Below are 60948 nucleotides of genomic sequence, written 5' to 3'. Positions count from 1 at the left end.
ATTGATCCTCTACTTATGTAATTGCTTGAAGACATGCTTTTGCATCCATTTCTGGGCTCATTTTGTTTGTGACTTATTGGTCCTTTAGCCCACTCATTGTTAGGATACATAATGAAACATTACTATCATGGACACACGAACCACGGACTCGGATAGAGCATGGATGATGGGGCTACGAGCGACGGGCTACAAACTTGGAACCGGAAGTGACGGGGCTAGAAACTCAGGAAGTTGGGAGCAACGGGAGGAGATGTTGGGAACGACACAAGAACATGAAGATAGAGATGAAGATCACATGAATGTGACCTTATGATCGTTGCCTTGAGATTATCGATACAAAGTTCGTTGCTTGTTTGTTGAAACCCACATCCCACAACCACTCAATGTGGAAAAACCAAGTGTAACATAGCTTCCAAAATTTCTCACAGCTACAGGTGCACAATGCTTTCTTCTTGCATTTAGTATATACTACGAAGAGGTGTTTGGGCTTTGAATCTACATTGATTCATTGGATCAACATTAAATGAAACAATTGTGATAGCTGCTATGGTAATTGGTCATAAGTTCATAAGAAATATGTCACGAAGGTGGATAGCAATCAAGTTTGTTCAATCTCTTCGAGGAATCAAGCTTGGTATTGTGTGAAGCTAATGTGTCATCATGTAATCTAACCGTATTAAACAGCTTTACACTCAAATCTTGAGAAGTGTCAGGTATGGAAGGTGCATCTAAAAAAATGGGTTCCTAACTAATGACAAAAGTTTAACTTATCCCACATAAAAAGGTCTTGAAATAAAAAGAGCTTCTGTTGTGCACACATTTTTGAGCTTTGCCCACTATTCTCTTAATTATGCACAACAAAAGCATCTACGTGAATTATTCTCTTAATTTTTCGCGAGACAGAATTTGAGATCCTCACATTGTGGTGTTCAACATCAGAACGTCTTGATGATTTCATGAGGTTCGTGGCACAATTATTAAGATAACAAATCTTAGTCTTGGACAACAAAATACAAGTAAAAGAAAATGGATGGATGGGGGGAGTCGAAATCATGATATCGAGTCCCTAGGTACCTAGTTGGATGGAATCTTAAGCCCTTTGGGTAAAGTTGTTTCCAAATGCCGAGGGATATTGGTAGTTGCGACACATAGAAGGTTTACGTGTTACACCACACAAAGGCTCGTGTGTTGCTATCACATGAAGAGGAAGAGCACGTAAAAATTCCTAGAATCACAAGGAAGATGACCATGTGAGTGCATGAGTCACGAGAAAATTCTCCCAAAAAAATTCAATTAGCCATGTTTATGGCTATGCTAGATTAAAAAGGGTAGAATGTAGAAATAAGTTTCATTTAACTTGTTCTTATTAAATTGGCACCTACAATGAATATAAGTATACTAACTTGCCTTCAAAATCACATGCATAAAATGTAAATCCCAAAATTCAATTAGATTGTCATATTGGGTAGGTGCCCCCCCCAAAAAACTATGGTATGGCTTCCTTAAATCTATTTGCTAAGTTCAAATGGAAGATAAGAAAACATGAGCTATTTTCTCATTATCTAAATCACGAGATCAGTAAGAAGAAACTGCTAAAAAGCTATTTAGACTCATGTCTTGAGAAGTGTAGGGTATGGAAGGTGCATCCAAAAAATGGCTTCCTAACGAATAACAAAGAGTTTAACTTATCCAACATTCAAATATCTCAAACTAAATACAGCTTATAAGTAGCAATGAGGAGAATAATGTATAGCGACCTAGCAACAAAAGCTTGATTATTGGTGAAGAAGTATGGATCATCAATTTTTGAGCCTATTCTCTTACTTTTCCAAAAATTCCTTTCCATACCATAAGTCCTCTTATTGAATGCCATGGAGATGGTTTTTGGAAAAAAAGAAGCCATGAAGATGGAGATCACAACGAGGAATAAAAAACCTCCCAAATTGGAACCACAAGCAAATGGAGCGATTGAAAACCTCTCACAATTTTAAACTTTGTCCTCTATAATGACACATTAGCATGTCACAATATCAAGCTTAGTTCCTTGACCATCATGATGGGAAGAGTCAATCCGATTAGTGATTTAGGCTGCATAATGAAACATTAGCATGTCATAGTGTTGAGCTCATGAGTACCTTGAAGATTGGGATGGGGAGAGTTGATTTGTCATGACATATATTACAATCAACGACCAAAAGAAATTTCACAATTGCTTCACATGTCGATGCCATGAACCAATGATGTCCCCCCGAAGGGGACAAAGAGAAATGGATGTCCCTCCCATAGTTTTATATATTGCATTAGGGTTTCTGTCTGTCTTTGCATGTGGGACATCTCAAACACATGTGACATACATATTATACATCCATAGCAGCACCATGTACATGTAGACATACATACATACATACATACATACATACATACACACTTACCAAAACATAACATGTAAATTAAAGTGCATATGCTGTACTGTCAATAATCACTAGTTCAAATCTCTGATCTTGAGCCATGAGATAGCAAAAACAGGAAATGTTGAAAAGCTTTTTAGACTCAGGGCTTGAGAAAGTGCAGAGTGTGTGTGGAAGGTGCATCCAGACAATGGCTTCCCTATCTACATTTATCCCACATTCAGAAGTCTCAAATTAAAGCAAGCATATATATTAGTCAAGAACAAAGGATTTTGATCAGCAATGAAGAGATCGGTGCATGGCAGCCATGCCCGGCTGCAGAACTAACTTGATTACCAGTGAAGACATATATTGCACCCATTTCTGAGCTTATTTTGCCTTCCATAGCCTCATTCATTCTATGTATGGAGAAGATTGATTGGACTACTACTAACTGTATGTCATGGAGATGGAGATCACTATGAGGGATCAATAACTCCCAAAATTTGGAACCACAAAGAGCCTCACAATTAAACTTTGTCATCTCTGCCTGTGCTTAGGTTGCATAATGAAACATTAGCATGTCACACAATATGAAGCTCAATTCCTTGAAGATCAGGATCGGAACTATAGTGGAATCATGCTGCAACCATCAAGTTTTTTGCATTAAACTTGGTATTACAAGTGAAAATCAGACGAAAAATGTGATCAATGCTAGTAGTAGATACATGTATGGAGCATATCGATATATAATGCGAGAAATTGGCACCAGACAATGAATTCTGAGTAGTATTTGTAGCGACTAGTTCTACTAGGCTTGCTTGTATGCATCAGGAAACAATGGCATTTAACTTATCCCACATTCAACAACTGTAAAATTAATAAACCCTATAAATTGAAGGAAGAAATCCTATAACCATAGCTAAATCGAGTATGCCGATTGATCATGTGCTTCCCCTCTAATTCAATTGTCCTTCAATGGTAACTATGTTCTCATGGGAATCCTAATAGCTATGGTCGCGATAGCCTCGCAAGGAATTAGGCTCCCATGTGATCAGAGCTAATCAAGCAAATGAAAATCTTGTTACATGTTTCTGGATACAAAGTGTAATTATACCTTTATGCTCCTCTTCTGTAATGTGTCTTGTCTTCAAATAATGAATCTAGCTTACTTATGATCATTTTTAATTGGCTTCTTATGAAAGATTGGATTAGTGACAATTTCCATTCCCCATGTCTCCATGATGGATGGTAATGTAATCTATTAAATCGAGGTCTTCTTCAAGCATCCTCAGACTCATTAGGCCTACAAAATTCCCATTATATATATATTCAAACACATATGTATATAGTTCCTACCTTTTCCATTCGAAGTATGTAAGAGATAAGGACAAATTGTTGCATGGAACTTGGCGATATTCAGCCCCAATACATGATTTTCCACACATACACTAGTGGCATGTTCATATATGAATGATAATACAATAGGGTGTGGAGAACTGTACAAATATGATTTGTTTGATACAATGGCATTTATATGCACAGTGAAAGGTATGGAAAAAACATTCAAATGTAGCTCAAAATATTTGATAACGGATTGTTTTCATGTCAAGAAGCACATTGGAGTCAAGATTGATAAGTACCAATACTATCATCAGAAATCAGCCAGAACCGTTATTATTGCGTTCCTCATGAAATCTCTCAGAACCATTTAGGGTTTAGGGTTTAGGAAGAGTTTGACATATAAGGCAAGGGTAATGTTAAGGAGAAAATGGCGCATATATATATATATATATATAATGTACTGTCAATAATCACTAATTCCAATCTGAGGTTGAGCCACGAGATCAGCACTCAGAAATTCCTATCTAAATTTATCCCACATTCATAAGTCCTAAACTAAATCAAGCTTATAAATTAGTCAAGAACATACCTTTCCAATCAGCAATGAGGAGATCGGTGCATGGCAGCCAGGCCCGGCTCCAGTTCTGTCAGGACTAACTAATGAAGACATGTTGCACTAATTTCTGAGCTTATTTTTATGCCTTCCATAAGTTCTCTCTGTATGTATGGATGAGATTGGACTACTACCTGTATTGTCATGGAGATGGTGATCACTATTGAGGAATCAAAGACCTCCATACATACATTTCTGAGCTTATTTTTTGCCTTCCATAAGCTCTCTCTGTATGTATGGATGAGATTGGACTACTATTGTCATGGAGATGGAGATCACTATTGAGGAATCAAAGACCTCCATACATACATTTCTGAGCTTATTTTTTGCCTTCCATAAGCTCTCTCTGTATGTATGGATGAGATTGGACTACTACCTGTAATGTCATGGAGATGGAGATCACTATTGAGGAATCAAAGACCTCCATACATACTTTGTTTGGGTACCACAAACAAATGGAGCGATTGAAACCTCATAATTATTAAACTTTGTCATCTCTATATAGCCCATGCTTAGGTTGCATAATAATGAAACATTAGTGTTTCACAATATCGAGTTCAGTACCTTGAAGATCTGGATGGGAAGAGTTTATTGATTTGCGATTTGTCGCGACACACATATTATGATCGACGACCAAAAGAAGTTTTATGATTGCTTGATGTGTTGATGAAATGAAACCATGGTAGAATCAAAACATGAGGCTGCACTTCTTTCATGTTATAGTGCATATTCACTATTTAATGCACTAATGACACAGTGTACCCATGTAATTGAGAAAATTTGCAAGAAGCTATGCTACTCTTGGTTTTTCCACATTGTTTTCGATTTCTTCTTCCAACAATTATCTTGATGATTTGCATTAAATGAGGCATTTTCGGTACCTCAATGATTTAACACTCAGTAGAGAAGTTCTATTAATTCTTGGGACATCAAATTATCTTAATTCTAATTCCTTACAAAGGCTATGGTGACTGATTTCCTCATGTAGAGTGCAAATCACTTGATGATCTATTGATCCTTTTTCTTATGTAATTGCTAGAAGATATGATATTACGCCCATTCCTAATCTCATTTTGTTTGTGACTAATGGGTCCTTTGACTCACTCATTGTTAGGACACATAATGAAACATTATTAGCATGTCAAAAATGTATAACTCAATTGAGTCACTCGTTGTTCAAAGAGAATGGCTAATGTTCCATTATTGTTTTCTAGCCATATTTAAATTGTGCTAGACTTGTTTCATTGTCCTTGAACATATTTCGATTTACTTCTTTTGTTATCCATCGAAAGGCCATCTCCATAACTCATACAATTGAAGTTTGGATTCCTCATCTTGATCTCCACCTTCCAAAGACCATTTCCACAATGTATAATTGTAGAATCTTCATAAGAGTATAATATAGTAAGCTAATAAATCAATGTAACATGTCTTCAAGAATAATCATGGTAATAAGCACTTGAGTCTAAAGCTTTTAAAACCTTTTCTCTTATTGCTCCCATGGCTCAAGCTCAAGTTAGAATTAGTAGTTAATGGCAAACCTATATGATTGATCTTCTCCTTAATATTATCACCCTTTCCTTATTGGAGCGAATGGCCCAATGTATCGGACTCACGACCCCGAGTTTCAGTATCTGAACTGGGAAAACAAATTTAAAGTCATGAATAACCTCTAAGTACCATGCCTTAGTGTAATAATATTAGAACTAACAACCTCACCTTGTCCCAGCCATGGGTGCCGGTCGATGTACTTGGGGGATATAGTATATATGATCTTTGGTTATGAACTCAACAAACATGATGATCCCATCCATCCATCCAAATGTGATATCTGAGTTTATAATCATTGTTTTGTAGGCCGCTTTCCATCAAGTATTGTGGCTCTCTTGTGGAAACCCCCCATTCCACAATCACTTGGCATGGAAAAACCAAAGTGTTTAAGATCGATTTCTTGCATCTCTCAATTACACTTGCACAATGTATCGTTAGACTTGCGGTTATTAGCAATTATGCACAATAACAATAAGATGTCTTTGCGCTTTGGATTCTATGTTGGTTCATTCCGATGACAAAATCAAACAATTGCGAAAGTTGTTCCGGTCATGGTCATATTATGTCACAAAGGTGAACAACATTCAATCAACTCCATCTCCATAGCACACAATTACCATCTCCGTGACATATAGTAATTTTATTCAATCAACTCCATCTCCATAGCACACAATTACCATCTCCGTGACATATAGTAATTTTATTGGAGAGGTTTAGATTCCTCCCAAATATCATCTCTATATATAACATACAATTATAGTCCAATCTTCTTCAGATTCTATTATTTGGTGTCAAAAAGCATGAAGCTCAGAATTGGGTGCAACCATGTCTTCTTGTGTAATCAAGCTACTATCACAGGTAGGCTATGCTGTTGTGCACCATGAATCCTCATCGCTGAGTTAAGTCAGCCTTCCTGTGGTTATTTATAAGCTTTATTTAGTGTGAGACTTTTGAATGTGGGATAAGTTAAATCCTTGTTATGAGTTAGAGAGCCATTTTCTGTATGCATGGATGCAATCTATGTGAATGCCTGCACTCCAGTCTCCACCTGAAAAAGATGTGAATGTTATTTGTGGTTCATAATCAGGACCTAAGCCTAAAGCTCTTAAGCTTGTTTTACCTTATCTCTTGCATACTTAGAATGGAAAAGGAAGAAACCATATACATATGTATATATATAATGGGGAATGGGTAGGCCTAATCAGAGTATGCTTGAAGAATACCTTAATGTAATATATTACCTACCACCCATCATGTAGACAAGAAGAATAGAATTCCTTACCAATCCAATCATAAAGAAGCTATCAATAAATGATCATAAGTTGGATACATTTTATAAAGAGAAGAGACATTATCGACGAGGAGGATCGCAAAGTCATTGCACCTTGATCCAAAACCGGTAATATGGTTTTCATTTGCTCAATAGTTGTGGTCACTTGGAAAACTACTGATGTGCATTGATTAATATTTACTAATGATTAGAGGTTTTGTCATCACATTGCTAATGATTTTGAAGGAGTTTACCTAGGAGGACAATTAACAAGATAAATAACACATTCTTCCATTCATCATCCATTACTTGAGGGTACTTTGAATAAAAAACCCACTCAGAATAACATTACTCATCGTATCAAAACCTCATCATCACCACCTTTGTCCAAGAACTCATCATCATATACTATTGCTACTTGGTTAGGAAACAAATATGATCGTATGCAAGTTATTTATGATAAACAACAAAATAAATTTAATGTGAAATACACCAACAACTTTTGTTTATCTTTAAAACCATGGGACCAAGTCTAGAAAATTATTCACTATCTGCGGATAAAAATGTTCAACAAGGTTTCACTCTAGATAGACTACAATGTTATGGAAAAGAGAGAGAGAGAAAAATCCTGGAATTCTTTAGCTCAACAAAGCAAAATTAACCACCAAAACTTGATTGCACGTAGCTAGTGATAGAGACAATGATGCCAATGTGTTGTCGTTTAATTATTGCACAAGAAGGGATTGATGGATGACGCGAAGAAGATCGAATCATGCTCTCAATCTTCATTTTGCACACCTTCGATTGAATATTTGCCCATCCCCTCTTTGTGACCTTGTTCGCACTCTATAAAATTAATAACAAGTAGGTGTCCAATGCCCCATTTACCACTAACAATTTCCCCCTCCAACCACATTATAAGAAGATTATAGAAAAATTAGCCTTCCTATAATTACAAAAATACAAATGATGCATAACAAAAAATTCTCTTGCAACTCTAGAAGAATCCATTTCATTCATTCAATATGTTTGGACGGATTAATTAGACAAATAAATGAGTTAAACTAACTTTGTAATGTAAATTAAGTTGATGCTAAAAAAATTATTCATGTTGCATGAGCATCTATGAACTAATATATGTTTAATTTAACATATTCTCTCCCATGGGGTCCAAGTTGGGCTCACCATTTTCTTTTTTTGTTCTTCTCTCCCATGGGGTCAAAGTTGGGCTAGCCATTTTCTTTTTTTACCTAAAGAGATACGCCTCGATATTATAAAATCATAAGAAATACAAAAGTTGTGTTGGATAAAGGAGTATACCAACCGACTCCATTGTGCTCACATCATAGCCGATTTGATGTGTATATACAAGAACTACACATATTTGTACACCATATCTCCAAGATTTTTATGGTCTACTCCTCCCAAACTACAACTAAGCATGTATTGTAACCTATACCACCACCATCTGTACAATGGACATACATACATATGCATGGACCATGGGTGTGTGTGTCATGGAGTGGAGAAGAGATCTTGTGGTCTTATTTATAGCTAGAATTGTAGGGTGGGCTCTCACCGTGCCTCACCTCATTTCATGACCACGCGAATCAAACCCCAGACTGACCAACCAACCACACCTCATATATGGGCCCCATTGAATCTCGAATTTGGCACCAATCGTCCCCAGGCAAACCCATACCACCCCCCGATACTCGTATCCGCCCATATATCTGGTCTGGTCAATATCGTATCAAAATTTGGGCGGACTTGGACCCTAGATCCTCGTACCAACTCATATATGGTCAATACTATATCGAATCTGACATTATTCAATCATTAGACGAACCCCAGATCCTCGCCCCAACACATATATGGGTTCTGCCATATTGAATTTGATATCATAGGCGTATTTGCCATGTGAACCCTGGACCACCCAAGTGATTGTACCAGCTCATATTTTGCACAACACCCAAAGAACTTGGTTGTCCAAATTTCAGTCGTAAAGTCCTTGGGGCTAAATGACCCAAACCCTAGATCCTCACACTAACACATATATGGGTTCTACCATATTGACTTTGATATCATAGGTGTATTGCCATGTGAACCCTAGATCACCTAGGTCCTTGTACCAACTCATATTTTGCACAACGCCCAATTTGAACTTGGATGCCCAAATTTCAGTCATAAAGTCATAGGGGTTAAATGATATCTTGTATTGAATTAGGTTTGATTGGCCGAACAATTAGCCATGTCCTAACACTTCCCTTTGGCTCCGCTCGTCATTTAGCGTGCATCCTCTTACATCAAGTTATGTTTCTTCATCTAAATGTATTTCAATAGTGTATTTTGGATGTTAACTTTTAAGCTAAGATGTAATGGAAACTTTTGTCCATGAGGAACTTTTGTTTCTCATATGCCTATGTGTATTAAAATGATCCACAAATATAATTGTATGAGTTATTACCATCATAAACTTATCCTCGTAAGATGGGAGAGGGCAATTTGGTAATGTCCAAAGATGCTCAAATGTAATTTCTAATCTACAAGATTATAGTATTTATAGAAAAAAAAACTTGTATTTCATTGTTTAAATGATCTTATATGATTATGAATAAATCATTAATAAGTTTTCATCGATTTCAAGTGTACTTACTATTTCCCAGCCAATCTCAGATTTTATATCCTTCAATTGGTTAATAATTTGGTCCTAAACATGACATTGGATACATGCATGGCTATTATTCTAGGCCATGGAAACTTGCATTAACATGCCATTAATTGGAGGCAATCATTCGTTATTGATTATGTTTAGTTGTATTAATGTTTGTTTATTGGGTTGTGTATAGATTTTGATTTTCGTCGTCTTCCATAAAAAAAAAGTGAGGTGGTAGCCAATCATGTTCCTGAATCCTAACAATGTGTAGCTCCAAAAAATCCAAGGATATCGGTTAAGTGTCAGGGTCTATCAAGTGCAATACCACAATGAATATCTAGAATGGATAACCACCACTTTTAGGAAACCAAGGGACTATATTGAACGACCATCAACCATATAAACACAAAACGGGTAGGGAGCCTTGCCATGTGTATTAACTCATCACATTGACCATTAGTAACCACTTTTAGAATTTCATATCCATGGATTTGAGTGTGTAGCACTCAAGAGTACTTGAAGTTTAGACTATAGGGGTCCTATTGTGGGGGTTTGTAAATGCCATGTCTATCGAGGCTAACATGATTGTTGCAAATCGTGCTTCCTCTACGAGGCATTTCAAATTATTATTTTTCCATAAAAAATATCCTCCATTGGTATAAAAATTAAGTAAACAATACGAGGCGTTTCAGTTATGTATGAAATAAGGCGTATGAGTCAAAGAAGTCAATTAAACAAGAGTTGCCTAGCTATGAAGACAATTAATGAGTATCACGAATATTGAGTGTAGACAATTAACCTATGTCCTACTATCAATAGTGAGTTTTTTTGTAACTAAAGTTGGTAATTTTCAGCCATATGGCCAATGTATTGTATGGAGGGCAGCCACGGGTAGCTCGCTCCCTACCTTCTTTAGTGATAAGTCATACACTACCTTCTATTTCTACTATAGGAACAACATAGTCTATCGTGAATGTCAATTGTTGGCAACTAGCCTATGTACTACTATTGTCATAAGTTTTGATAATAGCTCCACAAACAACTATTGTTAAGTCACATTTTGGAGTACCCACACACTACTATCTATACATATGCTTAACCTACTCAAATGTTACATTTAATTGGGCTACATTGGTTGCAAATCGAATAATATAATAATTCTTCATCAAGAATAATGCATTAGTTGAGGTAGGATGATATGCTCACCATAACTTCAAATATTGTTTGTTTCCATTCTCCCACTAATAGTATCTCCAAAGCATGCTTGAAAAACATCAAAATCTTCAAATAAATGCGATCTCTTCTCTAGAAATGGTGCAAAGTATGGTATTCATCGTGATTCTCAACAAAGTTCCAACTAACCTAACTCATCCTACATTGTTCGGATATATGATCGGGATGCATTTGAATGACTATACACATTTGGTTTAGCAACCCTCCAGAATTAAGATAAAATACCATCTAATTTTGGCAGCAAGATGATATTCGGCTCCTTGGGAAAGGTTTGTTGTATTGAAGCTTATTGCTGCAAAGATATTAAAAGGTGCTTCGAGTGGTGGACTCGAATGCATAGCTTGTGACATTGTTGTGCCAATTTTGGTACTCGCTTGTAAATCCCAAAGTAGCCTCTAGTTCTCGTGCTCCAATGCCAAATTTTGGTTGTGAAGGAAATCTAGCTCATATAGAACATGCACACATTCCTACTTGCTAACAAACTCTAGTAGAAAATAAAGTTTGGGAAGATTCCTCGAGGAAAAGAGAGAGGGTATTATCTTCGAGTTTCACAAAGGTTGAAACAAAACGTAATATGTTTTAGAAAAAGGAAAATGAAGAAAAATAATTTTATTATAACGAAGAAGAACTAGGACCACAAGTAGGAATTGATAACGGTTTGGTTTCGGCTTAACCAATTTGGCCTTGTCCAGACCAAACTGGTCAAGCCTAAACCGGTTTGGGAGTTTCCAAACCTAAAACGGTTTAGCCAAGCCGATTAAGCCTTAACTGGCTTGGCCCAAATCGGTTTGGTTCAGCTTGAGCCATCCCAAACTAAGCTCAAACCGGTTAAGGAAGCTTAAGCCTAAACCAAACCACATAACCGGGCCGTTGCCGATTCCTAGGTCCACAAGATTACATAAAAGATTGATGTTGAGTTCCTCGAATCCCTATAGGTGATAATCCTTGGACCACTTGCAAAGCTAATTCAGGCCTAACCATCATGCATGGTTGCCCCCTTTTTTGTGGTTGTGCATAACTATCACATGCGTGGTGCGACAAACAATAATGATAACAAAGAAAGTATTGTCAAGAATAACGTGAGCATTGACACGATCATAATACCGAAACATTACAATGGTTAAAATGTAAGTGTCATATATAATGCGATAATAATGCAGTGCTTGGGTGGACGAAGAACCCCAATGCACTTGGGTCATATGGGGAACCGTATAGTTTTGCGACCGGTAGGGGCATGCCCAAAGCGAGAGGTTTGGCCTAAGTTCAATGGCTTAGCAAGTTAAGCCTCAGTGGAACCATCATTGGAAATTGGAACCATGTATCTATCGTGGGTATTGGATATACATAGTAGAGCCAGGACCCTCTCAAAGTGACATAAAGTGTTTGTTAACTATATATATGTCCCACATATAAAGGCCCATAAGATATAGAAGTATATATAAATCTGCAGAGAATGGCTATGGCTTTGTCCCTTCGGGGACATCTGATAAAATTGGAACGATACAGAGAAGATTAGCATGGCCCCTGCGCAAGGATGACACGCACAAATCGAGAAATGGTCCAAATTTTTTCCTTTTTCTCTGCGCTTATTCTGCAGTAGTAGTCATCAATCGCCGTTTTATTATTATTAGGTCACAGTGGTGTTTATGGTTTCTGTTCTTGAAGAAATGATGTAAATCGGGGGTCAAGATATGAAAAATGACATGCATGCATTTCTGTCTGATTGATTGTTTTCTTCCATAGGAAAGAAATCAGAATGTTTTCTGTTAACAAATGCATTAACTGATTGTTTTCTTCCAGAAGAAAGAAATCAGAATGTTTTTTTGTTAACAAGTGGAATTATAACGAATTTGTTGCACATGGCAGAAGAAGGTACTTAAATTAGAGGACGGGAATCCGCATATATGTAGGGTTTTGTTAATTTTACAATTATTGAAAGTAGAGTAGGATAAATCTTGTTATCAGAACGCCATTGTTTCCTGGTGCATGCAAACAAGCAAGCCTAGTAGAACTAGTGGCTACAAATACTACTCGGAATTCATTGTATGGAGCCAAATTCTAGCATTATATATATCCATATGCTCCATACATGTGTCTACCGTTAGCATTGATCACTTTTTTCTTCTGAGTTTCACTTGTAATACCAAGTTTAATGCAAAAACCTGATGGTTGCACCATGATTCTACTATTATAGTTCCGAGACTCATGATCTTCAAGGAATTGAGCTCTGATATTGTGGGACATGCAAATGTTTCATTATGCAACCTGACTAAGCACGGGCAGAGATGACAATGTTTAAAATTGTGAGGTTCTTTGTGGTTCCAAAATTTTGGGAGGTTTTTGATTCCTCATAGTGATCTCCATCTCTGCGACATACAGTTAGTTAGTGGTAGCCCAGCCCAATCTTCTCCATACACAGTAGAGAGAGGTTATGGAAGGCAAAGAAGATAAAAGCTCAGAAATGGGTGCAACATGTCTTCACAAGTTATCAAGTCAATGTTGCACCTTCCATATCCTGCACTTTCTCAAGACCTGAGTCTAAAAAGATTTTTAACATTTTTCTGTTTTTGCTATTCCATGGCTCAAAGCTCAGAGATTTGAACTAGTGATTATTGACAGTACAGCATATGCACTTTAATTTACATGTTATTGTTTGGTAAGTGTATATGTATGTATACATGCTGATATGGCTGAATGTATACACATCTTCTTCTTCAATAATAATCAAAGATTATCTCACAACCCGAGTAGGGCTGCTATGTACCAATCTCTTCACAGCTATGGAAAGGACAACTTCCTGTGCTTATTTATAAGCTTTCTGTATTTGAAGACTTATGCATGTGGGATAAGATTATAGTCTTGTTATTAGTGAGGATGCCATTGGATGCATTTGCATACAGTAAATAGATAGAAGTAGCATTGTGCCTAGTTTTGCATCCATGAAAATCACATGCTTGCTACATAAAATGGAAAACCCTAAGAACTTTAGACTCATGTCCTAGCTATGAACCCCCAAATGACATATTTCATGTTTGACTACCTTTAATTCCATGTGAAGTCATTATTACACCCATTTCTAGGCTCATTTTGTTTGTAACTCTAACCAATACTTTTTCCCAGCTCAACTCTCAAGTTATGTAATGAAGTATTATTAGCACGTCGAAAACATACAATGCTTCTTTAAAGAGGACGGAAAGAGTCGATTGATTTGTTTATCGTGATGGACTTTATGAAAACAACTTTTACAATTGCTCGATTTGTTAATGCAACCAACCATGTGTTTGGTTGAACTCTTTCAGCTCGAGAAATGGAAGAAGAAATTCTATTGAATAGTCATAGTGACTTAGGTATTAACAATGACCAAATAAGAGTTGTGTGGCTATTAATTAGACATCCATGATTACTTATGTATTCTGCATTTAAACTACATGGATTGTCTATGCAAATTTCCATGGAAAGAAGACAAGAAGAAGAAACCAATGATATGATATGATTGTTGATTGATTATAATTCATTATGAAGATGGAATTAAACAAGGAGGTTTGAGAAAAAATTTAAACCATTTCTCGATTTGTGTGTGTCATCCTTGTGCATGGGCCATGCTAATCTTCTCTGTATCGTTCCAATTTTAACAGATGTCCCTGAAGGTACAAAGACATAGCCATTCTCTGCAATTATATATATACTTACATATCTTATGTGCCTCTGTATGTTGGACTTATAATAGAATGAATCCCCCTTTCCATCGCATGGATGTGTTCATGTGCATGGGTCCACTCATTCATTCATTCATTTGGTAAAAGCTATTTGGTAAGTTCAAATGGAACATATGAAAAACATGAGCTATTTTCTCATTATCTAAATCACAATGAAGAGGTAGCATGTGGCATCGTGCTAATCTCATAACTTCTTGTTTATAAAAGTTTTAGCTTTTGGCTCACAACCTACATTTCTCAGAACATCTAGACCAATGACATGTGGATAATTCCATGGAGGGAGGTGTTAAAAAGAATGTTTGTCTCAATTGAATTGCATGGGTTTGTATCCATGGAAGTAGTAGTATCCAAAGAACCATCTTGTAATAAACCTCACATATAATGGAAGGGTAAAGTTAAGAAGAAGGTGGTGCATATATATAGATAGATATAGATATATATTGTCAATTATCACTAATTCCAATCTGAGCTTGAGCCACGAGATCAACAAGAGAAACTATTGAAAAGCTTTTAGACTCAAGTCTTGAGAAGTGCAAGCCTCAAGGTATGAAAAGTGCATCCAGAAAAATGCCATTCTACCAAATTTATCCCACAGTCAGAAGTCTCAAACTAAAACAAGGTTATAAATTAAGCAATAACAAGTTATGTTTATCAACAATGATGAGATTGGTGCATGTCAGCCAAGCCTAGCTATTGTTCTACTGAAGAAGTGTTTGTACCCATTTCTGAGCTGATGTTGACTTCTATAAGCTCTCTCTATGTATGGATTAGATTGGACTATTACATGTATGTCATGGAGATGGAGATCGTTATGAGGAATCAAAGACCTCCATACTTTGGTTCCACAAACAGAACTTTGTCCTATAGCCCATGCTTAGGTTGCATAATGAAACATTAGCGTGTCATAATATCAAGTTCAATTCCTTGAAGGTCTAGATGAGAAGAGATATGATTGATTTGTGATTTGTTGTGACACATATTATGATTGACGACCAAAAGAAGTTTTACAATTACTTGATATGTCCATGAAATGAACCCATGGTAGAGTCAAAGCACAAGCATTTCTTTCATGTTATTGTGCATATTCAGTAAATGCAATAATGACACATTGTACCCATGTAATTGAGAAATGCAAGAAGCTATGCTACTCTTGGTTTTTCCACATTGTTTTTTATTTATTCTTCCAACAATTGTCTTGATGATTTGCATTAAACGAGGCATTTTGGGTCCTCTATGATGTAGCACTAATAGAAAAGTTCTATTAATTCATGGGATATCAAAGGACCTTAATTCTAATTCCTTAGAGGACTATAGTGTTTGTAACTACTAAATGAAAGAAATTGAATTACTGATTTCCTCATGTAGAGTGCAATCGCTTGATGATCTACTAATCCTTTTTTGTATGTAATTGCTTGAAGACAAGATTTTACACCCATTCATGAGCTCATTTTATTTGTGGCTAATTGGACCTTTGCCTCACTCATAGTTAGGATAATAATGAAAGATTATTAACATGTTGAAAATGTATAACTCAAAATTGAGTTGTTCAAAGAGAATGGCTAAGGTTTCATTATTGTATTCTACCCATATTTAAATTGTGCTAGTGTTTCATTGTGCTTAAACCTATTTCGATTTCCTTCTTTTGTTATCCTTCCAAAGGCCATCTCCATAACTCATACAATTGAAGCTTTGATTCCTCATCTTGATGTCCACCTTCCAAAGACCATCTCCACAACATATACTTGTATCTTCATAAGATATATAGTAAGCTCATAAATCAATGTAACAATGTCTTCAAGAATAATCATTGCAATAAGCACTTGAGTCTAAAGCTTTCAACCTTTTCTCTTAATGCTCTCGTGTCTCAAGTTCTTGAAAGTGAAATAGTAGTTAATGACATAGTTCAAACCTATATGCTTGTTCCTCTCCTTAATATTATCACCCTTCCCTTGCTGGAGCGAATAGCCCAATGTATTGGACTCATGACTCGAGTTTTAGTATCCAAAGTACCTCCAAAGTACCATGCCTGAATGTAATAATATTAGAACTAACAACCTCACCTTGCCCCAACCATGGGGGCCAGTCAATGTGTTGAGAGTGATGCTCCCAATATATCTGAGAGATTTCATGAGGAAAGCAATAATCATCATTGCTGATTTCTGATGATAGTATTGGTACTTATCAATCTTGACAGAAAACAATCTTATCGAGAAGCATATCACCGATGAAGGAATGACATTAGTAAAACAAGCAATAAAAAGGCTGAGAAGAAGGTTGTAACTGGATTAGACCAGGCATTTGTACGGAATGTGTTTGAATTGCATGATAAATATCTACAATATGTGAGTAATGCTTTGTACATCATTCCCTCTTTCACAAGGCTCTAAAGGAAGCTTTTGAAGTCTTTTGTAACAAAGGTGTTGTTGGAAGCAGCAGCGCTGAGCTATTGGTTGTATTTTTTAGCAGACATGCTTCTTAAAACTAATGGAAGGATATATTGTTTAGAAAAAAAAACAATCTTATCAATATTTTGAGCTACATTTGAATGTTTTTTCCATACCTTTTACTGTGCATATAAATGCCATTGTAACAAACAAATCATATTTGTGCAGTTCTCCACAAGTTCCATGGAACAATTTGTCCTTATCTCTTACATACTTCGAATGGAAAAGGAAGCAACTATATAGTACATATGTGTTTGAATATATATAATGGGAATTTTGTAGGCCTAATGAGAGGATGCTGAAGAAGACCTCAATATTATAAACTACCTACTACCCATCATGGAGACACAGGGAATGGAAATCCTCACCAATCCAATAATTCATAAGATTCAGCCAACTATAAATTATCATAAGTAAGTTAGGTTCATTATTTGAAGACAAGACACATAACAGAAGAGGAGCATAAAGGTATAATTACAATTTGTAACCAAAAACATGTAACAAGAATTTTATCAGCTTGATAACTATGGTCACATGGGAATGTAATTCCTTGCAAGGCTATTGTGACCCTAGCTATTAGAATTCCCATGTGAATATAACTATTGAATGACAAAAAAATGAAGTACTAGTTTTCTCGCATAAGAGTGTGAATTGCTTGATAGTCTACCAATGCTCTTTTTCAGTAATGTGTGCTCTCTTAAGATAATGGATCCATATCACTAATGATGTGAATTTGACCAGCTTCAAATGGATTGTTGTTTTAGTTAAGCTCTGAATGATATCTTCTCCATATAGGGTGGTAACTACGAAAGAGCATCTATCAAATTGACAAACTAGTTGCGCAACAAAATCAATTCGTTTTCCGTTTCCATTAATTATCGTTGATTAGTATGGGAATGCAAATAAAAAAAATTCCCTCAAAAATCTAGGGACATACCATAATCACAATGTCAATACTGGATATTCCATCGCCATCATGGAGGCATGAAGGTCTCAATCCCTCCCAACATGTCACGTCCTATCCTTGTAGCAATCTTTATGAATCCATGGACTCTAAGTCTCCACCTGCGATACCTCCATAATAAACACATGGAATTTGTCATTTGGGGGTTCATAAACCAATACATGCATGAGTCTAAAGCTATTCAATTTTTTGAAGCAACAACCGTATAAAATGGCTTGTTATAATAATGACAAGGAAAAAAATTTGGACCATTTCTCGATTTGTACGTGTCATCCTTGCGCAGGGGCCATGCTAATCTTCTCTGTATCGTTCCAATTTTATCAGATGTCCCCGAAGGGACAAAGAAATAGGCAATCTTCATAGTTATATATAAGCCTATATATTGTACATGTCTTTCTATGTGGGACTTAATCGCACACCCTTGATAGAGCGTGCATGTGTTCGGTCATTCATTCATAGGTTCTTCTTGTAACTTCTACTATGCCAAGTGCAATTTGTGGTTCATCATCACGATGTGCTTAGGAGATAGAGTAATACATAATCTTTGCTTATGAACTCGACAAACATGATGATCCATCTATCCAAAGATGTGGAGATTATGATCACGCAAATGTGAGTTTATCATCATTTAATCAATCATGATTCACCACATAATGTTTTCCTTGTGTCTCCTAAACCTATTTTCTCAAGGTAAATTGTATTATTCATCCCGAAGGTGGTGTTAGAATGGATACCTGGAGGACAAGTTGTGTCCTCACTTCGTGTCTCATTCATTGGGTATTTGTCCATATTGTTCGTTTGAGCAATAAGCATGTTTAACAAAGGCAACAAGCCAACTCTATAGATTTTGTTTCTTGCTTGCATGTTGGAGCAAACACAATTTGGGTTCGTGGCTCAGCTAAGTACACATTTCAACCTACAACCACAACAATCAAAACAAAATTAAAAACACAACCCTAAAGCACCACACCTCTTTGTAATATGCCTCACATAGTCCCTACCATGAGAGAATATAATGTGTTTGGAGTGATGGTCTCAATATATTTGAGAAATTGCATGAAACAAAATAAATAATGATTGTTCTTCACTTATGAAGATAATGGTGGTACAATACTGTAATCAAGGCTCAATAGAATATGCTTATGGAAATGAAGCAAGAACCTCTATCAAATTATGGGCTAAATTTGAATCACTTTTCATACTTTATTATGCACATATATGCAAATTGTTGCAGTAAAGCATTTTTGCTTGATTCTCCGCACTCTATTATATCACTCATATATGAATATGCCACTAGTGTATGTGGAAATCATGCATTGGGGCCAAGTATTGCCATTTCTGTGAAACTACTATTTTTCAATATCTCTTGCATGCTTAGAATGGAAAAGGAAGAACCTATATACATATGTGTATATATAATGGGGAAATTGGTGGGCCTAATAAGAGCACACTTCAAGAAGACTTCAATGTAATACATTACCTAATGTTGGGAAAACCAAAATACCAATTGACAAGCAAGCAAAATGAAATCAAATAATTTGTTCTTCACACTTAATTATTGTTGATTAATATGGGAATGTGCAAATACAAAAACTCCCTAGAACATCTACAAGCACACCAATTTAGCAATGTGAACTTTAAGAGGACACACCTTGGTTTCGAGTCACAATGACAATACCATTTACTACATCACGTCACAAATGGAATCTTGCAACCATCAAGTTTACACTAATCCTTGTATTAAAATTAAACAAATGTTATCACGATAAGTGGAAGAAAGTCATAATAAAAAAACGGGAGATGCATTGTGCACGTTGATGTGAATGTCTTCCTAAAATGACAAAAAACGGACAACCCTCTATTTCACTTTTCTTCCTCAAGTTTGGAAATGGTTTTTTCTCCCCCCAATGGTATCTATTCTACTTCCACCACCCACACTATACACCTATATAGTGCAAAGAATGGTTTTTACTTATGAATTTGAGCAACACTTGACATTGACAAAAAAGAGGACTCAAGACACATTGGTCAAGGATAGAAGCTAGAGTTTCGATGCAAACTTCACTTGACACGGATGCGGGTTGAGATCGAGATTGTTTATGGCTTCCTCCTCCCTCTTAGTCACTCTCAGTGTGTCTATCTCTCACACTCTTACTTGATACAGATCACATTATTTTTCTTTGTCTCACGCTATCACTATCTAATGGTGAGTGCAAAAATTGCATAAATAACCCCCTACTTTTTACTTTTGCTTTTACGATAATGTTCAATAGTCACAGTCACATGGGAATCGATTAATGTTCATCAATTAAGATTTACAAGTGACCAAATGTTCTTTCATCGCATCTCTAATGATGTTAAAGGGGTTGTCTCTCATTGTAGACAAATGAGATCAATAATACATCCATCGACTCAATATCCATTAAATGAATTGTTGTAAAGGGAATTTAAAACCGAAGCCAAATTTGAAAAAATGGGTAACCATTATAACAACAATGGTCTCAAATCAAAGCATTTGTATCAAGCCTCGATACACCAATCACTTACATAGTAGCATACACACAACACATACATACACATCCATAGTAGCATGTACACAACACATACATATACACTTGCCAAACATAACATGTAAATTAAATTATAGCTTGAGCCATGAGATAGCAAAAACAGAAAATGTTAAAAAAGCTTTTTAGACTTAGGTCTTGAGAAAGTGCAAAGGGTATGGAAGGTGAATACAGAAAATGGTTTTCCTATCTAAATTTATCCCACATACAGAAGTCTCAAACAAAAAACAAGCATATAAATAGAACAATAAGAGGAGGCTTTAACCAGCAATGAGGAGATCGGTGCATGGCAGCCAGGTCCGGCTGCAGAAATGTCTTGATTTCTTGTGAAGAAATCCTACACCTATTTCTGAGCTTACTTCTTGCCATCCGTAAGCTCTCTCTATCTATGCATGGAGAAGATTGGACTACGACTAAATGTATGTAATGGAGATGGAGATCACTATGAGCAATCCAAGACCTCCCAATTTTGGTACTACAATCAAATGGAGAGATTGAAACCTCACAATTAAACTTTGTCCTCTATAGCCCCGTGCTTGGGTTGCATTTAATGAAACATTCGCATGTCACAATCTCAAGTTCAGTTCCTTGAAGATCATGGTTGAACATCCAGATGGGAAGAGTTTATCGATTTGCGATTTCTTATGACACATATTATCATCAACGGCCAAAAGATGTTAAATTATGATTGCTTGACAAGTCGATGCCATGAACCAACGGTAGAATCAAAGAATGAACACCTCTTTCATGTTATTGTTGCATATTCACTAAGTGCAAGAATGTCACATTGTAGGCATGTAATTGAGAAATGCAAGAAGTTATGGCACTCTTGATTTTTCCACATTGTTTTTTATTTCTACTTCCAATAGTTCTTGATTGTTATGAACTCATGCATGTACATATTGGCAGGACATTAAGATGTAATTGTGATGGCGATAATGTATTTATTTTTTGTTCTGATTAAGTATATCCTCGTTTTAAATGGTCCTTGTAAACCATCACTGCCCTTGTGTTTAGTTACCATGGAAGTGTCCATGTGAGTTGTTGTAAGGAGATATGGGATCCTTCCTTTCAATGTGCGTGTGTTTTGTGAAGGACATTAGACCATATGTAGGAAAACTTGATCCCAGAGTGGTGAAATATATATTTGTGGGATACTTTGCCACACAAAAAAGGTATGTTTGTTGAGCATGGATGTACATTTTCGGTAGTTGCAATTGTATTATAAACAGGAAGTAACTTCACCCCACCCTTTGATTACTCAATTGACATTGAAAATATGAGGGAAGAAGGAGATAGTGGTGAGAGGTTGTTGAAAATAAGGTCAATACCTTTGTGCATCCCGACACCAATTGAGAAACAAGTGAGAGTAGGAGATGAGGAAGAAGAAGGAAAAGAGGAAGAGGAACTTGTATTTGTTGGAACTCAAGCTGAGGTAGAGTTAAAGGTGTATACCCAGAGGACAGGGCAGAATGAAGCAAATATGAACACGTCTACAATGCCACTTGTGCCATCAAGTCGCATGTCCCGACTTGCCTCGACTTTTGAAATACCTATAGAACTCTCAAACCCAGAAAACACAGGTGATATGATTTCCAGGCCTTCTCCTATAGCGGTTAGGAGGACCTCTCGTAGTAAGGCAAGAGTCCCTCATGATTGTTATGGTTTTCCTCAACATATTGCTTGGTCTACCTCTTATTCTAGCATATCACCTACACATAGAGCATTCATTGCATAGAAAATGTTTGAAAAGCTATTTAGACTCGGGTTTGAGGGTGCATCCAAGACCAATGGCTTCCTATCTAATTTATCCCACATTCAGAAGTCTTAAACTACAAGAAGCTTATAAATTAGTGAAGAACGAGGTTGTATAGATCAGCAATGAGGAGATTGGTGCATAGCAGCCAAGCCCGGCTGTGATACTTCCTTGATAACTAGTGAAGACAAGTTGCACCCATTTCTGAGCTTTTTATGTTTTGTTGGCCTTCCATTACCTCTCTCTATCTATGCATGGAGAAGATTGGACTACCACTAACTGTATGCCATGGAGATGGACATCACTATGAGGAATCAAAAGCCTCCCAAATTTGGAACCGCAAAAGAACCTCACAATTAAAACATTATCATCTTTGCCCGTGCTTTGTCAGGTTGCATAATGAAACATTAGCATGTCACACAATATCGATTTAAGCTCAATCCCTTGAAGATCATGATCTCTCGGAACTATAGTTGCATAATGAAACCTTAGCATGTCACACAATATCAATTTAAGCTCAATCCCTTGAAGATCACGATCTCGGAACTATAGTTGCATAATGAAACATTAGCATGTCACACAATATCAATATAAGCTCAATCCCTTGAAGATCACGATCTCGGAACTATAGTTGCATAATGAAACATTAGCATGTCACACAATATCAATTTAAGCTCAATCCCTTGAAGATCACGATCTCTCGGAACTATAGTTGCATAATGAAACATTAACATGTCACACAATATCAATTTAAGCTCAATCCCTTGAAGATCACGATCTCTCGGAACTATAGTTGCATAATGAAACATTAACATGTCACACAATATCAATTTAAGCTCAATCCCTTGAAGATCACGATCTCGGAACTATTATAATAGCGGAATCATGCTGCAACCATCAAGTGTTTCTACATTAAACTTGGTATTACCAAGTGAAAAACCAGAAGAAAAACATGATCAATGCTAGTAGTAGATACATTGTATCCATGGAGCATATCTATGTATAATGCGAGAATTCGGCACCATTCAATGAATCAGGAAGCAATGGCGGTCTAATGACAGGATTTAACTTATCCTACATTCAACCCAATTCTAAAATTAATAAGCCTTCTAACTAAGAAATCCTGTAAATATTGTTTAATCGCGTATGCGGATTGATCATCTACTTCTGCCACAAAATTCGTATATAATTCCTTCTATTTAAGTCCCACATACAGAGGCAGAGAAGATGTATAAGTCTATATATATCTGCAGAGAATGGCTTTAATCTTTGTCCCTTCGGGGACATCTGATAAAATTGGAACGATACAGAGAAGATTAGCATGGCCCCTGCGCAAGGATGACACGCACAAATCGAGAAATGGTCCAAATTTTTTCTCAATCTAGATTTAAAGCAAATGATTAGATCGGTGTAGTAGCTTAATTACTCGTGATTTTTCTGAGCTTGATTTCTTTTACTCTTCCAAAAATGCTTTGCCCACCATTAGCTCTCTATGTAATGTATTTGAGAAGATTGGACTGTACTAACTAACTGTATTGGCATGGAGATGGAGATCACTAATGAGGCATCAAAAACCTCCCAAATTTGGAACCACAAGCAAAAATGGAGCGATTGAAAACCTCTCAATTCCATGAAGAGATCAGGATGGGGAGGGTGGAATCATGCTACAACCATCAAGTTTACATTTAAACTTGGTAATTTACAAGTAAAAAATCGCAGTAGTAGATATATGTATATATATATATGTATGTATGTATGTATATATATATGTATGTATGGAGCGCGCCGATATAACAGTGTGAGAAATTGCGACCATACAACGAATTCCGAGTAGTATTTGTATATCAATTACACAATTCCACAATCGCTTGACATGAGAAAAACCAAAGTGTAAGATCGATTTCTTGCATCTCTCAATTACACCTACACAATGTATCGTTGTTGCGTTCTTTTTGTTTTTAGCAAAATATGCACAAATAACACAATAAGATGTGTTTGCGCTTTGGACTCTATGTCGATTCATTCCGTCGACAAAATCAAACAGTTGCGAATGTTGTTCCGGTCAAATTTGGTCATATTATGTCACAAAAGGTGAAATATTCAATCAACTCCATCTCCATAGCACACAATTACCATCGGCGTGACATATAGTAATTTTAATGGAGAGGTTTAGATTCCTCCCTAATATCATTGGTATATACATATAACATACAAATTATACACCAAATTTCTCCAAGTGCTTGTGTCAAAAAGCATAAAAATGGCTCAGATTTGAGTGCAACCTTGTTATCACTAGTAATCAAGCTAATATCACAGCTAGGCTATGCTGTTGTGCAACATGCATCCTCATTGCTGATCACAATTGCATTCCTCTGGTTCCTTATAAGCTTTATTTATTGTAGACCTTTTGAATGTGGGATATATTAAATCCTTGTTATGAGTTAGGGAGCCATTTTCTGTATGCATGGATGCAATCTATGTGAATGCATGGATGGATTCCACTCACTCTCCACCTGAAAAAGATGTGGATGCCATTTGTGGTTCATAATCAGAACCTAAGTCTAAAGCTCTTAAGCTTGTTTTATCTTATCTCTTGCATACTAAGATTGGAAAAGGAAGAAACCATATACATATGTATATTATATGTATACAATGGGGAATGGGTAGGACTAATCTGAATATGATTGAAGCATACCTTAATGTAATATATTACCTATCACCCATCGTGTAGTGAAGAAGATTAGAATTCCTCACCAATCCAATCTTCTATAGAGAAGCTACCTATAAATGATCATAAGTTGGATACATTTTGTAAACAGAAGAGGAAGATCATAAAGTTATTGCAATTTGATCCAAAACCGGTAAATGGTTTACATTTGCTCAATAATTATGGTCACTTGGGAAACTACTGATGTGCATCAATTAATATTTACTAATGATAAGAGGTTTTGTCATCACATCACTAGTGATTTTGAAGGAGTTTACCAAGGTGGACAATTAACAAGATAAATAACATATTCTTCCATTCATCGTCCGTTACTTGCGGGTACTTTGAATAACAAACCCACTCAGAATAACATTAATCATTGTATCAAAACCTCATCGTCACCACCTTCCTCCAAGAACACATCATCATATACTATTACTACTTGATTAGGAAACAAATAAGATCTTATGCAAGTTATTTAAGATAAACAACAAAAAAAATTTAATTGAAATACACCAACAACTTTTGTTTATCTTTAAAACCATGGGACCAAGTCTAGAAAACTATTAACTATCAACAGATAAAAATGTTCAACAAGGTTTTACTCTAGATAGACTACAATGTTACGCAGAAAATAGAAAAGAAAATCCGCTGATTCTTTAACTCAACAAAGCAAAATTAACCATCAAAACTTGATTGCACATAGCTAGTGATGGAGAGTCGAGACAATGAGGCCCAATCTGTTGTCGTTTATTTATTGCACAAGGCATTGATGGATGAAGCAAAGAAGACCGAATCTTGCTCTCAATCTTCATTTTGCACACCTTCAAATATATGCCCATATCCTTCCCCCCCTCCCCCTCTGGAAGTAGTATATATGTAAATACATATATTTGTGACCTTGTTCGCAATCTATATAAAAAAAAAAGTTAGGCATCCATGGCCCATTTACACACATAAAGTGTTGCCAAAACCATTAACAATTCCCCCCTCCAACCACATAATAAGAAGATTATAGGAAAACTCACCTTCCTATAAATAGAAAAATACGCATGATGCATAACAAAAAATTCTCTTGCAACTCTAGAAGAATCCATTCCATTCAGTCACTATGTTTGCCAAGCTCTAAAATATTTGAACCAATTTAAAACCGAGAAAACTCGCTAATGCAAATCACACAAACCAATGGACGCCTAACCCATTGTTGAATTGATGGTTAGTGGGATAACCTAGTATTCGATGAACACACACAACCCTTAAAACCTCTAATGCCATGTTAAAGTGCGTAAAAACGGGACTTGGCATGACATTTTAAAACCTGATATGGTGAATCCAATTATGATAGACTACTTGGATTTCTAATGTGACAATTTATATCATATATGGTGCTGGAATAGTTCTTACCGTGATAGAATCGAAACCATGCTTGCTCACATCCTTATGAGCCCATTTGATCCCTCCACGCTTCGACCCATTCAATAGAGCTCGATACTTTACAACAAGTCGCCGAGCTGAATATGTCCAACAACAAATCACGTGCTTGTGGTTGCAGCAGGTAATGCTTTCCGTGGACCTTAGACATAGAGACGTTAAAAACGTTAGGGATGGCTGGGACAACGCCCCTAAACCCTAAACCCTACAATTGACGTGAACGGATATCTCTTCTCTTTAAATTCTAATGTTACTCTTGACACCACAAATTACAATTGTAGACTCCCATCATCATCACCAAATTATCCAAAACAAACAAACAAAACATATAAATAATAATTAAATCTAAAATATACACAAATTAAAAAAAGGCGATTCAAAAAACTGAAGAAGTAAAACTCAAGTAAAGAATTAAACTATATAAATAAGCAAATAAGGTAATAAATTAAAAAGATAATAAAAATAAAAATAAATAAATAACTAAAAAAAACAAATAAGCAAGGCGCAAATAAAAATAAAAATAGATAATTAATAAGACAATAAAGAGGTAATAAAATTTTAAAAATGATAATAATAATAATTAAAAATAAAATAAAAAAGAAGGTCAAATAAAATTAAAAATAACTCAATAATTAGATAATAAACAGGCAAAGGTACATAATCAACAAAAACTAAATACTCAAATTAAGATTAAAATAGATAAATAAACAAAGTAGGAAAGTTAATAATTAATATAGGTAATTAATGAAATAAAAATTAAAACAATGAAATAACAATCGGAAATACAGAAAAAATAAAACCAAAGAAATACATAGCCACAAAAAACGAACTGTCAAAAAGTTAATAATTACAGAAGTAATTAATGAAATAAAAAATTAAAACAATGAAATAACAATCGGAAATACAGAAGAAATGAAAGCAAAGAAATACATAGCCACAAAAACGAACTGTCAAGGTCGTTTTATGGTTTGCAGAGGATGATGGATTGCTCTGCATCTGATGCGATCGATGGTGATGGAGACCAAGAAATTGTGAAGGTGGAAGATCCATCCATCATATCAACTTATGAAGCTGGAACATCGTGAATTCATGCAGATATTTTAAACAAAACTATTCCATGCAGTCACAACAAGTCCATCTACACTGTGAAATGAAAGTCCATTAAAGGTAAAACCAAAAGAAAAGATGAGCATCTCTGTTTGATTGTTCTGTTTTCAATTTCCTTCCAATTTTACACAGGAAAAGAAGGACACAGTTTGATTTTTGCTTTCAATGTTTTTTTTTCTTTTTCTATGCTTATCAATTTACAGCCATAGAAAACGGAGGAAGAGAGAGATTCCATGGATAAGAGGAGAAGCTCTTCCGATGGACACCTCAGTAGACCTAGTAGATACAGCAAGCTGAAAAAAGAGGTCATTTTCTTTGATTTTCTTTTTAATAAATAGAGGCTTTCTCCTTTGTAAAATTATCTATTAAAAGTAAATGAATAGAGTTTGTGTCCTTCACAATCTATTTTCTTGAGATGAAAAACAAGAGGGTTCTGCCGTGTAAGAAAAGAAATGTAATAGAAATCTTAGGCTGTTTGTCATCGAGAGCTAATTTGTGGATGTAAATAAGGATTCCATTCTCTTGAACAATCTGATACAAGACAATGGGTTTTTACAGGAAGGAAAGAAATCAAAGGATGCAAATATTACCAAAGATCTACATGAAACGCTCAAAGGGATAAAATCATGGTCTTTCGATATCTTTGACATAAGAAGAGAAGATCTCCCAAAGGTGAAAAAGAATACTACCTCTCTCATGCCAAAATGATATTATTTAACATGTAGTAGAACCATTTTGATTAAAGCAAGATAGGTGCTCTTTGAATTTCCTTCTTGTGCCTTTCATTATAAACACATTCCATTCAGAAACTAAACTCATTGGCTGTTCCAGAAACGAATAGCTATCTTAATGTTTTCCAATGGCGTACATCTGTGTAGAACTTCTAGAATATCTTATACAATAAAGCAAAATGAAAATGTTTCTAAACCATAGAAGGTAGTAAACTACACCTGCCTTTAAAGTTTGTTTAAAAACTTGCAAAGTGAGACAGCTGAATCTATGATCATTTATTTTCCAAGAGCTTAGGATGCATTTGGAGGAAGTAATTTTTATTTAAAATTTTTTGTTTCTTTTTTTAAATTTTGGGTGGAGGTATGATAAAATTTCAAGTATCTCTACCACAACTTCTTCTCTTGCAGTAATCACATTTCTAAGTTGGCATTCATTTTGCAGATGGTAGAGAAAATATTTCAAGATGTTGGCATGTTTGATGCCCTTCCATTGGATCCTAACAAATTTTTTCCCTTTGTGACATCGGTAACCAATAAATATCTTAGTTATCAAGATATACTATAAAGAACTACGTAACAACACCAATTTTGTTGTGTGTGATTCAGATAATAGGACAGTATCACGCTCATGTGCCATACCACAATTTTCGGCATGCGTGTGATGTTCTACATACAGTGTATGCTTTTCCAATATGTTTTATTCTTTTAAATTTAAGGTCAACTGTGATATTGGGAAAGTTCATGAAGAAGCTAGGTCATTGTTGATGAAAGGTTTTTCCTGATCAGATGCGTTTTGAAATATGCAGTTACCTGATGTTAACACTTGTAGAAGGTGAAAAGAAGTTAAATGATCTGGAAATATTTGCACTGCTTTTAGCAGCATTATGCCATGATGTTGACCATCCTGGTGTTAATAATGCTTTCTTGTCAGCGACTAATGATCCACTTGCAATACGCTATAATGACCTCTCTATCTTGGAATCGCATCATGCGTCAACTACTATCAAAACTATTTTGGTAAGAACATCAATATTTCAATAAATACATCACCACTAAAAAAAACATTCATATATTGTTTTACAATTCATCATTCTATCTTTTCTGTGCTAATTTGTAGGCATATGAATCGACCAACATTCTTGCAAATTTTTCAGAAGCCGAGCAAAGGTATATTAGAAAGTTGTTTGTAATAACAGTTCTTGCAACGGATATGGATCAACATTTTGACATCTTGGAGACCCTAAAGACTAGGAACATGGATGCAAGTCCCTTTGAATATTCTCCTCCATATATTATGGTAGGGTCACAGAGTAATGGTGGAGACTTCGCTGAAGGAGCAAACAGAGGTCGTGAGGGGAATCGCAGGGCCTCAGTAACACCAAAGCCTCCCCCAACTAGTTCCGCTGATTCCATTCTTCTGCTTAGAATGATCATAAAATGTGCTGATATCAGCAATATTGCAAAACCCTTTGTTCTTTCAAAAAGGTGGGCAGCATTGCTGCTCATGGAGTGGTTTAGGCAAGGTGACACTGAAAAGAAGCTGGGATTTCCGGTGTCTAAAAACATGGATTCAGAGAAACCCGATGTTTTGCAGTAAGATCACCTCATCTGGCTTTCTTTTTCGTTATGTATTTTTTTTAAATCTACAATTTTATGTGTAATATGCTTTTTATTATGCTGTACCCTTGCTGATGTCCGTACTTCCATGGATGAGTAATAATATGGTTATTAACTTACTATTACACAAGACAGTTGCCTCTTTAGCTTTTGTGAGCCTACTTTTGGGCACAGTAAGGCGGGTATCGATGATAGATTTTTTCCCAAACTGCAATTTGCATAATGAAGTTGATCTTGTACTTCTTGAACTTGAATACTATTAGAGGTAAAGATTTGTTGACTGTTTTATGTTTTCTTTCTGTTTCTTTCTTCATATTTCCTTTATTTTGTATTAATTTGCGGAAACACTTAATTTGTGCTTATGAAGTTATATGTATCTAAAAGACCATAATGGCCTATGAGACATGACAAGGATTATACCTGTTTATATAACTTGTCAATGCGAGTACCAAATAAAAAAATGTCTTTCGATGCTAGGCTCGAAAAAACTAAATGGCTTGAAAATGTAGTGATGAATCATTAACAATAAAAAATTAGGTTGGTGCTGCCTGATCACTGGAACTGAATTTGTTTCCCTCCAAACTATTCACCACTAGAAATTTATGACTCATAAGCTGTAAGAAGAGTCAATGGGATGCCATTACTAGTTCTTCCAGCACAGTTGCGGAGGAAGGCATACTCTCCTCAGAGTTTCGGGGGTTCCGCGTTTTCTTTGATTTCGACCTTGATATCATTGACAGGCAATATACACCTCCAAACTTGTTTATATAACATACTATCGCTCAGCAACATGACCAAGGTTTTTGACTACTTCCCTCAGAATTGAGCCAATATACAGCCCTGTTTTAAAAAACTTAATAAAAAGAAAAGCACAGCAACTAAAATAATTGACACAACGAGTCACAGACTACTCAAATAAGGTCAGGGATTCCTGCAATGTCTCCATGTGCACTATTAGTTTCTATTTCGTTCATGACTGAAATTGCAGACTGCCTTAATTTTGAGCAATCAAACTTATTGAAAATGTGCAACTGGGCAACACAGAGGTATGCAAATTAAAATGTGTACACATGAATCAAGAAGAGGGGAAAATGTAAAGCATTAGGGAGGCCATTCACTGGTTCTGAAGGAATTTTGGTGCTATCCACATTTGATTCATCTGTCCCCTGCTGTGATAATATTCTTGATGATGTTAATGAACTTGATGATCTTAATTATTTGCATTTCTTGATGTACACAGTCTTGTAATTTTTCGTTTCTTTCATTTTATTTTGCTTAATTAATAATTGCACTTTAGAAAGACTTGTTTTCTTGTTTAATCTTATATTAGTAAGTTCACACGTCTACCTTCTTTGCAAGATGGGATTTTTTTTATCTGTTTTTGCTGTTTTCCCACCAATCTATTAGGCAAATCATCTTAATTTTGTAGGTTAATAAATATACATGTGCATCTTTTCTGATGTTTTCTGTCTGCTTATCAGGGAAATGACACTTGGATGTATTGAATACATTGGAAAACCCATGTATGAAGCATTGTCAATTATACTGCCAAAGCTTAAGGATGAAGTTTTGATGAATCTGGAATTGAACAAATCAGAATGGTCAAACTTTACTTCCAGCTGTTCAGCTCAAGAGGTAATAATGATTGCAACAAATTTAAAATGCGAGCTTTGTTATTTAATGATGAAAATCACTTCAAGAACAATGTCATCATCTTGTTTTATATGATTCATCTAAGGTTGGATTAGAATAGATTAGATTTTTTATCATACACAAGGAGGCCAATTTGGACCAATGGGACCAAATCAATATATCACATTATATGTGACACTTTCCTAAGAAGGGGGGTTACTATGCAGTAAAAATTCTCAATTTGAATAATGCACGGACATATGTGGTCACCCTTCTTGGTTGGGGTTTGAATATGATGTTTAAGTTATCATCCCATCTAACAAGTCATCGTATTTCCATGCTAACTTTTGATTGGAGTTTAAATGCTTGTGCTTTCTTCCTTTCTTGCATTTGATAATATTGCTTCTTCTCATCTTACCTTTCTTTGATATTGATACAATGTTAGGGCTTTTTCATTTTTATCTTTTGCAAGCTTCAACAGTTTGAGATGAGCCTTGTATTCTTCATCAAACAAAGCATTACATTGGAAACTAAACATTCAATGTCCACCTATACCAACACATGCACTGAAATATTGATAATCTACCTTGAGAATGACATCCTTGGAGTTGAGTTACTGGGTAGAGAAACATGGACATTGGGCAAAAGGGCAATCATGTTTTAGGTGGGGTTTCAGTACCTATAGGACATAGAAAGGTAGATTCCAATGTAACAGAATATGTATTGCTGCTTTGTATACATCTGCAAAGCCTTTGACACTGTCATGAGCTAAACTCATGCTATAATGCAAAATATTGAGGTACCAAAGGATGTGTAGTGGGTCATTCATGCACTCTATGTGTTCGTGTCAGTAAAATGTTCAGGCCCTGAGAGGAGTATCAGACAAGGAGGCCAGCACCACAAGGGTAAAACAAGGATGCCCATATCATGCTCTCTTTTGGGGCTTTATATCGTTGAAATTTCACATTGCATAGATAGATTATGGGGATGCATTGCAAGTGTTGCCAAATTAATCACATTGATACTTCTATGGTGGATAATATTATTTTGGTTTTGGATTTCCCAGAGAAAGCATTTTGTGAAGAAAGAAATCTCTAATGTGATGATATCATGATTCATCACAGATGTCACCACTTTGTATTTTCTATTCATGTAGCTATTAATCTCACCTTGCACGTTTCAAGTAATATATTCTTGTGAAGAAAGAAAGAAAGAAAGAAAGAAAGAAAGAAAGATATATTAACGTCTTCTAAGACCAAAATTGGCCCATGAGACAATTGATTTACAATAAAAATGGGGTATTTACCCATTCATCGAAAGTAAAAAAAAAGAAAAAAGAAAAAAAGAACGTAATCTAAAGAGTCTAGCAAAAAAAACGTGTTCTACAAGGAAATGACGTTATAGTAGGCCTAGTTTCATTTCCATCCAAGTCTCTCGAAAAGAAGCGGGAGGTCAAAGGGTTTCGAGGTGGAGGTGGCCCGTGGTCCCAATGTAAAAGATACCGCAACCATAGCTGCTAGGCGGCGCAACTCACGTTCCCTTATCTTCGTAATTGTTTCTACTCCACGTTGAGTTGCTTTGAAGCACAAAATCCGAGGCCGTTTGGTTGTTCTTTGCATTTCCGCTTCCTCAAGAGAGAGGCCGAGTGGTGTAGGTGTGTCCACATTCATCGTTTCTCCTTGTTCCTGAAAAATTGTATTAGTTACATGTTGGTGAATATTAAAATGATTATGGTTAACATTTTGTAGTTTTTCCTCCCTATGTTGTTTTATCTCTAAGATATACCTACCTAGTCTCTTTATATCCGGGGTATCTAATAGTTTGGAGAGGGTGGGAGAGGGTCCTAATATGTCTTGGTATTTCGCCCTTATCTCGGCATAAGTTGGACACTTGCATGTAAAGTGATACTCATCCTCTATCTCTATGTGACATAACCTACATAGCCTTTCCTCTCTAGGGACTCCATTAGTACGACCATTCTCAATCTCAAGTTGGTGAGATGATATCCTAAGTTGTCCAATGGCCACCCTTAGTGCATTTGTCAAGAATGTATCTAGATATTTTGGTCGTGTAATAAAACCTAGCTTAGAGAAGTGCATGACGTGTTCCTTATAGCACAACAGTTTAGATGGGAGTGGATCTTGTGGGGTGATCCATTTATATTGTGTATAAATTTGCCATATTTCTTGGCGTATTACTTTATTACAGTCCTCATGAGAGATTAAAGTTTGATCAGTTGCATGGTTGTACTTAGGGGAGGTAGGTAATGCGATGATATCATGATTCATCACCTATGTCACCACTTTGTATTTTCTATTCACGTAGCTATTAATCTCACCTTGCACGTTTCGAGTAATATATTCTTTAGACTGTTGCAACTGAATCAATCTAATCATGCATTTAGCAATATATGAATCAAAGAGTTTTAATACCCTCTATAAGAATTTAGAAGTTTGTAATAGCATGATTCCTCAAAGTATTGGTTTTAATGATGTCCTTTTGTTTACAGACTGTAGATCGAATCCTGGCCACTTTTGATTCCGGAATATTAGTAGATAATAGGCCTATCATTGGTTCAGTAGTAGGATCTCAGAAATCAGAAGGGCAAAGACATCTTTCTTACAATCCAGGGACTAGTCAGCACAGACACTCTAATAATAATGCAAAAAGCCAAGCACGCCAAAAATTCAGTGACTTTTTTGAAGGTGGGAAACGAATAGAACGACCGCTAAGCCTTCTTTTGGGTGGCCCAATCGAGGAGAACAGCTTAGTTTCACGAAGACGTGTATCAGGAAGCAAGGTTATGCGTGATTCAATTGCTGCAAGCTGGGGGTCGGAGCTACACCAGGTTTTGAATCTCCATGATAACTCAACACAACCTGCTTTCCAGCAAAACAAGCAGATTGGTAAAGGAATCCAATCATCTTTTCAGCTGCAATCAATGGCTTTTCCATGGGAAAAGTCTATACACTGGGAAGGTTCATCTAATGAGAAAGTGAAAACAATAAAAACCAACCCATTATCAGTTCATGTCTTTTCTAATGAAGTCTCTTTTTGGACGTTACTCCGAGCACATCCACGTGCTGTGAGACTAAACCAATTTATGGACAGCAAGTATTGGGCTTGTCTTATTATTCCGGCAGTAGTCATTGCGCTTTTCTCCCATAATGTCATCAAAGCATTTTTCCCTAAGGCAGCTGATCCATACTTGACATACATCTATCTAATATGCTTAGGTCTCTTTATTTTTGAGCTTGTTACTCTCTCCATTGTGCGGAAAGACTATTTTTTGGGATTATCTTTTTGGTATGTACTCATGCTAAGCGTTTCATTAATTATTAATTACCTTGCTACTTATATATAGTTCTTGTACCCTTATAAAATGAGATCCATTTTGATCACCCGATTTCATTTCTAATTGTTTGGTATCAATTTATGTCATGAAGTTAATGTATAGTCTCTAAGTTAAGCTGCTCAGTTAATGCATCTAGCACAACTGCAATTATAGACAAAGTGGTAAGTCCCAATACCAATAAGGAGCTTATTTAGAGAATCATTCACTTTTAGTGAAAATGCTAGATCCCTTCAAGATTATATGCAATAAAGCATCATGGATTAACATAAAAAGGACATTTAAATCCTAAGTTTCAATGGACCCCTATGAATGTAAGATTTGGGGACTAGCAAAATGGAGTATACATCATTAGGAAAAGGGCTAATGTAAGATTTGGGAAACATAAGATCAAGGTTCGATTCATAAGATTCAAACAGGTACTTCTATTGAAAAATGTCCAATAGACTCTAAAGATAAAATTTTGACTGCAAATCACCTTTCCTTGTGGTAGATACAATCAACCTGCTTCTTTCCATGCTGGTGCTGCTTTAATGTCTCCCTTCAATTGCTATTTTGCGTTCTCATAGTTACATTTTCCTCTTTTTTCTTCATCCCCTCTGATTTACCTCATACATAGGCATATATATATATATATATATATATATATATATATATATATATATATATATATATATATATACATTATTTATTTATTTATTTATTTATTTATTTATTCATGAAGCTTGTTTCTTTTGATCTGGGGTACTGTGAAACCCTGGAAAGTAACATGAAGCCCAATTATCTCTGAAACTAAACTAGGAACCAAGGAGCACAACAAATCAAAGTTCAATGCAATGCTTCCTAGATTTTTTGTTCCACTGCTGTAAATGGTGAAAATTACAAATGGTTTAAAATGTTTGAAATCTGATGAGAAATTTTGCTGACGATCTTTTCACTTGTACAGGCTTGATTTGATTGGGAGTATCACCCTAGTACCATTGATATTGGGAATGCTGAATATCAATTTAATAATGGCTAGGGCTGCACAAGCAGCTAAGTCGTTCACAAGAGCTGCTAAGTGGATGCAAACAGCAGATTTCTCAAAATCAGTTATTATCACTACAGCTAAGGTATCTCTTATGTTCAACTAAACACTTGTAAGGATAATGCGGTTGTTAAGAATCAAATACCTACATACATTATTGCCCATACTCTGCTGTTGAAAATGGGCATTCATGTATGTTGAGAAGTCAGCACTTAATGCATTGCCATATTTGAGCATGACACTGTCGTGATCAGTTTTTCAGACTTGGCTACAAAGTTCAAGATGTTGAGGGGGATAAAGAGGCAGAATCTGATTCTGATCATCACTACAAAGGGAAACCAAGTCAGATTTGGACTCGATTATCTGAATTAACATCGCAAAAGCTTGTTATGGGTATGCTACTACTGGTTGTCCTGCTGCCAAATCTTCAAGTATATGTGAAAGACTTTGGCCCCGCGTCATCACTTGACCTGCTTGACCACAGCCCCATATATTCAACCCAATTCAATGAGTCCTTGCAACGTCTGTATGAGTTCTATGAAAACCATGGGTATAATCTTCTCTATCTAGGTGTTAAGGATGGGTGTGTTGTTCCTACCTATGTTTCAAGTAGCCAGTGTATTTCAGCAGGCCATGCAAGCTCTACTGAATGCTCTGGTGTAGATTCTGGAGCCAATTCATTCAATCAAATATACCCTCCCCCATGGCAAGTGGCAGATGGAAAGAAAGATGCAGAGAGAGAATATCGTTCAACAGAGCTTTTAACAACTCTTAGTGATAGTGGCCGCAGTGAAGCTTTTTTTTCTATCAAAGAAACTACTCGAAAAGCGCTTAAATTTGATGTAAGTTCCTATATATATATATATTTAATAACACAATGAGCTAGAATACTGAATCTGGCACTGATTTAAATGGATGCAGCTGGGTTTCACCATTATAATATTGCTCATCCTTTCAGCCTGGTCATTTTTCCTAAGTTGGGACTCTAATAAGCTATTGATTCAGGTAAAACTGTGCACTTTCAAGCTCATTACAAGTTGAGGCCGTTAAATTTCCTATTGAATGTAACATAACTTGTGCTATGTATGATTCTTAACTTTGGCTCATAGATCAGCCTATTGAACGGATGGTCAGATTTGTTAAGGAACTTTCAGATGATCCGGTTTCATTTGCTGGAAAAATACTTCCACCCAAAAAGAGTGGTGATGGGAAGGTACCAATCATTTTACCAAGTTGCAATTTTTATTTTTCATGAATCATGAAATCCTCCAAGCGAAAGTATTGTCTTCTGCAATAGGTTATGGAAACTCGTGTTGTTGAGGCAGCCTTGATAAAGATTGCACGATTGACAAAAGTGGCTTTAGGGGATGCTGGGATGGACATTTTGTCTGTCAATTTGAAGGGAACTGCATTTAATCGTAAGTTATTAATCATAATGTAAACACAACTTTTGTATGTTAAAGTATGGGCATATGCATTATTGATAGAAATCCTGGAAAAATATTGGAAAATCATATTTTATTATTTACTATCTAATAATTTCAGAACATTTTAATTCACGTGGCAATTGTGATGCATTAATTTGTGCATTTCTTTTGTCGTCACAGTTTTGATGATTTGAATGGAGCATTTGTTTAATTATAAATTATATCAAAGCTAATATTCTAAAATTGGCGGTTATGATTCTTTTAATCTTGTCAAAGGGAGTGCGTGGATACTGTTAAGGGATGCTGAATATGACTTTGACATGGCGAGCTGACTATGTACTGTCAAATTCTCAATGGTATGGCTGGTTTCAGATTGATGTTCACCTTTTTAGATAGAGGCGACTGAACAACTTCAGTTTGACTTTGTTACAGTCTTGCAGTTTTCAGAACAATGTTCCCATTAAACATTTCAAGACAGTGACTAATATACCTTTGTCTGTCATCTTTTTTGTCTCTTTGCCCATATTTTCCTCGCTTCTAGACTTTTTCCTTACAAGAAACACTGATTTAAGATATCCTTGTGATAGGAAAAATAATAATGCTCATACTGGTTCGAAATAGTGTGGGAAACAATAATTGAGAATGGCATCATATGTCACATTGTAGTACATAAACCTGGGCGAAATTTTATTATGCTTCCTGTTGAGGATTTTCTATATGAGTAGTAAATGAGCTACTTGTAAATGATCTCTATAACTGAGTGAGAGACTTGTAAGTGAACAGTGATATCCAATTTGTATGAAAATTAATGTCTAACATGTCATGGTATCTCTACTTGGACCAGTACTACCTTCTAAATAGCATTACACCATGGTGCTGCATGAAGTGTCTGAACCCAGAAACTCCATTTAAAAAGAAACTGCAACATGGACCTCAATCTTGGTGCACAGAATTTCTTTCTACAACATGCTTGTATTCCTAAGACAACTGCTACACAAAACTGGTTAAATAGGTTTAACAAAATAGCAGCATGGTCAATTATCGTATCAATATATATTTTCTGTATGGATACAGCTATGGTACCTGGGAAAAAGATAAGAGCGTGTTTTGGATTTTGTGATATACGAAACTTCACAGATGCTACAGAGTGTCTTCAAGAAGATGTAATGGTATTTGTAAATAAAATTGCGGAATTGGTCCACAATAAAGTTGTCTCATATCATGGATATCCAAACAAAAATATTGGTGATGCTTTTCTGGTGGTTTGGAAGAAGACATTATCAGATGCAGCCAACAAAGTGAGTAAATCATTTCATCCCTTGTAAATGTAATATCAATGTCATCTAATTTGTGGAATTCTGCTTGATATGGTCAGCAAAAACTTTGCAAAGTATGTCCACTGCTTCCACAAAATGGAATAAAACTCAAGTATATAAACGATCAACTGTTAATCCCAGAGGCTGCTGGTTAAGATGGTTGTTTTCTGGTTTTTGTGCATGACACAACCAAAATTTAAGACACCTATAACCTTCATTATGTTCCATTTTCTAATGATAGAAAACTTGGTTCAATTATTAAGTCCGGAGATAACTTGTTTGGAGATCTTTGCGGAATAACCTTCTCTTAGAAGGCAACAAATGTTGCCACAAATCTTTCCTTTCTTCTAGAGAAATTTGTTTAGCATGAAATTTATCCTACACATAAATATTTTGAAAACAGAGTAAACATTGCCTGTTGAGAATCAAGCTCAACTCGTGTAAACATGTGCTTATGAAGAAAAGCACAATGTGTGAAAAAGTGCGTGAGCACACTTTATTATAATCTGTGTAGTTGTCAAGTGTAAATGTGGTCAAAGAATATCAACTATTCTTATGAAAGAATCGTACTCAAGTGGATATCTTGATTATATTCCACCAACCACATTTGATGTGGCAGTCCCGTGAGGACTTGTATATAAAACCCCCTTGGCCCATCATGTTTAGTTAATGATCTTTATTTGATTAATATAGTTTTCTCTTTAGGGCATAAGCTTTCATCCCCCTACTGTGTACATACCCTAACTCCTAATGCTAGGAGAGTTAGATTCTTTGCATTACCCAATCACATAAAATGGGTATGCAAATGAGTCAAGAGGTACCGACAAGTACAAAGCTCAGGTTGAAGCTAGATGAGCAGAGACTCGAAATGAATGGACTCCTGAATGATAACTCTCTAAATATTGATTAGAAAATGATCAAGTGAGTTTTGTCTTTTTGTCGGTTTTATTTATGAACCGATATTCTTATATTTGCATGTATAGTATAGATGAAACATATCATATAAACTGACTCATTGAGTAAGATGATCATAAGCCAAGTACATGAGCTAAGTTGAATATTTAGACAGTGCCTATCAAATCTGAGATTCTACGGGGTCTTAAATTTTGCAGAAAAGGGGAAGCTCATTTGCAGATCGTGCACTACGTTCTTTTTTAGACATAATATATTTAATTGAGACTTCTCAAACTCTCCAAGCATATGCAATGCATCCGGCTATTCAAAAACGAATGCCAGGTTAGTGGGTAAATTCACATGAATGATATTGTTGGTGAAATGTTTTCCCATAGTAATTTCAAAATCAAATACAAACAAATTGCAAGTGCAAATTCAAATTCAGATTTCTGTTCTCAGGTTACAAAATACGCCTTGGATTTGGTCTTCATGTAGGATGGGCTATTGAAGGGGCTATAGGTTCTTCACACAAGGTTGATCCTTCTTACTTGTCTCCCCATGTGAATATGGCTTCACGTCTTGAAGCAGCAACAAAGCAATATGGAGTGGTTATCCTTCTCTCAGAAACTGTGGTTTCACACTTGACCAAAAGCAGCTTGTGTGACAACTGTAGAAAGCTAGATAGGATAACTGTGAAGGGAAGCGTAGAACCGATGGTCCTTTACACGTATGATTTGCCAATGTTTCAGCAAGATTTAGTTGGCAGTTATGCAGACTACAAGAATAGCTTTGAAGAAGCTGTTTATAATTATATTGATGGTAATTGGCATGAAGCACTAGAAAAACTTCATTGGTGTCAACACCTATGGCCAACCGATAAGCCCGTCAATGTATTGGTTACTTTCATGGCTTCCCACAAAAACATGGTGCCCCAGGATTGGAAAGGATATAGAGAATTGACTGAAAAATGATCATCATATTTTTGGAGGTATTATTTAAGGTTTCCAATGTGAATTCTTTCAGAGGTTTCAGGCTATGTACATATTTTGCATTTTGGTCATATGTCCAAAGTGTAAGACACCATCAGCATATTACCAACTTGATCACTGAGTTCCATGAATTGTCCATAGAAGTCCTTTTCAGCATTCATGGTGTTTTCTCTTATTCGTTAACCCAACAAAGTGTCATGTATGCACCTTGGGCAAAGTGTTTGTATACAGATATAATAGGACATGTTCCTAATTTTATTATATTTGATGTAAGAGCCAAGTCTGCAGTTCTGCAGTGTGGGTGGATGCGGGTATTGTATGTATCTTACAATAGTATAAATGTTAGCATTTTCAAAAAATTTAAATGTTGCCTTCAGTGTTGGTTGCTTCTGGGTGCACAACATTTTCTTTGTTATCTTTGAAGGTATTTTATGGTCATCAAAATTTTCTTGTATAGAAAACTTATTGCTTGATTTTTGTCACTTTTGCAACCATGACTAAGATGTTCTTCGATTCAAGCTAGGATTGCTCAATATGACACCAAATCTTCTCCAATCAAATAAAGTATTTAGTCGTGAATCTTATGTTAATGAGCATTCGATGCTCATTTGAGCCTCTTATAAGGCAATGCTGCAATTCTTTTGTTTTAAACTGTATTTATTAACCAAAAGGCTTTGATAGAAAGAAAGATATACTGTTAATGTCTTTGACAACCAAAATAAATGTGACTAAAGAATCTTGTTATCGATACATGTAAGATTCTCAAGTTAGATAGATTGTAATTTGTCTTCAAAAGATTTTCAACATAGGTTAACCTAGAATAGAGAGCTCTTATAAGCAAGGGAATCACTTGTTAGGGTAGGAGATAATGGTTTTTATTTGTTAAAAAAAAGGGTGGTGAGATCATGATTCATGGTCCATGAGGCTAAGGCCTACAAGTACGACAAGTTGCTATTGGCCCATCTATTGTAATCCATTTTCTATGTCTTTGTTGGGAGCGCATTCGAGTAGCCCTTGCTTGACTTGAAACATAAGTAGGAGTGATAGGGCTAAAGAAAGTTGTCATTGTTCTTTGTTGATGAGCTTGTGTGGTGGTATTATTTTCCTTCAACAACTTTTCTTAGTATCTTGAGTTCTAACAAGAAAAGCTATAGGCATCGTTGGTCCTTAATTTCAATTGTTCCCTTGCATTTTATGCTTGTGCCTTGTGACTCAAACCACAAATGCATTTTTAAATAGGAACAATGAGTATCTTCATGTTAAGAATGATATTTTGATGACATAAGTGCCAATATTGAGTACCTTCATTTAGGGAGCTCCTCAAGTCATTGGATATAGGTCATTGATCTGAATAATGCGTTGATGATTATAGGGGCCTATAGGGGTTGCCTCCATCTCCATGTAGATTAATTTATGGGGTGGTGATGGTTTGCTCCTTATCATGCAAGCAATCTTTGAGACAAAGTCTCTCTAAATCTTTCTAGTTATTTTCCTTCATATGACGCGATTGCAAAGTTTCTACTCCATAGAGAAAAGACTGCAACAAATGAATCAAATAGCCACAATTTGGTTTGTGGCTCTCTGAACTACAGATGTGCACATTGTGTTTCAAGAGCACCAAGGGCTATATATCAACGAGAAAGTTGACCACAAGTTGCCTCTTACAAGGAAAACTTAGGCCCTATGTGCACATTGTTTTTCAAGAGCACCAAGGGCTATATATCCAAGAGAAAGTCGATCACAAGTAGCCTCTTACAAGGAAAACCTAGGCCCTATGTGCACAATGTCTTTCAAGAGCACCAAGGGCTATGTTTCCACAAGAAAGTCGATCACAAGTAGCCTCTAACAAGGAGAACATAGGCCCTGTGGATGTTACTCCTAGGTATGTGTAGGAGTGTATGTATGCCATCTTTTCACTCCCGAGAAGAATTCTGGATCTGATCTTGTTACCTATGCTTGAGTGGTATAAAGACCATTACTTTAATTTTGTGCATGTTTACCAAAGAAGAATTCTGGTTCTGATCTTGCTACCCATGCTTGAGTGATAGCGAGAGTTAATTTGTCCAAATAGTTTTGTGGGTTAGAATAGAAAGGACTTTCACCTGCCCTTTATTCTAATCAGATATTCAAATGCTTTGGTCATGGCAGTTAGTAACTAGTGCACATGAACAGGTTTTAGAAGTAAGAGCATGAAAAGCTTATAGAGAATTTTGCAACATCTTTCAATAAATGTTTAAAACTTTTCAGGGTATATCATACATGACATATAGGCTGATCTTGTGTAGTTCCAGCTGTACTTAATGGGGCTTAGGGATGAATACATATGCAAGTGTCTTGATGTAGTAAAGAAGTTTTTGAATTTGAATGGAAGCCCTAGAAATTCAACCCAAATTGGGAGCATGAGAGGTTTTAAAACTTCCATCAGATTTCCTTGTACAAATTTTATGGTGGTATTAGGTCTCTTCGATTTTAGAATTTGGTCACATTCTCATTGTATACATTGACAATATAGTAATTGTTGTACAAGATGGGAGGTTTCTTTGCATTTCCATATGTATCCATTTTCTTGAGGGCCGCTTAACAATAGGACACAACGACAGCATCACCAAAGCTTGCACTTTCTAAAAAATACTCGCAAGAACAAGTCCACATTTTTAATTGTAACCAAAGAAATTGCATCATGCAGTTTCTTGCTTGTGAATGTATTCTACGAGATCCTGGTCCTTATATGGCATTCAACAAAGCCATTTCAGAAACATGGATATTAGAGTTGTAGTGACACAGCAATCATCACATATATATACCTCTTCCTCGAAGCTGCACTTCCTTGCTTGTGAATAAATAGTCCATAAAATCCTGGACGGTTTCCCTTTCAATGTGTCCATGACCGCCAAAACAATAACCAACTTCTGAGTATGCTCACATGTTATAATCCTTCTTTCCATCTTTGTTTCTCTTAATGGGGAATTTGTATATCTTGTCTTTGACAATGCTTCACATTCCCTAACCCGGAAATAAGTCAACAGTTCCACTTGCATCATATGCCTACTCTCTTCTTCCAAACATCACTCTCCAGGTTTGACAGATCCAATCTTCTCTGCATCCTCTTGCATGCCAGCCTCAGCAAAAATGTTGGCCATGAGAACACATGCAGCAGCGGAGTTACAACCAAGCTGTATTGTTTGATCAAATGCTAATCTCCCCAGCTTCACATTTCCCCATTTTCTGCAAGCACTTAACAAGGCAAGCCAGACTGCCGGATAATGATTAGGTGGCATACTCTTAATCAATAGCATTACCTTGTCGAAGTGCCCTGCGGATCCTAAGACCGCCACCATACAAGTATTATGTTCTAAGACTGGTGTGATGCCATATTTTGTTTTCATATTTCCGAAATGCATCTCAGCCTCATCAAGCAGCCCAGAATGGCTACATGAGTTCAGAACACACAGCAACGTGACCGAGTCAGGAGAAAGGTCCTCATTGAGCATACGAGTGAAACAATTTAGTGCTTCGTAGCCTCGCCCTCGCTGTGCATACCCTGCAATTAGTGCATTCCATGCCGCCACATCTCGAACAGGAAGCTCTTGAAGCACTTCTTGTGCTTTTTCAAGCACATCACATTTAGCATACATATCAACCAAAGAGGTACCAAGCATGATGTTTTCCCTGAGGAGGCCTTCCCTGATGATCACATCATGAATTTCTTTGCCCTTGTCGATAGCCCCAGCACTACCACATGCTGTCAAGATGCAAGTGTAGGTGATGGCATCTGGACAGAAGCCTTCACCGCACATCAGTTCAAAACAGTTCAGTGCTTCGTGAGCTTGTCCTCCTTGGGCATACCCTGCAATTAGGGCATTCCAAGATATGAGACTTCTAATATGAAGCTCACTATGTAATTTGTGTGCTTTAACAATCATACCACATTTAGCATACATATCCACCAATGTAGTGGCTAATACTTCTGCTAAACCCCTATAGACAACCTCACTGTGCATTTGTTGACCCTTGTTAATGAACCCTACGTTACCACAAGCCTTCAAGATGCAAGTGAATGTTACCACATCAGGAGAGAGGCCTTCACATCGCATTCTTTCAAGACACTCAAGTGCCTCGTGGCCACACCCCTGCTCAGCATACCCTGCTATTAATGAATTCCATGAGATGACATCACGCACGCGAATTGCTTCTAGCACCTTCTTTGCTTTTCCCAGAACACTGCATTTCGCATACATATCCACCAAAGCAGTGCCAAGCATTATATTTTCTGTCAGTAATCCCCTGCTCATGATCTCATCATGAATTTGCTCACCCTTATCTATAGCTCTTATCTTACCACAGACCTTCAAGATGCAAACAAAGGTGATTGCATCTGGATAGAATCCTTCCTTTTCCATCTGCCAGAGACATTCGAGAGATTCGTGACATTGATCTTGTTCTGCATAGCCTGAGATAAGTGCATTCCAAGAGACAATGCTTCGTTCAGACAGATCATCATGTAGTTGTCGTGCTTTCATAAGCATACCCCATTTTGCATACATACCCACCAATGCAGTGCCAAGCACAACATTTTTCCCCAACAAGCCTTTGTTGACAATCTCATCATGAATTTGCTTACCATCTTCAATAGCTCCTATGCTACCACAGGCTTTCAAGACACATGCAAAAATGACCTCGTCTGGAGAGAGTCCCTCACATTTCATCAGTTCAAAACAGTTCAATGCTTCATAGCCTAGCCCATTTTGAGCATACCCTGAAATTAATACAGACCAAGAGATGATATCTCGAATTGGAAGCTCTTCAAACACTTGTTGTGCTTTAGTGAAAACGCCACATTTGGCATACATATCGACTAATGCCGTGCCAAGCACAATATTTCTCTCAAGAAAGCCCTTATTCACAATCTCATCATGGATATTTCTACCTTTGTGAATTGATCTAGTGTTGGTGCAAGCCTTTAAGATGCAAGTAAATGTGACTGCATTTGGAAAAATACCCTCTCTTTGCATATCCTCAAAACACTTGAATGCTTCATGGTCTTGTCCTTGTTGAACATAGCCTGAAATTAGTGCATTCCATGAGACTACGCTTCGATTTCGAAGTTCATGGTGCAATTGATGTGCTTTTGAAATAGCATTGCATTTTGCATACATACTGATTAAAGCACTTACTAAATAAGGATTGTTTTCAAGCAGTCCTGTCTCCAGAATACAAGCATGTAGCCTGGCACCTTGACATAGATCCTTCTTCTTGGCACAGTCTTTGAGCAAGGCTACAAAAGTAAGATCTTTCTCGTGATTTTGCTTGACTTCTTGAGGCGTTGGGAACATGGTCATTCTTCTCCTCAACTCTTCATGAACCCAACAAGGATTTAACCAGCCATCAACCCACAAGGATTCATAAGTAGCCCTGTGACGAAAGTCTGGCAATGTGGAAGTACTCTGTATTTAACAAGATAAAAGCTTTCTCGACCTCAGTCACAATGTGCACTTTCGATTGCAATATTCATGAGTCAATATCACGAGCATGAATGAACACCACATGTGCTACATGAATATGTTTCACTTTGGCCCCGTAGGCCATATTTGACCTCGGAGGATGATAGTAAAATCTCTCTCATGTACATATTTGTGTGTGCGTGTGTATATACATACATACATATAATATTTAATTACATATAATTAAATATAAAATGTAATCAATTAATTAATTACATGTTTGTATGTTTATATCACAAAAATTTAATTAATTAATTTTATATTTAATTATATATTTATATATACATATTATATATATATATATATATATATATATATATATATATACATACATATACATATTATGACACAGAAGGAAAGGTGGACTTCACCTTGTTGTTCCGATTGTCGCACCATACTGAAGGATCCCCGAAGTAGTCTTGCCATGAGAGGTTGATCCTGTGGCAGATTCCATTGGGTTGTCTCCATTTCCTTTCCATCAACATCTCTGTGAGGGTTCATGATGTTTTGGGTATGTTCTTCTCGTATCAGAACAGAGTCCATTCAGAGCAAAGAAGAAGAAGAAGAAGAAGGTGAACAAAATAGAACAAAACAAAAATAACCCCAAAGTTTTCTTTAATTACAAATGTAGTGACCTTGGCTCAACTCATGGATAGTGAGAATAACAAGAGAGGGGGAGGGGGGGGGGGGGGGGCATGCATTTAGGAGATAAATGCTCAAATAGCAGCTACTCACAGTTAAAAGGAAGGGAACAATCATCAACTAGAAGAAACTTGTAGTTAGTAGGTCCAACGAGGACTCTCGAATGATCCTCTCACAACTTTCTGAACTATACTTACTCCATACCTCCGTTATTGATAGTTTTTCCTTACGCCCACATCTTTGAGACACCACATTACCAACATTAACATGCCCACTCCATAATTGGTACAATTATGATTGCAAAGAGATGCCTTGGAAATGCCATACAAATGTAAGACCATGAGATTACAAAATGAATAGCTTGCAAGAAAAACGAGAACTCTCACGTGTCAAAAAAGATGTTGCAAAAGCACCCTATTCGGATTTATACCACCTCTTCACGAGAAAATACTTGGCTGCTACATGACAATATATAGAAGAGCCACGATCTTGATTGAGAATCCACATGGAATATGACATTCTTATGCAGAAAGCTTGTATCATATAGGTCGTACCAACTCCCCATAATACAACAATCAGGGCCTTGCCTACTATCTCCACCCTCTACACCTCATACCATGTAAGTTCTTGAGAAGGCTATATAGCACATTCAACATGGATGATCATTTAACCACATGGAACAACAAGGTGAACACCTCAATAAGAAAACACGCCTCTATACTCTCACACATTGTAAATAGGTCATTGGCTGATGGAAAAAGAAACTCGCCATAGTGGGGTCCTTAAATGCTTATAAAGGAAAAGATGAACCACCATAGGCTCAACCCATGTACAGGTTTCTGGATCCACAAATTTGTCGGCCATGGAATTCACTTGGTTAACAAATAGATGATTATCACATGAGGAAGTTCAAAAAGACCAACAAACTCGCCAATGATAGTGACATCAGCCATTAATGCTTATAAGGAAAAGATGGATCGGTGTAGCCAAACGCCATTGGAGTAGAGTCTGTCCTTAATGCGCATATATGGGAAATCTAGATTGATGTAGGCTTGGCCAAATGTATGGGTTTCGGGACGCACACAACTTCGTCAACCATGGAATCCACCCAGCTAACAAAAAGAGGGTTTATCACGTAGGGAAGTGATAAAAGACCAGGAAGATTGCCATCGTAGGGTCTGTCCTTAATGCACATATATGGGAAATCCAGATTGATGTAGGCTTGGCCAAATGTATGGGTTTTGGGATACACACAGCTTTGTCAGCCATGGAATCCACCTAGTTAAAAAAAGAGGGTCTATCACGTAGGGAAGTGATAAAAGGCCAAGACGATTGCCAGAGTAGGGTTTGTCCTTAATGTGCCTATAAGGAAAAAGCTAGATTGGTGTAGGCTTGACCAAATGGACGGGTTTCAGGATGCACATGAATATTTATCCTGGGTCGGACTAGCCACAAACATAGGTTGTCCTTCCGGATCACTTCACCAAAGGGGTGGTTACGGGTAGGATATTAACCAACACAGATATGATTCTAATCAGATTGTTTCGGATTGGTTCCGAAATCACAATATACACCGATTGATTAACGCGTGTAAGATATTAAATTAAGCACAGTCAGTAGTAGACAAGATACACAATACTGAAATCCAAGTTCAACTTATATTACTTCTGTATTCATTACATTGCTTCCCGGATCCTTTTATAGGCATCCGGTTCTAATTACAAAATGGTGTCGTATTGGCAACTAGCTATGAATTAGTCCGGATCCGGATCAGTGCAACTATTCCGGATCTGTCTGTTCCTATTATAATTATAACTAATTAATAACTAATTAATAACTAATACTAATATCCATTCCCGACTCGTCCCCCACTTGTCCTCCACACTTTGTCCAACAACGAATTCATCGGATGGCCATGGAATGAATCCACTTGGTGAACAAATAGAGGGTTTATCATGTAGGGAAGTGATAGTAGGCCAGGAAGCTTGCCCAGAGTAGAGTAGGGTCTGCCCCTTAATGCACTTATAAGGAAAAGTTGGATCGGTGGTTTCCGAATGCCCATGAAATTGCAGAATGGCCATGGAATGAATCCACACGGTTAACAAACAGAGGGTTTATCACGTAGGGAAGTGATAAAAGGCCAGGAAGCTCGCCTAGAGTAGAGTAGGGTTTGTCCCTTAATGCACTTAGAACACGTAGGGAAGTGATAAAAGGCCAGGAAGCTCACCCAGAGTAGAGTAGGGCTTGTCCCTTAATTCACTCAGAAGGAATTTAACTGGATCGGCGAAATGGATGGGTTTCCAGATGCCCACGAATTTGTCGGATGGCCATGGATCGCCCGCCCGACCATGGAATCCACAAAGTTTCCTTTGTCCTGACAAAGGAAATGACCCACACTACATACATACATGATATATACATACATACAGCTCGTGTCTATTCTCCATCAAATCATAAAGAGGGTTGGTGAGGGAATCGCGGCCATAGACAGTGTAGGTCGCTTAGAGGAAGGCGCGTGCAATTTGCACCATCAGATTTCGATAAGGAAGAACGCGCGAAAAAAAAAGTTGTCAGAGGTCACCCAACTCTGACTCGATGGTCGCCCAACCCTATCAAAGGTCTCCCAACTCTGACTGTTGCAAGTCGCCCAACCGTTTTAGGTCACCCAACCCTGACATTTGTAGGTTGCCCAATTGATTGGTCGCCCAACCGTTGCAGGTTGCCCAACCAAATGTATCATTTTGACCAAAATCTTCAAATAAGCTTGTTCATTACCCTTAAACATACAATAACATATCAAACAATCGTGACAAAATCGAACCTTAAATTATTCAAAATCGACGATCTTTACCATACTTATGTTAAAACAAATAATCATATTAAAACATAAAAGTTAAAAGTTAAAAAACATAAAACTTAAAATAGAGAACGTAAATCCGCTTTAAACACCGTAAACCCAAATCAAAGAATGACATACTTGAATAAGGAAACTTACAACATAAATCAACATATGACATACTCCCAAATGCACTCATAAATCAACATAAATCCACTTGAAACATTGTAAACCCAAATGCACCGGTCCGCAAAACGACTCAAGCTATGTTTATGGCTCATTCGGAGATGATAACAAGATGTGACCACAATTCTTGCAACAATCAACATTTGAGTCCCTTGATCTAAAGGTCAAGGCATCGCAATGCAAGCATCGCATCTTCTTTGTTGCACATATTGGCAACCACCTCCTAGCTCGACTTGCGCCTCTTTGCATTTTTCCTGTGTGTGCCTTGGAAGTGTTTGGGGAGCTGCCAATAAGATCTTGTGAAATGTTGATTTATGCTCCCCTTTTTGCACCAATTGCTTGCTTACGCCCTATGGATCCACGGTCTTCTTCATTGGTTGGTTTCGGTGCAACTAGGTGATACACCAACGTCTGACCTATTTCTTCAATGGACTCCATACATGCCAAAATTGTTGCACGGTCGAGGGATCGTAACCCTTGCCTAAGACATTGAATAGCCCCCTCAACCGTTTGTATTTTCGACTCCCATTCCTCCATTTGTGATGTTATAGGGTTTGTTTGCTCAATTGGTTCTACCTCTGTCTCCACTTCCGTCTCTATGAAATGGTCATTGCGCATATGGGTTGCATGATCTATAAAAGGCAACGACCCACATAGATGTGGCATGTGCCTCTCAATAATCATCTTGATGCCGAGTATATGCTTACATTTACTCGTAGGGTCTTGGCAATCACAATATGAACATTGGAGTGATACATTATACCATACATTCGGTTTTGTCAAGCTCAATATTTTAAACCAATATCGGGGCTCGTCCACAATATGCATTGTCACATCATTAGTTTCATACCTCTCTAGTAGCCTTTCGGCCTCTTTAAGTCTTGTTGTTTGATCCCTACAATTTGCACGTGGTGCAAATCTACCACTCTCACATATTTCTTGTCGTTGCTTGTACCATTCAATAACAGTACCCCCGATGCAAGTGCTAGTTTGATTGTCCCCGATTAAAACATGCACAAGATCGGTAATTGATCAGTTTATCCTCCCTCTTAAGGTAGTATATTTGATAAACTGCCAATGTCTCTCCACGAGATTGGTAGTGTCAACATGTCCGTAGTTGAACATTCTACCAAATTTGGGCCACAGTTTCCTCCACACACACATGTCAAGCCACACCATCCTCCTTCTATATATTGCCAAACACCTGGCTTGTTTGCATATTCTACCTTTAACTCCTCACATTGGGCATTGAATGTGGATTCCGTAATGCATTGCATGAGTTGGCACATCTGATTATATAGATGGTTTCTCGCAGTTGCTCTTACCTTTAGCAACAAGTTGTCCAACCATGCTTTTTTTGCGTGGAAGTGACACAACAAAAGTCGACAATGTGTTTGCGACCTTTGCCCATTTGTAACTATCTAAGATAATCGGTCTGTTGCAACAACATTACTTATGGCATTATATGATGTCCAACTTTTATCGATGACTATGGCATTTGGCCTCACATTGGGCATCCGTGCAAATATGACTCTCAAGCAAGTTTCTAAAGCTACTTGCTCATGGCTAGACCCCTTATCAGAACTACATATCATTTACCATAATGGGATACCAACTCCCATGGCATTTGGGGCCACAACTGCATATAATGGCAAGCCAAATTGGTTTGTTTTAAACGTGGAGTCGATTGCCCAAGAGTTGTTTATTGACAATCGCTCACACATCTCTAACATCCATTCATCTTGGAGCACCAAGATGAACGGTTGCCTTGCAGGAGATTCATATTCACCAGGCAAGTAGGGTTGGACATGAGCCACCTTCCCAAGATCTCGGAGGGCATAGGCATCTTGCATCATCAAAGACCAATCAACCCTTGACATGGCACTCCCAAATTTTAACTTGTTGGCCATGTTATTGACCTCCTTTGGTATCATAAAGAACCTATAACTCACAAGGTTTAATGGACTAGCCTTGGACTTATGATATGCTTCCTTACGCACGCTCATCCGTGCCACATGTCGTGCGCAACCAACATAAAAAAGGTCATCTCTACAACAACTTATAACATTTGGGGCCACTGGCAAATAGTACGCATCTGGTCTACTTCCCGGTACATGACCTGTATGAGGTCCATATATTGAAACAATCATTGTCCCATGGTCAACCCCGCCATTCATTCGAGCGTTCACATGAAAAGTACACCCACATCGAGATGAATGCTTTCTACGTCGAGTGCATGGATATTGCTTGTTGGCCACACCACATCGGTGACAATATTAAGAGGTTTGGGCAACCTGGTTGGGTGACCATATCAAAAGAGAATTAATTTTAAGAGGTTTGGGCAACTTGGTTTATTACCATTGATGTTTTTTACAAGGGTTGGGAGATAGATTGGTTTAAAACAGCTTTTTCAAATCAACTCTTTCGAAAAGATTAACTTTTTCGCGAATCAATTGGTTTACATTTGAGATTGATCAAGGATTCCTCGAGAAGTTAAAGGGTAAGTTTCTCTATTGAATGAAAAATCGTCGTTCATTAAAGAAATAAAAAAAGTCCTTTTTTTAGACATACGCGAGGAAGGTTCTAGGAATGTTGCTAAAGTCAATTGAAAGTCTTTTAGGAACCAGGAGCCGTGCGAAATTAGAATTTCATGCACGATTCTGAATGAGCGGGAAGATAAAAAATCTTCTTTTCGACTCTGACCCTCCCACACCAGTTGTTGCTTCTTTTTCTTGCAATGTGATATTACTAATAAGATAAAGAAAGGATTAAGTAGATGATTGGTTAAAACATCAAATCTATTGGAGATCACAACTTGAGAAACTTTTAAAACAACAAATCAACTTTAGATCACAACTTCGATTGGTTGAAAACAGCAAATCAACTTTAGATCACAACTTGTGATTGGTTTAAAACAACAAATCAACTTGAGATAAACACTTGTTGTAAACAACATTTCCATTAATAAGTAATTGTAATATACACTGAGCCGATTCTCGCTATACAAAATTTGTGTGGATTCCAAAATATAGTTACAACATCAGCTATATAGCAAAATCTGTGCTGAAAACAACATTCACAAAATTTACAATATGGAGCCACCAGTTGTAGGTGCAAATCCTAGTACCCTTCATGCCCACTCGTCCATATGATTCCGAAGTGAATCCACTTCGCGTTTGGTGAACCACATCTCTGTGCCCTGTCACCAAATATGTATAAGAACACATCTATACACAATCCACATGAATAAGGCATTGCAATTACACTAACAAAAGTCGGAGATATCCATCCTTGTAAGAACTCCCCCACCAACATTTGGATAGTCTTCATGACGTAAAAGCCACAATCCCAATAATTTGGTTGAGTTGGGATGTGCAATACGTGATGTCGACCCTCGGGCACAATGGTGTGGTCTGACGGTTCAGATGAAATTTCCCGAATTGCCAACTCTGCCATTCTCTGCACGTTGTCAGTCACTGCGTTGTTCAATGGATCACAGAAGACTACTTTGCTAGTTAGCTTAGAAACTTTCTGTCGCATCTTCATCCACAACACCCAATGCCTGCATAAATGTGATTCCATGTCACTTTTTTTGCGATACCACCTTGGCGAGAGGCGGCAATACTCAGTATAGATACACACACGAGCCTTGTTCCCATTTGCATCTCTTCCAACCTTATACAACGAGTCTGGGCGAGGAGCATCTGTTCCTTCTGTATATGTTACATATTTAAGATTGACATAAAGATTGGCATAAAGATTGACATATTGCAACGACACCAAATCCACATACCATTTGGAGGAGCATCTTGGTCGAATGTTGCCATGGCATGTATGGGCTCGATTTGAGGCATATGTGTCTGATCCATTTTGTCCCCACTCATACACATGTCGGCTGATGAACTTCGCCAATGTCTTCTAACGAAGACCCTTTAACAAATCATGAGTCAACATACATGCATCAAACCCTAAACCAGTATTAGGGGAGATTGGTTCCTGACATACCTCTCTTGAGTTGGATATATGTCACTATTATCAAAATCCCACCAATCTTTGTACTTGGACTTGGAAGCCATCTACCACCATTCAAGTAATCAAACATTTTTTGAATTTAATACTCAAACACACACAATATTAAGTTTAAGCAAGCAAATCATTAAACCCTAAACCCGAAACCCTAATCCCTCACTTCCAAATCTCCCCATATGTTATATTCTACTTATCATGTTACAATAATTAGATTAAGTAGGAATGAGACTCAAATCCCAATGTCCTATAAAATGAGTGCTTTTTACATGATTAAGTTTATGTACGATGAGGCCCTAGTCCCTAAAGATGAATAGTTTTACATTAATTCGAATTTCAACATTTGTCTAAGTTGTAACAATGTCAAATGAAACCCAAAATCACCCCAAAAATGGCTAGTATTTTTCTATAATTTCAGCTATAACCTAAGTTTCTAGTAATGCAAACTGAATCCCAAAAAACAAGCAAAACTCATCATCATAGCCAAAATCAGAACCTTACTATGTTGATCAAGAAAAACCTATTTACATTACCCTTGTCTACCATCTTCACACTTCACTAACCTCATTCGCCATATCTTATACACAAAATATCATAAATTGTGATCTTAATCACACCAACATTTGATATTTGTTTGTAATCGATTATTTGTTGCCATGCCTCGACTAATCATGATTCACAACATCCACCCACCCCATCAAGCAACCCTATTATATATGCAACATGCTATAACATTTACAAAACAGGCTAGAAATGGCAATATGCCACATTCTGCTTTGTGATATGTAATTTCGAATTGAAGTTGCCTACACTACTATTGCACTTCATAGTAAAATATGCTATACACTATAGTTACATTTCATAGAAAAGCATGCTTTATTAATATAAATATGCTTCTAAAGCACAAAATAATGAGGGAGCTTAGACAAAATGAAGGCAACATTGCTCCACTCTACGTAATCTGAACAGATCTCAAAGAAGCCAGTAGTGTCCTTTCATCCATGAAACGCAGTCTACAAGTGAACTTCGTGAAACACCCCAACATGGAAAAAGAGAGATGATTGAATAAACTTTTATTGAGTTGCATCTTTTATTGAGTTGGTTGGGTGACCAACTCAACCTACTTATCCTTGTAATCCCTCAACAAGAAACAAAATCCCTCAACTACTCCAAACCCTAATCCCTCAACTATTCCTACCACATGTAAAAAAAACAGAAAAAGTGATGTGATAGGGTTTAGTACATACCTGGGAATAGTGATGGAGGAGATTGATTGTTGTGTATGTCGATTGCAAGCCGCCTGACGCCCAACTCTTTCTCGGCAAAAGAAACCTGTCAATCTCGTTTGAAAAAATGAGAGATAATGACAGGTTTCATGCTTTTATAGTCATTGGTTGGGCGACCTACATCTTTTATTGGGTTGGTTGGGTGACCAACTCAATATAAACCCTAAAGCAGTTGGGCAACCTGCTTAAACTGGTCACCCAACCGCTTTAAAAATAAACGGTTGGGCAACTTGCATCTTTTATTGAGTTGGTTGGGTGACCAACTCAAACCAACTCAATATAAACCCTAAAGCAGTTGGGCAACCTGCTTAAACTGGTCACCCAACGGTTGGGCGACCTTTGCACATCTTTATTTTTCGTGCCTTCTTCCTTATCGAAATTCAACAGTGTAGATCGCACGCGCCTTCTCTGAGCAACCTGCACCGTCTGTGGTCGCGATTCCCTCACCAGCCCTCTTTATGATTTGTGTCATAATAGACACGTCGATACATACATGATACATACATACATACATACATGATACATACATACATACATACATACTCTCTTGTAGCTAACTGATCTGCAAGTCTCAAGACCAATGAGCCAAAGACTACTAACCAACAGTCAGCCACATAGATCTCTACAGACAGGCCTCCCCCCCCCCCCCCCCCCCCCCCCCCCAACTCTCCTTCTTTCCTGGCTCGCCTTGTGATCGATCATATCCCTGCATTTATCAATTCTCTGCCCATCTGCTTTTTGCTCTTCTGGGTTCAAAATCCTGTTTTGTTTGAAAAGGCATCTCCCATCAATGTACATTCTTGTCTTGTAGCTTCCCTGCATGAGTTTGTCATCAATCAATCGTCAAACTGTCTAGATTGCAGATCCTTCTCTTAGACGGTCTATGTCGCGGGAGCTAATCGATTTGGGTTCCTTCAGATCTTGCCCAACTCATCTCAGACTAGCAAGGATACAGTCGCATAGAGATTTGGACAAGGAATCAGCTTCATCATAATCTTCTTCACTCCTATTCGGCGAGGATCGATCTGGTGGTGAGGTCTTTCTCTCTCTCTCTCTCATACAATCTGATTTTGTAACCCCTCGACATTTATAGTACCAAGGACCTTCCCTGTAGAAGGAATTCTGTCCTGATCAGTGCGTTGGGGTTTGATTTAATAAGTATTGACAACACTAAAAATAGAATAGGAGTCTGTTTATATATCTCTCTGATTAGAAGTTATCAGAAAACTAGGATAGCCCTCTCTATTTAGGGTTCATCATAACGTGGAATAAGATTTCTATATATTTCGATGTGATTAATGTTTAGTATAAAAAAGGAATAATAATATATTTCGATATGATTAAGCTTTAGGGTAAAGAAGTGTAGGATTTTTTCTATATATGTATTGATATGGTTTAATGGTTTGGGTTTCACACAGAAAAAGAAAAGGAGTTTCTATATATATGTTGCTGTTATATTAGTGTTGCAGTAGATTAGGTCATATACATTGGTAAAGAAGTTCAATCAAGGTGCAATAGAGCTTGTTTTTCCTGAGTTCTATGATTAGGGTCTATATTTCAGAAAGAACTGGTTTGTTTTTATAATTGTGTTACTTTTGGATTATGTTTGTGGTCTAGAGGAAATTAGATTTTATTTGCCACTGATAGGCTTATTAAAGACAGTGTTTCTGAAGAAAGAATGTTGTTTTTAATATATCTGCTAAGTTTGTCCAGGTTTGCAAAAGTTTAGGTCATATACGAGGAACTTTGTGCATTCTAACAGAAAGTAGATATTGTTTTTCCTGAATTTTGACTCTTTATTATGTATGGATTGGTCTGGATAGTGGATTATTGCTTTGCTTGTCATTTTCAAACCTTTTACTTTCTAATTTCTTGAATCAAATTCAAAGAAATTATGCACGAAAATTTACCAAGGATGTTTGATAGGGCAAAACAAGAGCTGAAGAAATAACAGATGTAGTTAAATAGAGGCTCAAGATGAAGTGAGATTTATCTTGAAATTAGGGTTTCTGCTTCTAAAGAGAGATTATGATTATTTGCTTTTTGGACTAGGCTTGCAATATACCAGGCAAAAAACAGGAGAAGACCTTTGCAAAAGGTGCATTAGAATAGAAACTATACCTTACTTTTTTCGAGTTTCTGGGATGGGCGGATTGAGCTCAATAATGGTTTCTTGGTCTGCCTTTCTCTCACAGATTTTACTTTTTAAAGGTTCAGAGTCCAGTTCAATTCAAGTTTGCACTAAAATCGATTAGAGCATTTGATAGGGACAAACATAAGTCGATGTTGTTGAATTAGAGGCTCAGGTTGGCATGAAGTCTATGTTCTGAAGAGAGAATATGGTAATGCTCTTTTTGGGTTAGGCTTTCACATTGTGACACAAATAGGTCAATCAAAGTGCATTTTAATAAACAATAGAGCTTATTTTGCCCAAGTTTTTATGATGAGCAGATTAAGCTCATTAATGTGTTCTTGCTTTGATTGTCTCTCAAAGCTTTTTATTTTTCCTTTGGTTTTCTTTAGGAGTCTACTGTGAATATCAAAGCAAATTTGCACGAAAATCTACCTAAAACCTCCCAAATAAGACAAGAAAAGAGCTTCAGAATGTCTGATTTTGTCGAATTAGAGGCTCAAGACGGTGTGAGATTTACATGGAACCTTTGGCCAAGCTCTAAAGTTGAAGCAAGCAAATGTGTTGTGCCTATGGCTGCTGTATATACACCTCTACGAAGCTTCCCTGAAAAGCAACCTCTTCCATACTCGCCTCTTCGATGTAAAACATGCTCTGCTTTTCTTTGTCCTTATGCTCAGATAGATTTCATGGCAAAACATTGGATTTGTCCTTTCTGTTTCCAGCGAAACCATTTTCCTCAACATTATCACCATATTTCTGAGAACAACTTACCACCTGAGCTCTTCCAACAGTATTCTACAGTGGAGTACGCACCCCTGTCTGAGAAATCACTACCGCCAGTTTTCCTCTTCGTCATTGACACTTGCTTGATTGAGGAGGAGTTGGGCTTTTTAAAAACAGCCTTGAAACAAGCTATAGAATTGATACCAGAACATGCATTAGTAGGTCTGATTACATTCGGTACCCAGGTGCAAGTACATGAACTACGATTGGCAGAAATACCAAAATCACATGTTTTTAGGGGATCCAAAGAGATCAGTAAAGAGACAATCCTTGATCAACTTGGTCTTTCTTCAGCTTGGCGAAATGTTCTGCCTCGGGGGCCACAACAGCATCTGACCAGCAATGGGACTTTTGTTAGTGGTGTTAATCGGTTCCTTCTTCCTCAGGCCGATTGCGAGTACAGTCTTGGAGCAGTGTGTACATACCTAATGTTTCCTAAATAAAAGCTTTATTAAAAGATTTTGTCTTAAGAAGTGAATGGGATAATGGCTTCTAGTTGAATGGCAGCTATTGGATGACTTGCAAAAAGATGCATGGCCGGTTGAATCTGTTCATAGGCCTATGCGCTGCACAGGCATGGCCTTGACAGTCGCAGCTGGATTGCTCGGAGCTTGTGTACCTGGAACTGGAGCTCGCATAATGGCTTTTCTCGGTGGACCATGCACCGGAGGACCAGGAACAGTAAGCTTTTTTTTATGCTCATAATGTTTTTTTCTGGTTGGTTCCAGTCTTTTGCACGTATCCTGTTTGAAACCATCCAAAAGGAGCTGGTTGGTTAAGTGCATGAATAGAAACATGTAAAGTATTCTAGATACAAGTAAAGGTAGCCTAAAATAGAAATTAAAGCTCTATCCACTAGATAGGGTGAAAGGGGCCAAGAACAATGAGCACATATACATCACATTGGTCAGGGGTGACATAATGGGACAACTCTCAAGTCTGACTGTGCAAGGAAGCTAGATCTGGAGTCTGGCCATTTCACGTGATCTGGGAGGAGGGAGGATGTTTATTTGAAGATTCAACTAGACATATATTTGCATGTGTTCGCTACTACAAATATAAACACATGCACTTGAGTAGTAAATACATAGTCGGTAAACATCTAGGATATGGGCGTTATGGAAGTGAACTTTTCACCTCAGCTGTCTTTGTCCGAAGGATTGATGTTGAAAACTGCAGGCTTGTAGCTAGCCAAATCATTCTCTTACGGGAAAATTTCCAATCATAGAACCCAAAATATGTTTTGCTTTTTGGAATATAACTTTAACCCTATGTGTTGCACGCTTTGTTCATATCTTCTTAATACACTTGCTGATAGATTTTGCTTGTCAGTTATAATATCAAGTTTATGCTATGCATGATGAACTAGTTGAGAAAACGATGTTCCTTGAGGTCGATCTCTCATTCACATTGCAATTTGCAGTTTAGTTTCACACATTTAAGTTTCTCTATCTTGATAATTGACATATTGTATTTTAATCTGCCTCTCCCAACCCTTGAGCTTTCATTCACTAACATAATCTTGAATTCTTGCGCTAACACGAATTTGTAAGCTCATAATATTATGTTTTTTTATAAAGCTTTATTATTGTGACCGTGCATCCCATGCTTATTGTCATGTTGGTGGGTATCTATTTCGTCCAAGAATTGTAAATTAAGTATATTGCTTGATTTTCTTTGTAGATAGTTGCTAAAGAACTTTCAGACCCTATACGATCCCATAAGGACTTGGAAAAAGACACAGCTCCATTTTACAAGAAAGCAGTTAAATTCTATCAAGGTTTATCAAAACAGCTGGTGGACCAGGGCCATGTTTTGGATCTTTTTGCATGTGCCCTTGACCAGGTATATATTCTTCAAATGGTGTGGTTAGTAAAAAGAATCTTTGGTTCTGTATTCATGGTCTTATGTGAATGTGATTCTCTGCACGATAGTACGTAATATACTCGAATGCATTGGCAAACATTCTTTTTCATACGAATGCAAACGAATGTGTATGTTATCAAAACATTCTTATGTTTTTTTTTACACTTTTTGCCTTAACTTTCTTACCTTAAAAAATAAATTATCTTATAATAAATAATGAATACAAAAGTATGGTATTTACCATACTTCGACAGTGTTTACCATACTCAAATGGTGAAATATTCTCGAATGTGAATGCACGTATGGTTCATACTATGGTCTGCACTATTATTATATAATACAATCCACGTGTCTTTTCATGTCAGGTGATTGTGTTGGTCTCCTCAATATTGTTGGACTTCCATAAATCCTTGTTTTCAGTTTTAAAGGCCTGCTTGTATTTTAGTGCTCAATTCTTTGTATTTGTGAGAGAAGAAAGTGTCATTATGCAGCAACATCAGTCAATGGACAATTCCTGTGTATAAAGCAACATAAGTGACAGTTCTAAAGTAAACAATAGGCCCGGCTAGGTTGATATGCCTAGTTCTAAACTCCATGTGAGTGCCATCTGTATTTCGCCTTCATAGCTTTGCATGACAATGGGAGCCATCTTGTGGGCTTCAACAGGACCTATATATCCTCATGTTAATGAGTAAAATAAATATACTCTGAAATGTGTTGCAATATACTGGTCCACTCATGGGCTGTGCTGAAATTGCATTATTACATTATGTTGAGTGACGAGTCTTGATCATGGCTTCAAAAATCAGGCTGCATGTAAAATGTAAAATTTGATTTGTTTCTGTGTGCAGGTTGGAGTTGCTGAAATTAAGGTGGCAGTAGAAAGGACTGGTGGATTGGTAGTATTGGCAGAGAGTTTTGGTCACTCAGTCTTCAAGGATTCATTCAAACGAGTCT

General features: G+C 37.0%; 3 protein-coding genes and 4 non-coding genes across 12 annotated transcripts in view; 4 read left to right on the top strand and 3 right to left on the bottom strand.

Annotated features, from left to right (window-relative positions):
- Positions 1-12521: 12521 nt before the first annotated feature.
- LOC147862160 (U6 spliceosomal RNA) lies at positions 12522-12624 on the top strand. The gene has a single exon (XR_015530069.1). It is a non-coding gene; the product is annotated as a U6 spliceosomal RNA (small nuclear RNA).
- Positions 12625-14602: 1978 nt separating this feature from the next.
- Positions 14603-14705, bottom strand: LOC147862159 (U6 spliceosomal RNA). Its single transcript, XR_015530065.1, has one exon. It is a non-coding gene; the product is annotated as a U6 spliceosomal RNA (small nuclear RNA).
- Positions 14706-18415: 3710 nt separating this feature from the next.
- On the bottom strand, positions 18416-18518 carry LOC147862158 (U6 spliceosomal RNA). The gene has a single exon (XR_015530061.1). It is a non-coding gene; the product is annotated as a U6 spliceosomal RNA (small nuclear RNA).
- A 5254-nt stretch (positions 18519-23772) lies between these two features.
- LOC147862157 (U6 spliceosomal RNA) lies at positions 23773-23875 on the top strand. Its single transcript, XR_015530058.1, has one exon. It is a non-coding gene; the product is annotated as a U6 spliceosomal RNA (small nuclear RNA).
- Positions 23876-27699: 3824 nt separating this feature from the next.
- On the top strand, positions 27700-41105 carry LOC147862156 (uncharacterized). Of its 6 annotated transcripts, XM_087322598.1 has the most exons (17): positions 27700-27806; positions 27950-28051; positions 28305-28418; positions 28920-29003; positions 29084-29154; positions 29284-29494; positions 29595-30070; positions 31576-31729; positions 34236-35032; positions 36025-36190; positions 36360-36947; positions 37027-37110; positions 37220-37318; positions 37403-37523; positions 38607-38830; positions 39961-40084; positions 40202-41105. In XM_087322598.1, the coding sequence occupies exons 2-17, from the start codon at positions 27980-27982 to the stop codon at positions 40711-40713; spliced, it is 3897 nt and encodes a 1298-aa protein (XP_087178724.1). In that variant the 5' UTR covers positions 27700-27806; positions 27950-27979; the 3' UTR covers positions 40714-41105. The 6 variants fall into 6 exon arrangements, 5 of the variants coding, with proteins under 5 accessions (XP_087178724.1, XP_087178723.1, XP_087178725.1 ...); XM_087322597.1 differs by lacking the exon at positions 27700-27806 and having other exon boundaries at positions 27941-28051; XR_015530032.1 differs by lacking the exons at positions 27700-27806; positions 38607-38830 and having other exon boundaries at positions 27941-28051; positions 40202-40338.
- A 1977-nt stretch (positions 41106-43082) lies between these two features.
- LOC147862155 (pentatricopeptide repeat-containing protein At5g27110-like) lies at positions 43083-46818 on the bottom strand. Its single transcript, XM_087322530.1, has 2 exons — positions 46604-46818; positions 43083-46175 (listed from the first exon to the last, which is right to left on the bottom strand). The coding sequence occupies exons 1-2, from the start codon at positions 46715-46717 to the stop codon at positions 43797-43799; spliced, it is 2493 nt and encodes an 830-aa protein (XP_087178656.1). The 5' UTR covers positions 46718-46818; the 3' UTR covers positions 43083-43796.
- A 9056-nt stretch (positions 46819-55874) lies between these two features.
- The window catches only part of LOC147862154 (protein transport protein SEC23 E-like), a 9663-nt gene continuing 4589 nt past the window's right edge, over positions 55875-60948 (top strand). The window contains exons 1-5 of the mRNA XM_087322327.1: positions 55875-56244; positions 57732-58538; positions 58633-58806; positions 59809-59970; positions 60843-60948. The exon at positions 60843-60948 is cut by the window's right edge and continues 37 nt beyond it. Of these exons, the coding sequence (XP_087178453.1) occupies positions 57813-58538; positions 58633-58806; positions 59809-59970; positions 60843-60948 (1168 nt within the window). The 5' untranslated portion in view covers positions 55875-56244; positions 57732-57812. The remainder of the gene's footprint in view (positions 56245-57731; positions 58539-58632; positions 58807-59808; positions 59971-60842) is intronic.

Source organism: Azolla caroliniana, unplaced genomic scaffold (assembly GCF_043228905.1).
Source record: "Azolla caroliniana isolate FFs.n. ecotype wild unplaced genomic scaffold, voAzoCaro1.0.p SCAF_7, whole genome shotgun sequence".
Taxonomy (NCBI): Eukaryota; Viridiplantae; Streptophyta; class Polypodiopsida; order Salviniales; family Salviniaceae; genus Azolla; species Azolla caroliniana.
Note: the sequence above shows the minus strand (reverse complement) of the source record. Positions and strands in the feature narration are given on the sequence as shown.

Excerpts from the sequence above, each read along its gene's own strand:
- LOC147862156 (XM_087322598.1), top strand. The coding sequence starts at position 27,980 with ATGGATAAGAGGAGAAGCTCTTCCGATGGACACCTCAGTAGACCTAGT. Across the intron at positions 29,004-29,083 it reads TTTTTCCCTTTGTGACATCG|ATAATAGGACAGTATCACGC; the intron begins GTAACCAATAAA and ends TGTGTGATTCAG. Across the intron at positions 31,730-34,235 it reads CCAGCTGTTCAGCTCAAGAG|ACTGTAGATCGAATCCTGGC; the intron begins GTAATAATGATT and ends TTTTGTTTACAG.
- LOC147862155 (XM_087322530.1), bottom strand. The coding sequence starts at position 46,717 with ATGTTGATGGAAAGGAAATGGAGACAACCCAATGGAATCTGCCACAGG. Across the intron at positions 46,176-46,603 it reads GCGACAATCGGAACAACAAG|AGTACTTCCACATTGCCAGA; the intron begins GTGAAGTCCACC and ends TGTTAAATACAG.